At 39.7% G+C, this 71734-nt stretch overlaps 4 protein-coding genes across 4 annotated transcripts in view; all 4 read left to right on the top strand.

Moving 5' to 3' along the window:
* TAAR1 (trace amine associated receptor 1) overlaps nt 1-437 on the top strand; it is a gene marked incomplete at both ends in the record, with an annotated part of 999 nt that extends 562 nt beyond the window's left edge. The window contains one exon of the mRNA XM_084284753.1: nt 1-437. This exon is cut by the window's left edge and continues 562 nt beyond it. Coding sequence (XP_084140879.1) covers nt 1-437 — 437 coding nt within the window.
* An 8680-nt stretch (nt 438-9117) lies between these two features.
* TAAR2 (trace amine associated receptor 2) lies at nt 9118-10155 on the top strand (the record flags this gene model as incomplete). The annotated part of the gene is made up of 1 exon (XM_084284455.1): nt 9118-10155. One exon carries the CDS (start codon nt 9118-9120, stop codon nt 10153-10155), a length of 1038 nt encoding a protein of 345 aa, XP_084140581.1.
* Nucleotides 10156-22403: 12248 nt separating this feature from the next.
* On the top strand, nt 22404-23432 carry LOC311208037 (trace amine-associated receptor 5-like; the record flags this gene model as incomplete). The annotated part of the gene is made up of 1 exon (XM_084284454.1): nt 22404-23432. The coding sequence occupies one exon, from the start codon at nt 22404-22406 to the stop codon at nt 23430-23432; it is 1029 nt and encodes a 342-aa protein (XP_084140580.1).
* Nucleotides 23433-30715: 7283 nt separating this feature from the next.
* Nucleotides 30716-61361, top strand: STX7 (syntaxin 7). The gene is made up of 10 exons (XM_084285001.1): nt 30716-30841; nt 37639-37784; nt 50412-50481; nt 51928-52018; nt 53726-53863; nt 54564-54616; nt 55366-55456; nt 56744-56816; nt 57690-57772; nt 59967-61361. Exons 2-10 carry the CDS (start codon nt 37703-37705, stop codon nt 60057-60059), a joined length of 774 nt encoding a protein of 257 aa, XP_084141127.1. The 5' UTR covers nt 30716-30841; nt 37639-37702; the 3' UTR covers nt 60060-61361.
* The last annotated feature ends 10373 nt before the right edge of the window (nt 61362-71734 follow it).

The following is a 71734-nucleotide window of genomic DNA, read 5'->3' as shown; positions in this document are numbered from 1 at the left end:
CAGGTGTTGTGGCCTCCGTAGTGTCTTTTTACATCCCTGGATTTGTTATGCTGTACGTCTATAGGAAGATATACTCTATAGCCAAGAGGCATGCAAGATCCATTGAAGCAATTAGCCAAAAGAAGAGATGTGAAATGAAGCACCACATTTCATGCTGCAGAGAAAGGAAAGCTGCAAGGACATTATGTATAATAATGGGAGTATTTTTTATATGCTGGAGCCCATTCTTCTTCCTTACAGCAACTGATCCATTTATGAATTATATGGCTCCTCCTATTCTCATTGATGCTTTGGTTTGGTTTGGCTATTTAAATTCTGCATTTAATCCAATTGTTTATGCATTTTTTTACATGTGGTTTCGCAAAGCATTAAAGATTATTCTTTTTGGAAACATTTTTCAAAGGGACTCTTCAAGGATTCAATTATTTTTAGAGTGACATCCTTTAAATGGTTGGGTTTCTGGCTTTGAGATCTTGTCTAGAGGCTGACCTCCAGGAAAGAAGAGCTGAAAATGACAGAAGAAACTCCTATTTGCTTACTAACTTATCAAATTTGGTCAAGCAGATAAGAAACTATTGTTTTATTCTTTCATTCAAGACTAGGAATTATAGTGTTTTGCTATAGCTATTTATATGCCATGCAGAGGAAAGCAAAACCTAGGTTAAAAAAAAAAAAACACAGCAGCTTATTAACTGTTTTTAATCATTAAGAAGTGATTCTGATACAACAGGCTATATTTTTAAAAATATGTATTTCTGGTTATTTGCTGTCCTCTGACAAGATCAGAAAAGCCTTTCATTTTGAATATACAGACATCTTTGAGTAAAAACCCAAAGCTTTTAAGTTTTGTCCCTCCACTTCAGTATGCATGCAGAAGTCAAAACAGGCCAATGTACAGTTATGCCAGTATGCTGCACAGAGGGAAGATGGGAAAAAAAGAAGTCATGCTGCTCCTTCTCTTTCCATTTCAACTAGTGCTTGTCACTTTTGTCATTTAAAGGCTTTCCTGCTTAATGAGGTCAAAAGCGTCTTTAATAAGATCAAAGATATTGTGGAAAACACAATAAAGGAATATAAAGCAGTAGTGAAAAGCAACACTGAATCTGACAATGCCAGAAAATGATACTTTTGTAATTAAAATTTTGATGTAAAATATCCACACATTTACATCCTTCAGAACTTTATATAGCTTGGATATATTGATATTTTGGCTTACAGCAGTGCTGTGACAGCCAGTGAGGGATCTATATAAAGAATTGATATAGAAATTCTATGGCTTGCCTGATCGTATGGAGAGTGGGGCAAGATGGACATGGAAGCACCAGGAGGAGTGGCAGAAAAAGAATCATAGGGATGGCTCGGTGTCATGGAGCCCGGGTGAGCAGGCTGTCAAGATTACATCTGTGTGCAGCCTTTCTGGACACCCAGATTGGGACAGAAAGGACAGATGAGGAAGTCAAAAGCTAGCACATGGTTACCAGCTGAAGAAGGCCGACATGCTGTCAATTTTTCAATCTGTTAACTGGCTTTGCTAGAATTAACATATCACCAAACAGAAGGAGGTAATACCTCTGGCCTGGTCCTATGCCATCCGGTTGGAGTATGGAGGACTAGTTCTGGGAATGGACAGTAAAATGTTGGTATCTGAGAAGAGGCTATGGTGAAGTTGATGACTTGGTATTGAAGAAAAAGCTATGTTCAGTGGTAAATGGTGTCCTCCGCTCATTTTGCTGGGATATGTGCATGTTGTACATGTATGTTGTCTTTCTTTTTTGTGTTCTGTAGAGCTCTGAAGCATTCAGCACTGTAGAGCATAAAAATTCAATGATGCTACATTTCAGCAGAGCAAACTATCAGTATCTGAAATTGTCTCCTTTACGCTGTCATCTTGTAAGTTTGCACTCTATAATGACATAAAAATGAACAATGACTGAAATATGCAACACCTCAGCTTTTGTACTGTGGAAGATAATCCTTGGTAGTGACAATATGACCACTTTAATTCTTTATCACAGAACAATAAAAAAAAGATTAAAGAAACAAACAAACAAACAACAACAAAAAAAACCACCTCTACCTTTCCAATAAATTTTCCAATAAATTAATGGATAATTGTCTTTTTCTTCATCCCTGGTGAGTTTTGTCTGATGCAGTTCATTTTCTAATGTTCAGTGTTAGTTTCTGAAGTGAATTGTGTGATCACTAGAATATCTTGATCTCTCTTGAAAGAGCAGTTTCACGGCTGCTGCCAGGTGATATCTCCCGTTTTCTGATGGTGTTATAGATTGAAGGAATTTCCCTAAAAGGAGTGTTACTCACCTGAGGCTTTTAAAGTGTATTTAATACATTCAGCATATGTTAACATAGACCCTTCAAGAAGTTAAAGGAGACATAGCTCTTTTTTTTTTTCTTTTTCCTATCATCCACTATATGCCTGGCATAAAAAGACATCACTGTGTAACACCAGAGACAAGATTTTTGCTGCTTGTGGGCACAGGGGTGGGCAGTCATATTTTCCTTGAGTAGCAACAGATGAGAGCATCAAATCATGCCGAACTCCATTTGATTTCTCCAAAGTCCGTCTGGCCCATGCAGTTCTGGTACAGCTGGAGGCTCAGAGAGAATTGCAGAAATTGAGAACTGCACTCTCACCATATTCGTGCTGTGCTCCTGAAGCACCCAGTTCAGGCTACTGTTGGCCTGACTGCTAATTCACCTACTTCTGAAAAAGAGAAAAACAACCACAGAAAAATAACCCTATGTCATTACACTTTTAAGATCTGCTATGGTTGAACATAAACTTTCTTGGGTGTAAACGATGAGCAGTCAGATTGAGCTGAATTTTGTACTCTGCTGAGAACATTTCCACTGCCTGGAATGTATCTTCAAGATATTCTTCAAATACTTTTGCCCTTTGATCATGAACTGAATGCACTTTAATAAGAGAATTGTGTTTATGTTGAAAGACTTTGAACTCAAAAGCAGAGTAGTCTTTTCCAAAATGTTACAACTATTAACCTTTTCAGTCTGGTATTTGCAGCTCTTGCAAATGCAACCACATTTTGCACCTTTCCCCTTCCCTTTTTTTTTTTTTTTTTTTTTGATGTAGAGTGTTGTCATGTCTAATAGGTTTTTCTAATAGGTTTATAAATATCATCCTCTGCTCGAGACAGCAGAAATGTTACCCCTCAGAACCTGTAACTGTCAAAAACATGATCCCATCTGATTATCTCAGCTTTCATTGGTAAGCATTTGCTTCTTCTTTCTAAATGATTGTCCCACACTCCTGAAGACTGATAGTCATCTAACCTAAATTGTAGGCATCTAAGAAGCACTACATCTGCTTTAGTCATTTGTATCTCTCTTTGTACTCATTGTAGAAAAATAGTCACCTTCAGAACTTGTTTTATCTCAGCAACTTATTCAAGTCACTGTTTAAGAAAATCTTGCAAGTCACAAAGTTTAAGAACATTTTTTTCTCTGGTGTCCTACTACCTGGAGGTGGCATTTTCCCCAAATGCTTCCTTGCCTTCTGTTTACAGACTGTCTTCTCTGGCAGAGCAACTTTAATGAAGTCCCAGGTTACTTTCTCTCATTAGCTCTAATCATAGGCAACACAAAGTTATTTCTCACTGTGAAGGGGACATACAAATGAGAGGTGTTAATGAGGCCATAGGTCTCTATTCGAACCTGGGATTTTCATAAATTAGGAGAGCAGAAGAGAAATACCTCTTACTGTTGTCCAATCAGATCATGGATTAAATCTAGTGATGTAGAATGTACCTAACTGCAATCTCAAAGAGTCATCACATAAATGAAGTGCAAAGGGTATTGTTAAATTCCTTATCAACCCATTTAATTAGTGACCTTATTAAACACTTCCCAGATGGCTACCTTTTTCAAAACAAATGAATCTCCAGTGGGTGATTTTGTATGTTTCAACTTCCCTGAAAACTTATGCAAAGCAATTATTCCAACATTATGAAAGGATCTGTTTTGTTGGTAAACCTATGCCTACTCATTTTGTAACCAATAAATACATCAGATTTACATCACCTGCTTTCATGCTTCAAGCAAAACTGACAGGTTTCTTGCAGCTAGTCTAGGACTCACAGATGACCACCTGTCCCCTGCTATGGCCTCATACATATGGCCTCCAGCTGAGTATTATGGACTCCCCCTTGGTCACCAGATTCAGTAGCACAGGGCAAGAGGATGAGCACTGACTGTCTCAGCAGAATCCTTCCTGAAACCTCACAAGGCAACCGTTGTTCCAAACTGGAGTATTTTAAACAGCTAGATAAAAAATACATTAGTGCAGTGTTCAAACAGAAAGAATGAGCTCTCAAACTGTGTAAATATTGTAAAGTGTATGGCTTTTCTTAGATCATTAACTTCTCTAGGCTGTACAGACTGTACTCTCTTTCCTCCTGTACATTACATTAATACTCATTCAACAAAGAAGAGAGAAGCAGAAAACGCTAGGTAGTCAAACACAAGATACTTAGTATTCTATGAAAGGCTTTTATTTACATATTTTTTCTGATCATCTTAGTTATCTACAGACTTCAGTGTAACTGCAACATCTAAAGACCTAATTCAGAAAATTACTATGCCTATCTCTTAGCACTTTTGGACTAGTTTGTTTTCATTAGACATAGCCTAGATTTGATAACCTTCTATGATGAAGTGACTAGCCTGGTAGATGAGGGAAGAGCACTAGATATTGGCTACCTTGATTTCAGTAAGGTTTTTGACACCGTCTCTCATTAGTTCCTCATAGACAAGCTGCAGAGGTATGGATTGGTGGAGCAGACTGAATTGACTGAAAGAGCAGATTGAAAACTGGGGGAATGGCCAAGCCCAAAGGGTGGTGATCAGTGGTGCAAAGGCTACACCTGGGATCAACATTGGGCCCAGTCCTCTTTCACATCTTCATAAATGATTTGGGTGATGGGCTAGAGCATATCCTCAGCAAGTTAGCAGATGACACAAAACTGTGAGGAATTGTTGATAGAAGAGGGATCATGTTGCCATCCAGAGAGACCTTCACAGTCTGGAGAAGTGGGCTGATAGGAACCTCATACATTTCAACAAGGAAGAAATGCAAAGTCCTGTATCTGGGGAGGAACAACCCCTGCCACCAGCACACGTTGGGAGACACCCAGCTGAAAAGGAGCCTGACAGAAAAGGATCTGGGGGTCCTGGCAGACACCAAGTTGAATATGAGCTAGAAGTATGCCCTTGACACGAAGAAGGCCATTGGTATGCTGGACTGCATTAGGCAAAGTATTGCCAACAGGTGGTGGGTGGTGATCCTTCCCTTTTACTGGGCACTGGTGAAGACACACCTGGGTCCAATTCTGGAATCCTCTGTAAAAGACAGATGTGGACATACTGGAGAAAGTCCAATGAAGGGCCATGAAAATGACTAAGGGACTGAAGCATGAGGCAATAGGCACAAACTGAAACACAGGAAGTTCCATCTGAACATCAGGAAATGCTTTTTAACTGTGAGGATGACTAAGCACATAAGCAAATAAGACAGATTTCCCAGAGAGGTAGGGGAGAATATTTACTGCAAATTCATCCTTGGAGATATTCAAAATCCATCTGAACATAGTCCTGGTCAACAGGCTATATAGGTAGCACTGCTTAGGCAGTTAGACAAGATGACCTTCAGAGAGCCCTTCCAATGCTGACCATTCTGCAGTCCTGTGATTCTATTAAGTTGAATAGAATATTTAGTAAATAGGGTATTTACTAAGTTTTGCGTAGTGTTATTTAGTCCCACATAACTAGATTTTTCCAACAGAAATAAATTTCCTTCTTTGTATTTTTCTTCTTTAAAGAAAAAGATCTTTCACCTTCATGTTGCTGCATTAAATCCAGCATAGCATATAGGTAACTGAAAATATTTCTGTGATGTCCGTGCAATAGCCTTTGTAAAACCAATTAATTTCCTAAGACATGCAATCCACAGTTAAATGGGAAATCTACAACCCACTCCTAGATGTTCAGTCTTCTTATTTCCCATAGTTATAGGGAAAGTTAGTCTTCCTAAGCATTACAATCACAGCATACTGACCAAAAGATATCTATCTGTTAGTTAAAAAGAGATCACTGAAAACAGGATGTTATGTGACTTATACTCTTTGGATTTCCCGTGTTAGCGACAGTAGAAAACAATTCTTTGAGAAAATTTGGACATCCTTTATGTTTTACTGAAGCCACTTCAGGGGAACAAAAGAGATTCATCTTCACAATACATTATTGGAACTATATTTCATGTTAGTGATCAAATAGTTCTCTCCAACCAATACTTATGAACAACATGGAAATAACAAAGCACAACACAAAGTAAGCACATGGGCTATAACAAAACCAAACAAAATAAATAAAATCAAACAAAACAATGACTACACAGCTTTCTCACCACACTGCCCGTACAGCAGTACCTGGTGTAACTAATTCTGAAAGACAATTTCTAAGGTCTTTTCTGCCTTCTTTTCTCAGCCTTCCTTTAACCCAGTTGTAGATCTTTTTTTCATAAAGATTTCAGTTCCTGTAAATTTGTTAGCTGTTGTTAAACATTTCATTTCTGAAAGGTGTCAAACTGCTCAATACTGTGTGCTGCACCATGCTGAAAAGAGGACTAATTGGAGTTGCATGGGACACTGCTGTCTGAAGGTAATGCTTTTTGACATGTAGCCTCTTTCAACATCTATTTGTTTGAAATCTAATATAATTTGGTCTGCACAGATTTCTGAGCAGGTTTATATTTTAGTCACTTCTTTCAATTAAGGATCGTCTGTGTGAAACTTGCATATCTCTCACATCATTAGTTAAAAAAGTTTCTAGGCATGCTTGTCACAAAAATGCTGACAGATCTCAAAGATATTACTGTAGTACACCATGACAGTTTTACTGTGTTTTTTTTTTTTTTTCTTGTTTTTGTTTTTGTTTTTGTTTTTGTTTTGAGTCAATAAATTATTCTGCTGTAGAGATTTGTATTTTATTTCTGGTAGAAAGTTCCCTCATTTGCCTTTAAAATGACTGCCATAAAGGTAGACTCCATTAAAGGTTTTTGCATTTCCCGTATTAAATTCTAAAAACAATGATTATTTTTTGCAATGTTTTCATGGCATACTGTATTTCTCAGTCAATAAGAATACAGCCTCTGCTATGCTGAATAGCATTTATATTTGGACTTGTAATGCATCTCCTTATATATGTACAAGGGTCAGCATTAATATCTGAATATCCAGCTCCGATCTCAGAGGACTCAATTTATTCATATCAGTAGTGAATTAATTTAGTCTTTTCTTGTAAGAAATTATATACTACCTTTCATGTGGTTTATTTATTTGTTTATTTATTTAGAAATAATAGATTGTCCAATAACAGGTGACAGATTGTTCTAAAATTATGCTTCTTTGTATCCATCTTTATTGTTCACTGAAGTATAGGGAAGGTTTTTTGTACATCATACAAAAGCTGTGGCTACAACCAGCATGAGAGAAAGTGCTGTTGTGTCCCATTAAATTAAAAGATAATAATCTTATGTTTATTAAATATTTGATTTCAAAATTTAATTAAAAGTTGTAACTATTCAAAACAAGTTAGGATGCATCATCTGCTACAATAAAGAAAAAACATAGCATCTTCCCTTCACGTCCACCTTTAGCCTCTCTTTTCAAATACTGTTTCTGATATGACTTATTGCTATCTCAAGTCAACAAAATAGATAAATTATACATGAGGGTAAAGGGATTAATACAGAAAACAAAAATAATCGTCTTGGGAATACAGATACTTTGTTTATCTCCTGTCTGTGTAAATCCCTAAATTGTACAGCTTTTTTTATGTCTTTTTTTTTTTTTTTTTTTTTTAGACTTAAGAACTACTGGGAATTAAGTGTAATGCCATAAAAGAAAAATAATTTTCCACATATCATTAATCTGAGCAAAGTTTTAAAGAAGGTCTACCTTTTACAGATGCAATGTTGCTGGACAATAACAAAACCGGAAAATGTCTACTTAAAACACCTATTGATGGTACTACTAAAATGGATGCAGGTAGGATTAGCCTATAAAACTGACTGACAAGCATTATTTCTAATATTTTGATGCTCTGTTTCTGTATTTTCTTCATTTGAGGATGATACCTTTTGGAAAATTCAGTGGACTAAGATGCTTCCCCAGTTCTTTCTGAATGGATTCCTTCTGAGTCCAAAATAGGAATAGACATGGAAGAAATGGATCTGGTTCTCTGCAGACAAATTAAGTGAAATTTTTACTCTAAAATAATCACTAGTGTATTCATTTATAGCTACTGCAGCTTGACCACAGTCTACTATAGGAGACAGGATTGAACCCTTTTGGTTAGTGGAACGATAATTATGCAAAACGTGTTAAAACTGATTTCTACCAGATGTGTTCATTGCTAGTATGTTATGGTCCACAAAAGATAAATGTTGCATCATAAGTTATTTGGAAAATGGGGTTTTGGCAGCTGATTTGTGACTCACAGGATGAGCATTGAATTGTATAGCTCACTAACTAAAACCTCTGCGAAACCCAAGATATGTGAGCTGGCAAAACATTTCTTCTGTAGAAAACATCAGTGTTCTAGGACTGAAGAGACAAATAATTCCTGTACAGTGTTTGAAGACTGAAGCATCTTTTCCTTCTAATACTCTAAAATGATGGATATTAACATCTATATATAATGTAATCACAGTATTTTACAAAATATTCTAGATACAACAGAATGAATTAAATAAAATTGTTGTTATCCTGTAGCTTATTTAATTTAAAATGTAATTAAGTTTACTTTCAACTGCCTTGTTTTAAATGTTATTTGCAATGAATTTTTAATAGCTTCCAGTTGTCATGTCCTATTTCAGAAGAATAACGGGTTGCAGTTCATCTCTATTTAAGCCAAGAGAAAGCATGTCTCTGAATTACTGCATTTTCCTCAGTAATTTAATTCATGCTCTTGACTAACTTTGTCTTGTCTTCCAGTTTAGGACTTGGAATCTTCTGGAAACTCATGAAAATTGTATCTACGTATATGTCTGCATATCCAACAGAAAAATCTGATCAAGGATTGATTATGCTTTCTGTGAATACCTCGACAGATTTGACTGATTGCTCTGAGTTTGGGAACAGGTCCTGTCCTGGCAGCTCCAGGTCACCTGGAGCACAAGGGGTATTGTATCTCTTCATGACTGCAGCCTTCCTGCTCACCATCTCAGGGAATCTGGCCATAATTGTTTCCATCTCCTATTTCAAACAGCTTCAGTCCCCAACCAATTTTCTCATCCTATCCATGGCCGCCACGGATTTCCTACTGGGCTTTGCCATTATGTCCTACAGCATGGTGAGGTCTGTGGAGAACTGCTGGTATTTCGGGATGGCGTTCTGCAAAGTTCATTACAGTTTTGACCTGATGCTGTGCTTAGTTTCCATTTTCCACCTTTGTTCCATTGCTGTGGATCGCTTTTATGCAATTTGCCACCCTCTGCATTATGCCTATCTGATGACCATGAATGCCATAAAACAAATAATAGCAGTGTGCTGGTCAGCACCCGCAGCTTTTGCTTTTGGTGTTGTTTTCTCAGAAGCTTATGCTTCTGGAATTGAGGGCTATGAAAATTTGGTAAAATGCTCAAGCTTGTGCCCTGTCATGTTCAACAAAGTGTGGGGAGCTGTTTTATTTACAGTTGGTCTATTTGCTCCTGCTTGTGTTATGATAGGGATATATTGTAAAATTTTTGTAGTCTCACAAAAGCACATATGTGAGTTGAGCCAAGTGCACAAGCACACAAAAAGTGATATGAAAAATGAGCTTTCTAAGAGTAAAGACAGGAAAGCTGCCAGGACTTTGAGTGTAGTTATGCTGGGTTTCTTAATATGCTGGTTTCCTTGTTTTTTTGCAATCTTAATTGATCCATTTTTAAACTTCTCTACTCCTGGACCTTTGTTTGATGCTCTAACCTGGCTTGGTTATTTAAATTCTCTCTGCAATCCATTAATATACGGCTTTTTCTATCCATGTTTTCGGAAAGCGTTTAAATATATTGTAACTGGCAAAATATTCAATTCGCGCTTCCGTACAACAAAACTTGTAGCTGAGGAGCAGTCACACTAGTAGATTCTAGAGCTGACAGCCGGTCTAAAGGTGAAAAAGTAACAGTGGATTATTGGGTATTTATGGTTCAGTAACCAGTCTGAAACATAAAATTTGAATTTTGCAAGACAGTACTGTAAAATTATCTCAATGTCTATTTCCTTAATAAAATCAGACTCTTTATATTTCGATATTTATTTACCACCTGTGCTGACTCTTACTGCCTTGATAGTGTTTGAGAAGTTAAGTTGTTCTAGAATCTCCTCATGCATGGTTTTGTTATTTCAGGAAGTATACAGTCCATAAACTCAATACTTCACCTAATTATGTATGAATACAGCAAATCTTTCTTGAGGTTCACCATCAATAATCTCCTAAACTGAATACATTTCACACTGATATGGTGATAGTGTATGCCATCCTTTTGTGATTTGAGTGTTAATACATAGATGTATAGAGTCTGCTGTTATTCCCAAGCAGATATAATTTCAGTATAATTTTGGCTTAAAGTTGCTCTTTTCTCCTGAAATCAGTAGAATCAGGTTTGCAGCCCTTATCCTCAGTGTGTGCAGTACCCAGGAATGAGAGCTACTCACACTTGTATGTACATGCTTGTGCTTTCTTAGTTTTAACGTCAGATTCCAGATGTTATAAAATATCCTTGCTTATAGCTCACCTCATATCCCCTCCAGCAAATGAGCACTGAACTGGAGCTTCTAGTAAGGTCTTTGCCATGCTAAGTTCCCCCCGAAGTCAGTAAGGAGTCACTCACTGCAAGAGTTCACATCAAACAAACGCTTCAAGCAAGGTAGGCTGAGCTGTCATTATTGAACACAGCTACTGCAGTCCCTTTACTGTGCACACTTCCTCCAACGTGCCTTTCACAAAATGCGTACAGTGCATACTATACTTTTATTATAGTTGGACTACCAATAAGCCACTCCCATGTTTAATCACTTGTTGGTTTATCTCAGCTGTGTTGGTATAGCATAGTGGCAATAGCTGTTCTTTTTTTTTTTTTTTTTTGCTGAACACTTTCTGTTTGGATCTGAAAAACCCCAGTTTCACCCTCACCTTGAAACATTTGAGACAGAAAGGACATGGAAGCTCGCAGTCTTATCTGGGGTGGTGCGTAAGGCTCTCTCTAACTTTTCCTGATAATAAACATAAGCCCCAAGGCTTTACAGATAATACAAATGCTCTCTCTGTGAACTAGATGAACAGTTAGAGCCAGGAACAGAGCAGGACTTAGTGCCAGAAAGAAGTGAGGCATCTAGAAGCTGGATAAGACACTGCCCCATGTCATTGCTCGACAGGTGTCCAGGGAGCAATGCAGACCTCTCGATGAAACAGTGAGGCAGTGTGAGTGGTACCCAGGGAGAATAACGATGCTGAGCTCCAGTTTGCTTATGGCCAATGGCTCTGGAAAGCTGGATCTCTTAAACACAGCCCAGTGCTGACATTCAGGTTTGTCTAGACTCATCTTAATCTTATTTTGTTCCTGCAGTTCTTTCCTGAGGGTCAGCTCTGGGGCAGCTCTGGTAAAGTGTAGAGCAAACATTTTACATGATAACTTACTGGCCAGGGTACCATCTAGGATGCTATCAGCAGGAGCTTACTACTGAGCCCCATGAAATACACAGTGTTTAGGGACAATATAGAAAGTCCTCAGTGTGCTGATGTCGGCAGGGAGAGGGAGCTCCATGCCAGGCAATGGGGGACATTACAAAGCTGGTGTCATAGCCAGATGTTCCAGGTCATGTCTGCATGTGGCTTCTTTAGACAAGCTTCTTTGCCATCAGATCACCCTTTGTGTAAAAATAGAAGTGCATACCTGCACATAGCACAGGCGGAAGTCAATGAGAGGTTCACAATGAAAACTAGCAAATGTTGAAGGTCCCTGATGTCCTTCCAACAGTGAAGTCATGCTTCAGATACAGAATCATAGAATAGAATAGAGTCATAAGGTTGGAAAAGACCTCCGAGTTCATCTGGTCCAACCATCCCCCTATCACCAATGTCACCCACTAAACCACATCCCTAAGCACCATATCCAACCTTACTTTAAACAACCCGAGGAATGGTGACTCCACCACCTCCCTGAATGAATATGAATGAATATGAAACATACCACAAAACATGTGATGTAACACTAGACTTGAAGGCAACTACAGACCCTTTTTAAGTGTCTTCACGATGTTTGCTGCCAGCAATGATCACCACTGAACTCAACTATTTGGCAGGTGAGTTTGAATCCCTCCTGCTACTTCAACAGGAATGCATTAAGTTAAAGTTAGGTGTCTAATTAAGTCTTTAGGTCCACGTTAAAACATTTCTGAAAATTCTCCTACATATTATATGCCTAGCTGGTGATACATGATGCAGTCAGAGACATTATAAGTAATGATGAAATTACTTCATTAACATGTAGTATAAATCATTCATAGTCAGCCCATTACATTACTTCTCCTACAAAGACAGCATTTCTTCCAGACTGCAAATCCTCAGAGAATGACTTGCAGTTATCTAGGAGGCTTCAGTGTGTCATATCCTTTTATCATCCAGAGTGTGCCCTTGGATGTTAAAGGAGTATCTAAGGAGTATCTGCTTAGTCAGCCTTCCTACACAACTTTCAGGCTGCAGCTGGACCTGACCTATCAGAGCAGTTTTTCTGGCCAAAATATCTTGCAGATCTGTCATAGGGTTGGGCTTAGTTCCTGGATGACTTTGCAGGATGCCATGCTGTTCCACCTGCTCCTGAGCTTTACAGTAGTCCTAAACCTGGTGCTAAACAAAGCACTGTTTTGCATGAAACCTAGGGCAGCAGAGTAACAAGTGTTTTTTGCAGACCATGTCTGCTGGTGCACAGAACTAGTGTCTGTGGTTCTTGCTACAACATTCACTGCAGTCAATTCAATGTGGTACACATTTATATTCAGATGCAAAAACTGCAGTCTCTTCAAGTTTTCCCCTCTTTAAATATCATGGTAAACTTTTTTTTAATGAAATACATGGTCACTAATTAATATATTTTTTCATGTTTTAGCATGAATTGTAGTCTATATCAAATCTGGGCTGTGTTCCTCTCCTCAGGGCAGTAACCAGAAGCTTTAGGACTTTTTTTTTTTTTTTTAATGTGAATGATTCCAGCAAGAGATAAGAGATAACACTGCCTTGGAGAAGAGAGAACATTGCCTCATTCATTCAGGAGGAAGTTCAAACTCCTACATCCATGTGGTGAACCTGACCTGAGAGCACCCCAGTGGTTCTCCCCCTCTCTGGAATATCCCAGGTTGAACATGTAGGTCATCTTAAAAGCATCCTGGCCAGCTAATCCAGACTCAGTCTCCCTGTTGTTTGGCATCTAACAACAATATTCAGAGACATCTTCAAATTTGGTGATTTTTACTCAAATAATTGCTGTATTTTTATTCTTAAATGGTTTGCAACTTAACAACTGGCAATTGTTAGCTTCAGTGCCTGACTGTGGTCAGAATAGTTAAATTCACTGTCTTTTGTTTGTTTCTTCTGTTTTTGTTGTTGTTGTTGTTGTTGTTGTTGTTGTTGTTGTTGTTGTTGTTATTTGCTTGTATGTTTGGTTTGATTTTTGTGTCACAGCCTAAATTGTGTGAAGGGGTTTTCTACCCCCTTGTGGAGTCTACACGCAAAAGCAGCTTAAAAAAAAAGACTGACAACATACATCTATGTTTTGTTATTATTTGTGCAGTTAAATAAATAAATAAATAAATACTTGGGTTGCAAAACACGAGCTGAAAAATTTCTGATAAATAGATTGATTTATTTTTCAAGGTCTGCGCTCGGTTTTATGTTGTACCTTAATACTGCAGAGCACTTAGCAAGCGTTTAGCATCAGGTCGCAGATATAACTGTGGTTCTGGAGGCAGGTGTGTTCTGGAGGTGAAGAAAGTGAGCAACAACATAAAACATACAAATGGCAAACAACGTAAAACATACAAGTGGCAATTCCCCAAAGACACTGACATTACATTTCCAAAGTAAAATCTTCAATATTTAATTTAAAGTTTTTGGTTTATAGACATTAATATTTTGTATGAAAAATGAAAATATACTAAAGAAGTCATATAGTTTCAGGTAGATTAATGCACAATAATCAGTGTCCAAGTTATATTTTTTTTTGACACACACACATACACACAAAAATCAACCCATAAATGCTTCAATCAGCTTTATGTAAATTAAATAAATGAAAGTAACTGTTCCATGAAACTCCTGACAAAGGGGCATGTACAGATGTGAACAGAAAGTAATTCATTTATTCTCCCTTTTGCGCAACCAAATATCATCTTTAATTGTCCAGCAGGACCAGGGAGGTGATCGTCCCTCTGTACTCTGCTCTGGTGAGGCCGCACCTCGAGTACTGTGTTCAGCTTTAGGCCCGTCACTACAGGAAGGACATCGAGGCCCTGGAGCATGTTCAGAGGAGGGTGACGAAGCTGGTGAAGGGCCTGGAACACAAGTACTGTGAGCAGCAGCTGAGGGAACTTGGGTTGTTTAGTCTGGAGAAGGGGAGGTCCAGGGGAGACCTTACTGCTCTCTACACCTACCTGAAAGGAAAGTATGGGGATCTGGGGGTCGGCCTATTCTTGCAGGTAACTAGTGATAGGACTAGAGGGAATGGCCTCAAGTTGTGCCAGGTGAGGTTTAGGTTGGAAATGAGAAGACATTTCTTCTCAGAAAGAGCAGTCAGGCAATGGAACGGGTTGCCCAGGGAAGTGGTGGAGTCACCGTCCCTGGGGGTGTTTAAGGAAAGGTTGGACATGGGGCTTAGGGACATGGTTTAGTGGGTGGTGTTGGTGGTAGGGTGATGGTTGGACCAGATGATCTTAGAGGTCTTTTCCAACCTTAGTGATTCTGTGATTCTATGATTTTCCCAGTGGATTGATTGTGAGTCCATCTTCATGGCTGCAAACAGCAACAAAGCATTGATGAGGCATTAGACCAACATAGCAAAAGATATGTAATTTCACAAGAGACAGCCATGAGTCTTCTTGGCTATATATAAATTGAGAACATTCCAGTTATTCTTGTGAGAAAGGAATGTTTTCAGCTGTGTTTTAATTGCATGTTTCCTCCAAAACACAATAATTAGAAAAAGAGCACCAAAGAAGCTTTGGATTTTAATTACAGAACAGATATTTAAACACATTTGCTGGCTCGCTCTGAATCAGGATATTTTTCTAACTGAAACTACACTGGCATAAAGGAAAAAAAAAAAAAAAAAAAAGCTTGAAGTGCTGCAGAGAACATAAAGCACAGACAGATTAGATGAAATACTTTGTCTCTAGATGTATGGAAGTAACTAAAGCCCTGTAGAAAAAAAAAAAAAAAAAAAAAAAAAAGGCCAGAACTCTGAAATAATAACTACTGTAAAATTAGTTTTATCCTACAATTTAACAGCTATGTAGACCATTAAGCTGGCACTCTTTTTCCTTTGTTATTGAAATCTTTGAATGCTCTCAGCATAGTCTGGAGAGGGAAGGTGAAGCCTGTAGGTGCAAGTGTACATTGAGGTACACTGCAGGTACCTGACGCTGGTGGAGCTAAGAGACAGATTTTGTTCCCATGTCCATCAATTCAGATGCCTGCACTTGTATTTGTCACATTTGTCTCTACACGTGGTCTAAAAAGACTTTTTTCTGACAGTCACATTACACCCTGCCACGTACAGCCAGATCTACCAAATCATGCTGGTACAGTCATGGTCTCTTCTGCAACATCTTGTGATACAACTGTGTGTAGACCTCTCCTTTCTGCCCGATTTCTCTCTCTTGATCATAATTACACCTTGCTTGACCCTTTGCATTACATGACCAGAATGACCATGCCTAACATAGAAGGAATTTTCTTAGATAGCTAGTCAGTTCTATTCTTGTTTGGCTTTAGCATGGTTTTCTGAGTTAAATGTTGACATTATTGGAGAATATATGGCATCCATTGCCGGCAGTAGCTTCTGTGTTTCTCTCATACTTGACAAATGCTTCAGAGTAAAGGCTTCTCCCCTTGCTTAATCTTTTCCAGGCACACTGATGATAGAAGTATGAACCCATACATTTTCTGCAGCAAGAAAACATTCCAGAAAAATTTCCTCTGACAAACAGAACAAAGTAAGAGAAACATTATGTGTAATCATAGGATATTTGTCTTCTTTGTTAGCTGCCTTTCTTACAGTAGTCCATCTTTTTCCCGAATTGATCTGATCCATTTGCTTCCAGATCAATTCAGGAACTGAAAGACTGGCACAAATTTAGGATAGGGTTGATGACCTCCAAATCTTTACCCCACAGACACTCACCTACAAGCAGCCTGGAAGTCTAGTTTTGTATTATGTCAACTTTTCGTATGTTACGGTGATGCCCCATCTTTCAAAGCTTATGGTTTTTATTAACTTCTCAGCACCTAAGTGTTTGCTCAATGCTGCCTGCTGGCTGCATTATTTCAGTTTTGCCTACATTATTTATGTGTGGGTTTTTTCTCCTTTTTTTTTTCTCCTTTTTTTTTTTTTTTTTTCCCCCAAAAATCTTTGAAAATTGTCATGGCAGGTTAACTGTCAATATTCAGACTCTTGTATTCACAGTTTTCTTTCTGCTGCCTCCCTGTAAAAACTTGGTTCCCAGGTCACACTCTTTATAGATGAATTAGCAACTCCTGGGATTGCTTTCAGAAAACTTTGAAAATATTTACATGGGTTCTTTTATCTTTACAATAGTTGCATATATTTTCAAATAAAATATCAAGTAGCCTGTGGGTGGACTTACAGTTAGCAAGATAGTACAATATCCTAGGAAATGTTGTGTCTGGATGCTAGGAAATAACCCAGCATACTGACAAAAAGACAGGATGCATTAAGCAGATTCTCTGCTGTGTGTACAGAGACACAAGCTATGTGGCATGACACTGAGGAACCATTGTGCCCAAGGGCCAGTGTGAACTCTCAAGTTTAAGCTGCTTGAGGTAATTATTTAGATACCACTGCCTGAAAATTAGCAACCAAGTCATGCTCTTAGTCAAACTTTCCGAATGAGCAAGGGGCACAGAATGGAGCCAAATCACTTTTTCCAGATGAAAATAATCCACAGTCCTTATCTAGTCACAGGACTGTGGACATTGTATTACAAGCACTAGTAAACTAACCTCAGCTTTTTTTTTTCCCTTTTTTTTTTTTTTCTTTTCTTTTTCCTTTTTTTTTTTTTTTTAATAAATGCAAAATTTCAATTTGTAACTGAAAAATATTGTAAATCGGGTTAATTTAAGGTATGATGTTCTAGCATCTGAAAAATTGCCTCTCTCCATGTGCATTCCATCACTAATAAAAATAGCTGTTCATCAAATTCTTTATCTATGAAGGTGGGCAGATTCACCCAGAGGAAACACAGGTTAAACTTAAAACAAAGAGAGTACTTAAAAAAAAAGGGGGTAAATCAAATACTACTACTACTACTAAAATCTCCTTGTGATGGGGTCATATTTGTCAAAGGTTTCATAGGCAAAACTTCAATTCTGTCTGCCCTTTACCTACAGCTGGGACACCGAAGTAATTGTGAAATGTCTGTCATGCAGCTGCTCTGTTGGGTAGGTATCAAAAGAGCATGCTCCTACTTGGGGAAGCAAGACCCCAACAATCCAGCACACCTGGCATTTCTATTATTATTGTGGGCAGAAAAGTGTGTTGTGTTTTTTTTTCCTCATTGTGACAAGTTATCAAGAAACAATATCTCATTCAAGTAAAACTACCAACATTTGACCTTACCAGGTCTGCCAGGAAGAAAATGCGTGTTTCTAAAGGGTATGAAAGTGATGCTTGATGCTCAGGGAGCAGTACGTGACCAGAACATCCCCATAGCCTTGCACAATGCATTAACAAGGAAGAAATCGTGTGCAGTTATATTGGCCACTTCTGCTTCCTTTGGTGGAAATTGCAGGAAGCGAGCAATATCTGCCTGGTCTGGGATCAGCGGTCTGGCTGCAAGCCAGAGCTGTGCAGAGGCCCTGAACCAAGGGCTGACAGGAGATGGGGAAGTTTTTTTCAACAGAACGTGTGCTCTGCTGCTCCTTGCTCCACCCAGAGCTGCCCATGCCCACGGGAGTTTGGTCACCTCTGCTCACTTTGTGCCACTAAAAAAATTGTCCAACAGAGAGTCAGCTTCGCATGGGCCGCATCCAGAAACTTGAAAACCATTTGATGCTTCTCACAGGCTGGACTCTTGATGCCTTGTATCTCAGTATTAATTTGTCATTCATCTCAGTATTAATTCTTAATTCGTTTTGTTCTGCTGGTACTTTGCAGCACAGCACCTCATTTCCCCTTCTCTCTTCTATTTTTGACAGCTTCAGATATCTAAAGTTTCTATTTATTATTTATTTATTTATTTAAATGTGAATTAACAGGCTCTATTAGCATGTTAGAGGTTTCGATTAGATTATTCCCAACTGAAATGTGTTTTGTTCACTGCAAACAACAGCAAAGGGAATTGGGAGCTCTGGGGAAGAGCTATAACAGTTGTACCTGTGGCCCTCTTTTGCAGACCTGGGACTACCTTTAAGACCTGTTATTAATGAATTCTTCAGAGAACTATTCAACTAGAGTGTGTCACATACAACTTTTTTTCAGTTGGCCAAGTGAGTATTTTGACTTTTTTCACAGAATCACAGAATGGTTTTGGGTTGGAAGGGACCTTCAAGCCCATCCAGTTCTAACCCCCCTGCCATGGGCAGGGACACCTCCCACCAAGTCAGGTTGCTCAAAGCCCCATGCAGCCTGGTCTTTACCTTGTTCTGTTATATCTTTTGCAATTCCTCTGTCCATCACAAAACACTAAGTTCACTAAAATTATGCTTTGGCATCACATTCTGCAAAAATGCTTGGGCAGAAGAAAATGATGAGAGGAAATATTTGAAGATGATGAACTAATGGCCCTTTTAACTTTATTATCATGTTTTTTTTTTTTTTTCATTTCATATTTGGAGCAAAGAGAAAAGGAGATGATAAAAGAATAACAAGACCAATAAACTAAAAGAAAACAATATATTTTGGGTTAAGACAATCCAAAAATAAAACAAATATATGAGTTGTTCATTTCAAAGAAAACAGATAAAATATTCAAAGATATTCACTTTTTGTTTATTAACTTCACAACTAAGATAACTTTTATTATTATTATTATTATTATTATTATTATTCATTCTCTAACCCACAATCTCTTTGATTTTAATCCTTTATCTGATTAATTTGAACAAAGATGTTACAGATGCCAGTGACTTCTTCTCCCTCTATCTTCACTTCCACATGTAATACATTTGAAGATGTCACAGTTAAATCACAGAGGTACCATTTCTGAATCTGCTGGTGTGTTCTACATGAGCACTTGAGTGGACAGAACATGGACCAGTATAACCAAGAACAAAACAGCATAAAAGCAAAACCAACTTAAATCCATATGCAGCAGGTGGAACAATTTCTTGTCAGGGCCATGGAGAAGAATTTTCCATTGCTATAAAACTGAAGGCCAAACGCTGCTATTTGTATAAGAAAAATGAAGAAAAAGTAAATGCAGTACCCAGTGGAGACCCCTGTCTGCAGGGAAGGGCACTTAGCAAGATTTTAAATGGCTTAGTGAGTATTTACACTAAATACATTCCTACATTTACCAAAAATCTGCAGTAATGGTAATACACTCATATATGATATGCTGACTTCTTCAGGAATGACCACTGCTCACTATGATGAAGGAGAGTTGTTATGGCTAGAAGACTGGAGTTTTAGGTTCACTAGCTCAATGGATGCCCATAGTAAGCCCATCACCTTCTCATTGTATTATATTCTATTTAAGGATCACAGACTGACTCTTTCTGAAGTTGTGAGCAAAAATGGGCAAAGGGGCACCAATGAAGGCTATCCTAGAAAGTCTGTAAACCTTCGAAACTGCCTTGTCCTATTTTAAGGAGTACAGACTTCGAGGTTACCTGGAGGAACTGAGATCTTAGAGGTTATGCACAGCAGTTTCAAAAAAAAAAGATAGTGGTCTGTGTACGTCTTCACTGCAGGAGACTGAGTCATATCAGGCAGTACACTTTTCCTTTCATATTTTGTGTGTGTGTGTTTTCCTGCTGATTACTAGGTTGCGTAGTGAATTTGATAAGAATTCAGTTTGAGATTACATCCAGAAATGTTGTCTGAAAGAGGAAGGGGAAAGGACATCTTGAGAATGATTGGCATTTTCCATTTTATGATAATATTCTTTCAGAGCTGATACAAGTTAAAAAGCTCTTCCTGTTCTGAGCTGTAAAGACCTACATTGTCACCATCTGAGCCTTATCTTAATCATGAACTCGTCTCTTTCCACATGACCACATGAACAGAGAGGGGGAAAACGCAAAGCAAATTCAAACAAATAATGTGTGCAGGAACGGCAAGCTGAGATTCTTTCGTTCCATGCTCATCTCTTTCAGGGTGATGATAATCACTTCAGAAGCATCATGATGGTTAGCTAGCCAGAGGGAGGACGTATTTTGACAAGGTCACAACTGTACTTCAAATTTGAATGACAAAATGTTTGAGTGAGAATGATATTCTATTACATATATAATACAGGAAGAATGAACACTACTGAGAATGTCAGAGCACCCAGGACAAAGGAGCTATTGTTAGTATCAAGAGCTATCCAAAAGCCTCTGACAATCTTAACATAAATGCTCATTTATTAAAATGGGGAAATAGGAGAAGGAGAAACACATCTCTTTGAAGTTTTATGGCCAGCCTCCAACTAAGCACAGTGCTATATTGAATTAGTCCCAATTTACACCTTTTTGCACTGGGATTTTTAATGTCCAGGCTAGCCAGGAATGTTTCCATGGGGTGAAGGTCAGCAGTGCCCCAGGATGTGCTGGTGTTAGCTGCATCTTCTTTCAGGGACATCCTAAGAGAGAAAATTCACAGACAAACCTTGAGATAAATAGTCAGAGATTCAGCAGCAGCTGAGCATGCATTTGAACTGCTTTTTATAAAACAGCATTTTTTGCCCAATACACAACAGTCTCTCTCTGCCCCTGAGGTATATTAGTCATCTATAGAGACACTCTCCCCATCTGGTTTATATAAGGTGTTGACTGATCTCACACTTTCCACTCAGACAATAGACGTGTACTTAGAAGAGGATTTCAGTACACTGCAGCACAGCACCTATAACACAAAAGGAGATTTTGTACTGTAAGTATTCCTGATTAAAAAGCTTTATTGCTGCTGGGAAGGGTAGGAAGAGTGAGGATAATGTGCAGCTATTATACCAGTCATTTCAAGGAAAAAAAAATACTGAAAAATGTGATGTATTTAACTGTAGCTGTCTTACTGTTAAAAATCATACCTTTCAGTTATCTGATTTATTAAAAGACTACTGGAATAATCCATTATAATCCACTAATGTCTTATATTTCTTAAAGCTCTATTTAAAACTTAAATAACTTAAACATAAAATTTAAATAGCATTATCATAAGTAAAAAGCAATGGTAATATTTAAGGCGTATAATATTTCTCTTTGCCTTGCTGAATATTTGAATATTTGTTGTCACTCAAGTGGATATGCCCATAGCTAAGACACCATAACATGAGCAACTTGCTCTGAGAGTTTTTTCCTTTGTAATCAGATGTTGCTTATTTTGTAATAACCACTTCACAACTTTGACTTAATAAAAGGATTTGTAACTAAATTGGAATTTAATTTCCAGGGAAATTCACAAGAATCAGTGTGCTATTATATTAAAGTTAGCTTTAACATGCCTCATGAGCTTTGGTTTGCAATGCCTGTTATTCCGCAGTAATTTTCCTTCTAAGGCAGAATTTCTCTTTACCTATTGATTACTCACACACCTCTGGATTTGCTGCATTCCCTGCACTACTACTATTGGATGGAAGAAAATCAAGCCAAAAATACAGAAAAAAATGATGCCACCAAAATTCAACACACTGATCTGAAGCTTCAACAGAGATACAAAACAGATAAAACAAGCTTTTATTTTATTTATTTTTTTTTTTCCTTCAAAATATGGAAATGGTCCACTAGCTTTAATAAAAATATTTGATTAAAAGGCATCTCTCCCTCTAACCTGCATTTTTATCCTTTTTTTTTTTTTTTTTTTTTTTTTTTTTTTTTTTAGGTAGTCATTCGGCACCTCTGCTGGAAGCCAACTCCTTTTCCAGGCTTGTGGCAAAGCTGGGGAAGGCACTGGGAGTGCCATGAGCTCAGCCCAGGGCCCTGGTGCTGAGGAGGGGTTGCTCATCGCCTTGTGCTATGAGGTGAATGGCTCCTGCTACAAGACCTTGCATCCCTTTGGGGTCCAGCTGGCCATTTATCTGACCTGTGCCTTGGGCACGCTGATCACAGTGCTTGGGAACTTACTTGTCATCATTGTAGTTTCCCATTTCAAAGTCTTGCATACCCCCACCAACTTCTTGCTCCTATCCCTCGCCCTTGCTGACCTGCTTCTGGGGCTGACCGTGCTGCCCTTCAGCACTATCCGGTCTGTAGAGAATTGCTGGTATTTTGGAGATGACTTCTGTAGGCTGCACACCTTTCTGGACACGCTTTTCTGCCTCACCTCCATATTTCACCTCTGTTTCATTTCCATTGATCGGCATTGTGCAATCTGTGACCCTTTGCTCTACCCCACCAAGTTCACCGTAAGAGTGGCCTGCATGTACATTGGGGTGGGGTGGGCAGTCCCTATGGTCTACACCTCTGTCTTCCTGTACACTAAAGCCATTGCAGAAGGGCTGGGACATTTTTTGCAAGATAAGCCCTGTGTTGGTAGCTGTCAGCTGCTGTTCAACAAGCTCTGGGGGTGGCTGAACTTCCCGGTATTCTTCTTCCCTTGCTTTGTAATGATAGTTTTGTACGTAAAAATATTTGCTGTTGCTAACAAGCAAGCCAGGTTGATAAGCAACATGAAGAAAGGTTTTGAGTCTCAGCTACACATAGGAGCATCCAAGAGTGAAAGGAAAGCAGCAAAGACTCTTGGGGTAGCTGTAGGAATCTACCTGCTGTGCTGGCTGCCCTTTACTATTGACACCATGGTAGACAGTCTTTTGGATTTCATTACTCCCCCAGTTCTGTTTGACATCCTAATTTGGTTTGCCTACTTTAATTCTGCCTGCAATCCCTTGATCTACGTGTTTTCCTACCATTGGTTCAGGAAAGCCATGAAACTAGTCTTAACTCATGGAATCTTTTGTTCCAGGACATCTAAAGTAGACTTGTACCAATAACAAGCAGGGTTTTTGCACACACTGTAGAAAATACTGTAAGCTATATCATAGTATTTCTCATGGTTATCATTTAACATCCAGTCAGCTAGTGTTTTTCTTATTTTCTGTTTTTCTTAAAATATCTGGCTTGGGCAGATCCCAGATTTAAATAGACACACTGTTGTATGAATGACCTTCCCTTGTTAAGGTCTTGTGTTTGCTATGTGATGCTGACAAATGCTTGAAACTTGGTTGTAATCAGCTGGAAAAAAAAAATAAAAATAAAAAAATTCCTTTTTCCATACTGTTCCTACCTCTTTCTGAAGATATATATATATATACATTTAAGCAAAGCAGGTGGTGCTGACTTAGCAAGTTACATAGGGTGTATGCCAGTTTTTAAGAACAAAGAGTATAAGGATGCAACTACAGGTGAGATCAAAGCCTACCTAAGGTAGTGGCCAAAAGCAGATGATAAAACAAGATTAATCTGGTATTTTTTACATCATTTTCCTAGCCCACAGTGATATGCTCCTGAGCTAAAGGCTACAAATGGGACATACACCCTAAATTCTTTGGTGGTATCTATTCAGTCCTATGGAAACTTCACCTGTTTCATCAGTGTGTGCAAGGTGACTGCTCCATGCCTTTGAACACCCTTTTGGCCCTTCTCTGTGTCATTTATGATCCTACTGCATAAAGGAAATAGAAGAAGGGGGGAGAGGGAGGACAGGAACTGCACAGGGTACTAAAACTCTAGATAATAATTGTTATGACTTTATTTTTGTTGCTCTTTGAATTTATTTTCCCTGATAATCCTAAAATTCCATATGCTTTTTTGTTTGTTTGTTTGTTTGCTTCCAGAGTGGGTCTGCTTATGGACATAACATATGCTTATGCTCTTGTGCTGAGCATAAAATGTCAACACAGATTCTCAGTTTTCTTCAGCTATGTTTATGTGATTCCATAAGGCCAATTTTAAAACTGACATCTGATAAGTTGAGATCTTTGTTCAACACCAAGTTGCATGGTAAAATTTTGTACTATACATAATTGAGTTATTTTCTACCTCACTGTTATGAATATTTTATCAGAAAAAAAAATGTAGCCAGCAGCAGTAACTCTTCTGTTAAAAAAAAAAAAAAAAAAAAAAGCATATAAATAACTGTAAAGATTTTATCTTTATATTCTGCTAATGGTATGTAAAACTATTATTAGTTTTTAATATTTTTCAAATTACAGTGCAACTGCCTTCTAAAAAAAGTCATTCTTATAGTCATCTTATATTCAGTTGCATATTTTCTGAGTGACAAACACTAAGAGAAGAAACAGATATTAGAATCTATTATTAGAATTAGAATTAGATTAGAATTAGAATCTATGATTCTAAACACTAAAAGGGGAAACAGCTACAGAAAGGATGTAACTAATAGTAAGAGACCTGCATAGACCCAACAGCCTGCTGAAAAGCATGATTAATTTTTTACTAAATTCAGTAGGCAGTTGAATCAGGCCTATGTGTAGAAGAACAAAAGAGAGAAGTTGCACAGGAGATATTCTGTAGGAAATCAGGGTAATAAAGTGATTATTTTTAAGAGATTTAAGTGATTGCATCTGCATATTTTAATGTATGTAATAAAATAAACTAAATATTGAAGGCCTTTTCACTCTTTTTTTATCATATTGGTAAGCTCTTTTCATGGTAAGAAGGGTTTCCTCTACCAATTGAAAATGAGCTATTGTTTTGGGATGTTGTAATCTGTTCTGACATCTGATTGTTTCAAATCTTTTTATGGTTTGTCTATACTCTTATGACCTCAGCCAGAAAAAAAAAAAATCAATCAAAAAAATCAAAAAATGGTATTCAAAACACTTAAAGCTCAAGCATATATCTAGAGGAATGAAAGAGAAAGAACACTTAAGTGCTATTTTCTGGAATGTCCTAAATGGAGACTGACCATAAATTGTCTGTGTTTTTAAATTGAGACATTTATGTAGCCTTACTTCTGTTGTTAGAGTATTTTGCAATCTCACTTCAGTCTCTCAGTGTCTGAGAGACTCCCCCATTTGCTATATTAATCTTCATTGTTTCTTAGGACAGAAACCAAAGACTCTTCTCTTTTCTACTCATGCTGTAGCAGAAGGTAAAAACCTCAACCCTACTGCACACATCTGTAGACTTTCTATGGTAAAGGTCCCAAATCCAAGCTAAAGAGAGAAACAGAAGCAGGCTATTAGAGAAATCCAGGTGCCGAATTACCATAGAAATATATACAAAATCTGAAGTACATCTTTAATGCACTGTTGTGGAATAACATAATGAACATTGTGAGACGAGTTTCGAGATTAAACTCTTCAATGTAATGTGCATAGGTAGGTGTCTATAATTACAGCAAATGTAAAATGTATATAACTGATTATAGTTATAGCCAGCATGGCCGTTTAAGCTCTGGCTGTAGTCAGTGGACATCTAAGGATATGAATCACTTGCCTAGTGGCACTTAAAATGCTTTAGTGAACCTGAGATGACTACACAGGATTGGCATTCAGCAGGGATAAGTAGCAACAGGGAGCCAGGTAGAATATATATGATCATCTAAAATGGCACCAGACATCCATGTTTGGGGCATCTAGCTTAAGCATTGCATGTTGTAGAAATTTAGACATTTAGTTAGATAGAAATCTGCAAGCCTTAAATTGAACCATGTCATAGGGGTATCTTAAAACCATCTTTCATTGACACCTTTTTCTTTTGAATTCAATGCAGCCAAAACAATAGAGAAAGGGAACTTCCACTGAGTTTACTGAGGGTTTTTTTTTTGTTCGTTTGTTGGTTTTTGTTTGTTTGCTTGTTTGACTCAGAGATGTTTTCTACCAGTCCTCAACAGATTACTGTCATAAATGGATTCAATTGGCTACTTCTTTTTGGAGTCCCATGGCATAATCTGTCTTTATATTTTTCTTTTTTGTATGAAAGTGGATGAGCCTCATTCCCTTGATGGGTTACCATTGCCTATGTTGCAGTAGAAGGTTTATCACACTACGAGGAAATGGTTACTAGATCTCCTTTTTGGCTAAAGAACAGGTTGGGACAATGGATAGAGGGAGAAGAACCCAGCCTATTGGTAATTACAGTGGCCAGGCAAACAGGTGAGGCAGATCTGGAAGGGGCCATGATCACTGTCCTCTTCTTCGGTCATTGCATTTTAAAGCAGTGACATTTTTATAACCACACCTCTTACCCCTTGCCTTTGATGTTTACATAGCCTAGTTTTATCATGATTCCTCTCTGTGTTTATTTTTCTCTGTGGTTTTGAAAAGCAATGAAGGCAATTATAAATTGTAAAATGACAATGATGATGAGCTGTAAAATGATGGAGATTGGTTGCTCAACAATGACCTCATTTTCAAAATGAAAACCTATCAGATTGTATCAGAGTCAGTTGCTAACCTCAAAGTCCATAGATTTTATTTTTTAATATCTTTTCTTTTGTAGATTTGTGTTTCTTTATCCAAACAAAATATTATCATTTAATTTTATGCCTTGTATAACTCTTTATCATTTTGAAACAATCTGGCTGAAGAGAAAGACTGTTTATTTCCAGGAACCCCTGTTAATTAAAGACTAGGCTTTGCAATAATAATGTCAGCTCATTTCACTAGCGCAGATACAAACATATTGTGACCTTTGAGAATTAAACAGCAAGGCAAAGAAAGATTTAAAAATAAGTTGCTAGTAAACCTTTTCTTAAACCTTTTTTTTTTTTCTTTCTTTTTTTCTTTTCTTTTTGGAAGCATTATCAATATGCTGGGAACAGATTTTTTTCTCTGGTTATTTAAAATATGTACTATATGTTAATTGCTGTTGCTGTTGAGAGTAAGTACCAGTCTAATTAACATGCAAATGGTCAATTGAGTTTTTTAAGCAAATTTATAGGCCGTTCTGCGACGTAATTAGCCCACAAGCTTGCTCAGGCTGGAAACAGTCATCTGCCAAAATTTGGAACAGCATCTGGTGTAACAGGAACCTAATCTCATTTCAGGATTTGAAGCTGATAGCGTAATTAAATCAGCAAATGTAGACAACAACAATAACAGGAATTCTTCGTGCTGATGGAATGCATTAACAACAACTGTCTGAGAAGGCCTGCTAGACAATTTGCCGTAGGTAGCAAATACAGGTAGTATGGCTCTCTATATCTAACGTCAGAGGCACATGAATGAAATGTGATAGCAGAGAATGACATTTGCCCATAAGGTAAATTATGCACCGCATACACACCACTCACACCTGAGAGAGAAGACACTCATTGGAAATACAAAGACAGGGTTGGGTTTCCTCCCTGTTGCGTTGTCATGTGTCATGCAGGCATGAAGAGCTGCTAAGTCCCTGTGTCACAAGCAGCTCTGACGCCTCTGCCACCCTGTGCTCCCTCACCCTCCACCCAGGGACAACACCTTGTAGGAGCAAGAGGACGCCAGGATGGAGGCAGGAAGGTGGAGTAGACCATGGACTCAGACACTGGGTGAGGAGGAAGGGGTGTCATTTCCAAATCACACTACATTGGTCTTGGTCTAATTTAAAACACTTTCAAATATCATATACCACGATAAATACGAATAGCATATTTTTGAAATGACACCCCATTAGTTCAGTTTTACATGCAATAACAGGAATAAAAAATGGCATATACTTTGATCTTCACAGTCAGTGAATATCCAGAGCATCCTCCATGGTATCTGCTGAATACTCAGAATACCCTCCACGCCGTGTCTGTTCATGCCATGGTCTCAACATTTGTCCCTTCTTTCTCCAGGCCTTTCCCAATTTCATATAATCAATTGATCACGCTCCAAAAGAAGTAGGAAATGTATTCTGTAAGTAGGTGAACATGTGGTCTGAACTCAATACTCAGGTAACACAGAGGTGGGAGCTGTGGGAACTACGCTAATGGCATGAGTTCATAAATAAAATTGTGTAGCAGCACTCCTTTCTTGCAGCACTGAATATAACACTTAGCAATGGCTTCTTCACAGTTCCTGACCATACGTTACGCACCAGTGAAAACACTCGTATTTGCTAGCAAAAGAAATTATGCAAAAACTGAATATACTGCCATTTTAGCTAAAAGGGTAAATCAGAAAACAGATAACATTTTCCCAGTCTTGTTTTAAGGACCCAATCTATACCAGTACTCAGTCAATAAATAGGACCTTCTGGCTGGTCTCTTAACTGTATCTTATTTTGTATGATTCTATTATAGAGGCCATTTAAATATTTTCAGAGTAAGGACAATGTTGTTATGTAAAGGTTGTTCTATAATCCAACTTCCCTACTAACCTGTAATATCTTTGTAGCAACTGGTTACATTAAAGAATAACAAATAACATCACAAACATTTTTAGTTATTAAACAATAAAAGGTGGATACTAGGTGAGCTAAGACCCTGTAAGAACCAACATTTTGTACATAAAACACCCAGTGTCTCTAGGAAAGCATTTCCATAGAGAATGAACATTGATCTATGACTGTGTATTACCTCCAAACTACAGAAAGAGGTACCAAAATGGTGATCTGCAGATAAAGCATTGTTACTCATAAAGGCACTCTGCTCCATTTATTATTACTATTTTATTATTGATATTGGAAGTACATATTTGAAATGAGATAGTAAAAGATGTATTGTTTTCTGGGGAAAACTGGCAGTGAGCCCAGCTGAGGCTTCACAAAGCAGGAGTGGCCTGGCTTGGTCAATAGAGTTTTTATGACTGCAACTTGGAGATAATAATAAAGCAAGGCCTTAATTCAGAAGGGAAGTGCATTACACTCTCATTAGTGCACCATCTAGTGGGATAATCCTGGATAATCTCCAGTGTTTCAGCAATGTGGGGGTAAATTTTCCAATGCAGCACTGCTAATCAAAATGGCATATTATAACTAGAATGAAGTTATATATAGTCCTGCATCAAATGAGAAGACAGGCACGTCACAATGTTTTTAGATGTTTCCAAGCATCAATTAACTTAAATATATGTAGACTTACTAGTGTTGGAGTTGACATTGTCTTTCATTTGAGCATTCTTTGAGAAACATTAAAAAACACCTATGTAAAGGGTACTTTTTCAGACTTTTTACTTCCACTGCATTGTGTTTGTATTTTATTGGACTTTATTAGTGTTACTTGGTCACAATGTTATTAAGGTTTTCACTGCTCAGGTTATTTATAAATGTTAGCAATGACCGAGATCTGTGGTGTAGCAGAAGTAAACTCCCATGCCTGTGGTGCAGCTCCAGGGGAGGAGGAGGAGTGCACTTTCCAACTTCCTCAGGCCAGGCTGGGTGTTGTAGAGGAGATGGCATTCCCTGACACCAGTACTGTGTGGTTTGCTCTGCAGCATTTAATGTGTGAGAGCATCTCACAGATTAAGCAGCCCAGCCTGCGGGGCTCTGGGGAACATCTGATCCTGTAATTTTCCCTTTGAAAAGCGGAGCAGGATCCAGTAGCATTCCTAGCTGCCGTGCAGGCCTACAGGCTCATCTGTCGCTTGTTCTCAGGTAACTGGGTCAGCCCCATGTCCCAGCTTCTGGCTCTGCCTCCCATTGCTTCAGCTTTTTTAGGCATCTTTAAACATATTTTTATTTCCCGCTCACCTTCATCTTACGTCTAAGTGCCCACCCACTTCCATACATCCATACAGATGTGGTGATCAAGACTGAAGGTCATGCAGGAAACTAGCCTAATGACAGTGCGTGCTTGTTTCCCTGTGCACACTTTCTCCAGAACTCCTGATGCATCTTTTCCTGACCTTACATTCTCACATCCCCCTTCTTTTCCACTCATGCCGGACTGTGCTTTATGGAGAAGCTGGCAAGGTGCACGAGTGCATTTTCTCTGTGGAGTGTCCTTTACACACCTGAGACTGTGTGAGGTGCGAGAACCATGAGGCCAGCCTGCTGGACATCCCTTCCCACCCGGTTAGATCAAAACACTCTCTACGAGCCTACAATCAGTCAGATACATATATTTTATTTATTTTTGATGTTAAAAACTGGAAACCTTGGTCTTTACAAACATTGTGTGACGGGTGACAAGCGGGCTGCCCCCACCGCCCCTCGCCGCGCCCTCCACCCGGGCTGAGGCGGCCACACGGCAGCGCCCCCTGCCCGCAGCCTTCCTCTTCATCCCCTTCTCCTTCCTCTTCCTCCTCCTTCCTCCTCCTCCTCCTCGGCCGGGCCCTGCCCAGCCCCGCGGCCGCTCCTCCCCACGCCGCCGCCGTCATGTCGGGCCCCCGCCCAGCGGCAGGACGGGGCGGCGCAGGGCAGCCCGGCCCCGTCCTCCGTCCCTTCCCCTCTCCTCCCCTCCCTTGCTCGCCCGTCCTCCCGCCGCCGCCCCAGCCGTGCCCGCTGGGACCAGGCTCGCCGGGGCCGGGTAAGGGCAGCGGGAGCGGGGCCGCCTCCGTGCCCCCTTCCCCGGGGGGCTACCGGGGGGGGGCAGCGGCGGGGAGGGAGGCTGGAAGCGGGGAGCCACGGCCTGGCGGTCAGGCCTCGGGGGGTTTGCGCTGCCTCCTGCCCGGGGTAGGGGGGCGGCATCTGGGGGGGCTCCGTGCCCGCCCTGGTGTCGTGCCCGTGGTGGGCAGGTGGGGCGGGCGGGGTAGCCCCTGGGCGCCGGGTTTGGGGTGGGTGCTGGCGATGGAAGGCAAGGGGAGAGTCGCCCTGTCCTGCTTGTACGTGTGCCTGGTAAGGCAGCGAGAGGCATCTCTGCTGGCCTTGCGGGAAAATGCCAAGTAATGCTGCTGCTTGGTGGCTGACAGTGGAGAGAAACTCAAAAAAAAATATAATATCAGGAGCTATATTTCATCCTCAGCATCCCGGTAGGCCGTGGAGAGGCCTGCCATGGCATGGAGTGCCATGGGGCTGATGTGAGCGTGTGGCCCTCAGCGATGGGGCTGCCCCCGGGGAGCTGAGGGCGTGCAGCCCGCTGATCCCTGCTGCCGGTCCCTCCGTGGCTCCCCGTGAGGTGTTGCGTGTCTGTCTCCAGCACGAGCAGCTTGCTGCCTTGCGACAGCTCTCGGGTCCCTTCTCATCCCTCCTGGTCCCACCGGTGTGATTCCAGTCCCCGGCGTTCGGCCTCCTCTTGGCTCCTAAGAAACGCAGTTCCCTCTGCTGAGGCATTTCCCTGAGAACTAACGTGTTACTAAGCTCCTATGTATGTGTGTATGCTCTTCCTCTACTTAGTTCGTTATAAATATTGATCTGGATGAATCGGACAACGATAAGCACGTTCTTTTTTTAGCCGTGTATGGTCCAAGAGGCCCAACAGTATTCCAGGCCTCCCTAATTTTATTTTACACCGGAAAGTTTTAGCGCTTATGCTGTAAATGTAACTCTTACGTCTTTGTTGGAAGAGAATTATTTCTAGGGAAATGACCATAGCGCTGACCACTTACACAGTCTAATAATTCTCTTTTATCTTAAAAAATAAAAATAAAAATACATGTAGTCGTGGTGTAAGTTTGTTGTTGATGTGTTTCAGCATGACTAGTGAGGCAAGGCCGAGGGAGTTGGGCAGACTGGGATAGGAAGGTACCTTCTGACATCTTCTGTGTGAGTGTTGCCGCATTAGAGAGAAGCAAATTTTAATCAAACTTTGCTTGCTTTTTTGTTCCCTCTTTGGATTTAAGCTTACTTCTACCTGAAACCAGATGATAAAAGACAATCTGGAAAGTTTATTTATTTATTTTAAGCAGGCAGAGAGGAGTTAACCTTGGTGCTGTTCTGTTTGCACGTTCGTTGTGCTCCATAGTTTTGTGTTACAGAAGCCCCCAGAGTGCCTCTGTGGGACCAGGCATCCAGCACATCAGGAGCTGTAGAACACAAAGTGGAAAACGTGGTCTGTTTCGCCAAGTATTTTAGTCCAAGCACGGGGGGGAGAAGATGCATCCAGACACAATGAACTTACCTCACTCATTCACCCTGGAGAAAGTAGTGACAGCCAGTAGTGACAGTGTACCTTACAGTATACAGTCTGTCCCTTGTACAAGAGCTTTATGGTTGTTGGTTTTATAAATTTAATTTTACTGCAGAATTACTGCCAACATCAGCAAAGATGCTCTCTAAAGAGCGTGATGTGTTTTGGGCTGCCTTATAGAGGAGCCAGAGTCACTCTGTGGATGCATCCTGTCTCATCTCAGTATTGGCTGGTAAAATCTGCTGAGGTGGGGTGGGCTGAGCTATGCCCTAGTGCGGAAATCTTACGAACTGGTGCTGTTACTGTGATACAAGTCTTCTATAGCTAACATTGTGACTGGTTGGTCCAGACTGGTGTTTTCACCCTATTTGAAAGATGTAACTATTTTTTTTTTTCCCCTTTTGGGCAGAGAGTAGTTTACAAAGGAAGGCACATTTAGGAATTGTTTAGGAAAAGCTTTGTTTCTGTGACCTTGTTTAAAAAACAAAAGCACATCTAAGAAATCCACATGACTTGTCTTGAGATATTTAAAGGCACAAAATCCTAATTCATATTTAAATTTTCAAACATGTTAATTGAATGCAAAATGTAGTTTTTGCATACTGAAAGTTAAAGATCCGTGTAAACATTTCTAGGTCCTGATCCTAAAGTATTGCTTAAATAGTAAAACCATTGCTTAAATGTTCCTTATCTTGATGTTGTGTATTGGTAACTTTTGTAGGAGAAGGAGAACTGTTAGAATATCTGATGGAGAAAATGCAAAGCGAATCCGTTTTGTATAAGATGCTTATTAACTCTAGCTTACCAGAGCCTGTAGTGGAGTTGGGTGATGGCTGCTGAGCTCCAGGGCATCCTCTGCTCGTCAAATCACATCATTTTGTCCCGAGGAAGCTTTCAAGGATGGCGCCAGGGAGCTGCTTGGTTGTGGAGATCCCACTTCTTTGGTCAGCAGAAAGAAGTCTCTGCAATCAGCAGTGATCTTACTGGAAATAGCCAAGGGAAAAATGGATTTTTTCTGTGCCTGATAATCACTTTTCTAGAAAGCAAGTCGATAGTAAGGTGCATTAGTGGGTTGGGATAGTAGGAATGACTGTGATAAGTAGGAACTCGTTAATGTAGAAATTAGGAAAAATATTTACTGGTCCTTTGAATACTTTAAATTTCATGTATGTACAGTGGGGTATTGCTTCAAGCAGTAAGTGTTCTGATTCTTTTTTTTTTTTTTTTTTTTTTTTTCACTTGTACCATCAGACTCAATTCTTTGGACTTTTTTTCAGAGGTTTGACAAGCCTCATTGCCTCTAAGCATGATCAAAACCAGAAACAAAGATGGCAAACAAAAGATAAAAGGTACAATCAAAGTCTCGCACCAGGCTGAAACTTTTAGAGGAACTGAAGACCGCCACAAGTGTAGCTGTGTTCCAGTTTGAATGCAAAGTGTACTTCCCTGATCTGCACCATCTTATTGGTTCCCATTTAAAAAGTCATGCAAGCAGTAATACCAAAATGCTTCATGGTGGAGTAGTTAAACATTGTGGAACCGAAAAGGGATAATTTCTATGGAAATGCAGAACCCTGATGAAGGCTCCCGTTGCCCTTGTCTAGAAGGAAGTGCTTGGTACTTCCTTTTAGTTTGTTATTTTCCCTGGTGGTTGAAATCCTGACCCTTGCCACTGGCAGGACTCCCCTTGACTTCCCCAGGGTCAGCTGGCGGTGTTTCGGAGGGGTGTGAGTAACTCGGGGCTAGCAAGTGAGGGGTGCGTGAGTGGAGGTGGGGGTCGGTCAGTACGGACGCCTGAGTTGCTGTAACTAGAATGAGGAAGAAGCTCACACTTCCCGTTTGTGGGTGTGTTTTTGTTGAGGGGGGTGGGGGCTGTTTTTTGTTTTAAATAAAAGTAAATAGAAATTTTTCCATGCCTTTGGCCTGTTCTGTGGCTGGGAAGTGATGAAAGCTGATGGCTGACCACTGAACCCCTCTTTCCTGTCTGTTCCTCAGACTTGTCAGAGACCAGGAGCTTACCCTACCACCAACTTGTCTTATTCCTGTGCTCTGGAATACCACTGCGGGTGGAAGAGTTTGTATGAGTTGAGACAGCTGTGAATTCACACTGCTATCCTACAACATGACTATAAATCTTGGTTAAAATAAGTGTTTTTCCTTGCCCGACCCGATGCCCTTCCTTTTTCTTTTTACTGTAACTTTTTCAAATGACCCAGTGGACTTCCCAAAGAAGCAACTTGAGAAACTGAAAGAATATTCGCATTTTAGATATACAGTTGCTTTGTTAGAAACGTTGTCACACTACCTGCAGTTGTATGTCAAAAGCCAAAGCTGTTTCATGTTGTCGAGAAGCAGAAAGCTTTTTAAATACCAAGTTCCATTTAGAAAATACAAATCAATTGGGTCAACTGTTATCGTTTTGTGCATTGTTAAAATGAGAACTATAGAAATAGCAGTGGAGATGTTCAGCTGCCAGTTACAAGTGGGTCACAGACTCAGTACTATACAGCGTAATCTAATTACAGTTGTAATTTTACTCCTCTCACCTATTCTAGATAGGGTGCTGTTTCTTCATTAGAGAGGACTACACGTGCTAACCCGTATCCTGTGGACTTCACAGTATTATCATCTGATCATCCTCTCATTAGGTGTTATGTTTGGCTGCCCAGCTGTGTAGCCAGAAAGTTGAAAGCTCCAAGCCTTGTGTGTTGTATAATCTGTATATTTGATGGAGCACCACAGCAAAGGGCAATGCAGCTTCTTTAAAGATACCCAAATGCAGCTGTAGAAATTTTCAGGACAAAAAAAGTCAAGCACTTTCCTTTTGTCAACGCTTGAATGGCTGAAAAAAAAAAAAGTTACATGCAGCTGCCTGGTGAATACATATGTGAGGGGAGAAAAAACAGCCCTAAAGGACTGTTTCAGTTCTGCAATGTTTTTGCACAAGATGATTGGTCTCTTGCTGGCTCTTCTGCTCAGCAACTGCATTTTAATGTTTAACTTTTAACATTAAATATAATATTTAACTAAAAAGTATTTTTAGCCAGTACTGGCATTCCAGTCAGCATGCTGCTAACATGTTTAGGAACAGTTGTAACTTCCAAAAAAGAAAAAGCAGTGTCAACAGCTTAGAGAATTTCTCTTTTTTTGAACTGACATCTTTTAGGTGTTTTATTTGGATTTTACGTCTATGATTGACTAAGTAAAGAAATTCTATAATTGCAGTGGGAAATACAATGTACTAAGCTGTCGAGCCACTCACTTGCTATAAATTTTACAAGGGTTTGGGCTTAAAATACAGATTCAATGCAATATTGCCTGGAGTTTCCAAAGAGATCAAGGGTTGTTATGCTAACTTTGGTCCAGACAAGTGGGATTTAGGCTGTCTGACTTCAAGCTTTAGCCTGTGACCCAAAATAACTTGCATCTGCATGCAGTACACGCTAAGATAGGAAATACACTGCAGAGTGACTTGTGGGTGACTGTACAGCAAGTACGTAGAAGAATGCAAATACTCTTGCTGTCTCTTCATCTGCAGGCAGATTGTTTATTACTAGGGGATACTTCAGGGCCTGAAGCCTCCAGACAGGAATTGGGACCCTTCTCAAGGACATGGAGGGTTTGTCTGCACGGTAGCAGCAGCTCATTCATCTAGCACAGGTAACGTGCCCTGCAGGGCAGCACTTGTGAGCCAAGCCTCTAGTTGTATCCATGGTGCAGTTCTGGCACGGGACGTTTTGTGGGGCTGACCAGTGCAATCTCTTGGCAACTCTGCCAGGAATGGTGAGCACAGGAAGGTTTGGTTTTCTTTCACCCACAGCTGCTCTCCCAGACAGTCATGTGAGAACAGGCCTGTTGTAAAACAACTGGGGTTTTGCTGCACTGTATTAATATATGGCATTTCTGAAGGTGAAAAAAGTTATATTTGGCATCAAGAGTTGTAAATTAGCTTCTTGTGTTCTGTTGTTTTGTATTACTTTTTCTTTAAAAAGTTTGTAAGGACTCGAGTGGCGTGAGTTTGCAGATCATACAGCCGGTATCACACTTGACAAGTCAGTTGGCTTTCTCACTCTGTTTCAGCAGTGCCTTTTAATGAGAAGCTGATAGCCCAGGAGAAGAGCACTTTGCATAGAAGGTCCGGGTCAAACAGTGGAAATGCAGGGAACTGTCGAGGTTAAAATGTTAAACTAGTGAATGTGATGTGCAGAGGATTGGAAAGGGTAAAATAAACGAAGCGTGACCTGTCTGAAATTGTGGGTTTGCGTGCATATGCTTGATTAGTCTGCGTCCTCACTGCAGAGTGAATGAATGCCAGTTTCAATTTGCACATGTATCCTTAGCTAATTTGGATGTAGAGCATCATTGAACTTGGGCTGGAACTGGGGCTGTGATGAAGGAAAGCAGACTGGGATGTTTGCAGTTAGTTACATGCTGTGTAATTGCATGTGTGCCCTTTTAGGGCAAATGTATTTGTAAGTATATTTGTGTTACTGATTTTTGGCCTTTTAAAATAAGGTATGATAGTCCTTGGTGCAAAAGACACCCCTACAAATGCATTTGTGTACCCAGACTGCAAAAAAATGAGTTCATCTTGAGAAATACAGCAGCTGAAAAGGTATAAAATAGCAATTCACAGAATTCAAGTGAAACTAATTACAGCTAAAACTGAAATTGGTAAAGTCATTGGTGGTAGGAGGACACAGGATGCCTCATTCACTCCCATACCTTACAAGAAAATGCCTTTGTTTTTCGCAGCAATTTAACATGCTGTGTTGTTTTGGTGGGATAAGTAATATATGGTATGGAAATAACCATGCAATTGGTTTGGGGCATAATTCCTCAGAGGATTTGGCACTCACAGAGTAAAAGTTCAACTTTTTCTTTAATGGCAACAAATGAAAACGCATACTTTTCCTTTGCTTACACCAGGGAAAGTGTTAGAAGTTTGACAACAGAAGTAGTTTCTGTGATGTAGCAGCTGTAGAGTAATTGCAGATCTTAAGCTGTGAATTTTAATAAACTTAACAGTTATCTTACTGTGGGAAATTTTAAAAGGATGTCACGTGTCACATTCGTATTTAGCACTTACTTAAGAAAAGTTTTGTTAAATTCTGTTTTGAAGTACTCTGCAGAAGAGGGTAAATGTTAGTATATGGAGTTTTCTTTAATCTTTTCCTCTGTATTTTTTTTTTATGCTGATGAAGACCTTTGTAAGTGAATGAGCAAAACGTAACTCTCTTTTCTGGGTGTGATTTTAGGTGTGCTTAACAGGTGGAGACCCATTTCCATCGTGGATGATCTTGACAGTAAATCTTCTCAGCCATGTCGTACAGTGCCGGCTTTGTGGATCCTAATCAGCTAGCCCAGCGCATAACTTCTAACATCCAGAAGATCACACAATGCTGTAAGTTGAATTTATGCATGTTGATACGAAACTTCAATAGTGGCGCCCCACGTTCTATGTTAGTTTCTCAGACTCATTCATGGGAATTCACTCCTTGACCTCACCTGCTCATTTGATGTGTTCGTGGCACACCACAACGCAGATGGAGACCTTCAGATGTGTGGTTGAACGTGATGTGTACTGGAGAAGTGCAGCATCACTCTGTATTCACAGAACAGATGTATAATTAGTAAGACAGCTGCTGGTAAAAAGCCAGTTTTGTTCTGGCCAGTTACATGGCACCTTAAGATTGTAGGTTGGGGTGTTTGCTGAACAAGGATTGCCTCAAATATTTGCTGGAGCTTGAAGTGCCTATCAGAGACTGAAGGCATGGCCTTACAGCTTGCCCTTGGAAATACATACCTAATGTGCAAGTAAGGTTATGCAAGCGTTAACATGCCTTTGCTCAGACTCATCCCACCTAATGTTTTAGCCACCTAACTAAAGTGTTAAAGTTAGAGGTAAGTTAGGGCAGTTAGGGTTCTCAGTTGTTTCCCCGTTTCTCCATTTTCAGTTATCTCTCTGATAGGTTTATTTTATATGAAAAGTAAATATAAATTGATTTTGCGAATTATGCAAAGAGTACTGTTTCTCGTAAGGGAGCTAGCCATCAACAGCTAGGTTTTGGCATGCATGGTTGTAAAGTTTTGAAGGACTTCGTGCGTGTGTAGAATTAAAACTTCAGATGAAGTCTGATCAGTTAAGTGTATCAGTTTTAATTAAAACTTTGATCTTTGTTTTGCTAGACAAATTTTAGGAGTTGGTACTTGTAGCACAGCTTGGTGACACAGATTGGGCTGAAATTTCTTTAAATCTTTATTTCCTTAGTCATTAAATCTTTTACAAAGAAAAATTTTAGTTTTGCTTTATTGAAAAGTTTCCATACGTTCGGGTTCTGTTCCCTCAACTAAAAATTGGCTCTGTAAGCCCTTGTGCTTTGTTTCCTGAAATCCTCTCAGTCGGTTCTGTAGTCTTTCACTTTACAGCATCATGGCTTCTTCCAGAGGCAGCTTCCAGCCTGTGGCAGACACATTCGTTTTATTGTTTTTGTTTTGTTCTGTTTTTTAGCTTTCCCCTCAATTATCTACTTGTTTTCAGGTTTAGATTGGGCCATCTAAGGGCTTGAATACTTTTTTAGCTATTATTATTATTAGCTATATTCCTGATTTAGGCAGTACTGTGCTTCAGAGGTTTCATGATAAAACAGTTCTATAGGAAGCAGCATTGGTTGGAATTAAAATATTTACAGTAGTACTTTACAACTTCTAGGTTGAATTGTTTAGCCCTGCCAAAAGTAATGCGTTTGATCTGGTTCTTGGTTAACCGGCTGTAATATACCACACCTATAAAAGATCAAAAGCATACATTAAACGTCAAGCACTTCGTAATGCATCTGCATGCTACCGCTGCTATATTGATACTTGTGTTCCTTACCTCCTGTCTTTCCTAATTCGTTAGCCCACTGTTACTGACCAACAAAGGTCTGTGCTGGTTAAGCACACCAGTAGTGAAATCAACTGGAGGTATTTGTTTTTGGTTTGGGCTGTTCTGCGTTAATGGAGAGGACCATTTAAATCAGGTAACAGCTGGGTTAGCTTAGCACTCTTTTAACTTTAAGGAACAGATTTTATTGATCTGTTGATCCAATCATGCAGTTGATTTATGTTGAAAGCGTGTTAAGAGTTGTAGATTGCTTTTGCCTTGAATAAGCTGCTGGTAAATTGGTACAGTTGATGCTGGTTGTAGTAGGCTCTCCGAGTTTCCTTGGGAAAGAGTGCACTGATTGGTGATTTTTAAGGACCCTGAAGCTATAAACTCTCTTGGAAACTCAAGCCAGGAAGGCAGCTGGATGTCTCAACCTCTAGAAGGTTCTATGGAAAGATTCATTCAACTGTTCTTTAGAAAGCAAGGATCCTTGCTCTGTTTTACATTTCCAACGCTTCTGTAGAAACAAGTGATTATGACATCCCATAACAACGTCTGGGGAGTGGAGTCTACTTTCCTCAGCCTGAAAAGATCCAAACTCATGTTTTGCCTATCAGCACTGTCTGTGAGCTGAGATTGAAGGAACTAGTCTGAAGCGTTTCTCTATGCTGTTTGTTAAAAGCAGTTGGAATTGCAAAAATAAAGGCTTCAAGGCTATCTTTGGTATTCAGTGCAGAGTGGCAGGCCTTAGGCAGAAGAGGCAGAGAGGTATAGAGAGCTCCAACCTGTCTGGTTTGCAAGTGGTGTACCTATTATCAAGGTTTTTTAATCAGTTTTATTGAAGGAGCAGTAATAACAGAACTTGGTTTCATAGGTCACGCTCTCACCTACATGGTAGCATAATGATAGCTGCTATAATGTAAGGAAAATCTTATTATCTTCCTTCAGGATGTACCACTCTCAAATACTTCGTATTGGTTGCTCGTTTACTGCAACTGGATAGACAAGGGAAGAGTAATTCACAGAAGCGAGATGAGCCAGCAAAAAAATATTTCTTTATGGCAGACCAAGTCCCGCCTGCTTACAGATTTTTGCCAGGGATGTAGGGATATAATAGGGGTATGCCTATTAAGGTGAGAGCATTGAGTCTATTTTGTGATTTTTTTTTTTAATTTTTTCTCAGTACAAAACAAAATCTGATCTTTCAGCAAATGGAAACTTGAGATTAAAATAAGTAAAACAAAAAGCCTAATTTAAAAGCTTTAAAATATGTTTATTTCAGGTTTCCTGAAAGTGTGAAGATGAAGGTCAACAGTTATTTGAATCTGACGGAATAATTTTTTTTGTGTGTAGCAAAAAGAGGGAAAACATTTGGTTTTCAAACAAGCTCCAAATAGAAGCAGATTGGGAGTTGCATTAATTTACAAGGGCAGTTGCACAGCTGTAAGAGTAGGAAAGATAGGATTGAAGGAGTAGGTGCCCCTTCTCAGCTGGAGAGATTTGTGCTCTTGTGACAGGGACTATGCAAGATGAAGTAGCTAGCCGTGGGTTTTGTGTTGTTTTCCCCACACACACACACACACGTTCTTCTCAAGCCTCTCTCCTGTGTGTGGGTCATTGAGGAAGCAGACTTCTGTGCTTTTGCTTTGCTTCTAAGTTGTTTTTGTTTGTTTTTGCACAGAGCTACAAAATTTTGTACAATGCCCAAAGACCAAAAATAGCACAGGCTACGTAGGTAACTATTGTGGCTCCACTGATGTCTGCAGACTGTGCTTAGGAGCTGTTGCTTTCGAGGCAGTACAGCAGCATGCTGCATTTTGATAGAGAGCTCAAAACAAAGCCTGGTGTTGATAAAGCACAACCAGTCTTTGAGTTAGGGGAATTTCCGGTACAGAAGCTAATCAAACAGATACAGAACTCACACCAGTGCAGCTGAGGCACTCATATTCCCTCACTGCTCCTCCCTTCCCAGCTCCCCGAATTCATAAAGGTTGCAGTAGGGTTTCGCCCAACAGTAGCTGTGAAGTTGGTAAGAATGTCATAATCTACCCTTGCTTGGTTCTGACAAGGTTAGCGATAGAGTATTTGACTCGTTCTTGTACACTGAAAATCAGCCCTGCTGGAGAAGCACGTGCTCAGCACACCAAAAATGATTTAAAAATAATAATAATAGTCATTCAGTAGCCAAAATCAGATATGGCTGGGGTGAGTCTGTCTAGCTTTGAGAGATTCTTTCTCATAAAGACTCTTGCATTCAGCTGACTACTTATTTTCTGTTTGTTGAGGCAGCACAATCATCAGTTCGCATAAAACACATTCCCAAAAGGTCGACCTCAACTGGCAGAGATGGCCTTCTGTGATTCTTTTATCATGTGATGCCTCTCCTGTGACAGCAAGTTTGTCTAATTTCTGGTGCATCCCAAGCATTCTGTAGGCCAGTATTTTCACTGGATGTTGTTAAAATAGGAGCTGAATTAGATGCATCATATGACTTTCCATTTTGCTTTATGTAACTGTAGAAAATCATAACCATAGACTAAGCCCTGAGGAATATTAGAGTTCTGTTCTATGCCTTTTACAGGCTGAAACATTCATGAGAAACTGTTTCTTCCACCATGTTTGTATCACCAACAGATTCACACGAATATTTTTCAGCTAAAGAAGGACACAGATGGCCATGTGAAAGGTAAATAAAATCACCGAGGTGTTGAAATCACAGCCTGTAAGAAAACAGAATTCTGTTTTGTCTATGTGTACAGTGTGGTTTTGTACAGGTGTGATTTTAAAGCAAGTAGGGCTTGCTGAGACTATAACAATGGTATTGCTACAAATTTCCAATTAGCTGCAGTTAATGAGAACTGGACTTTGTGGGAATTAGTTGAAATATACCTTTTTTTATTGTTGGTGCTGTCATCAGGAAGACTTCTTGGATCTAGGGTGAAATTTCACTCTTTAACTGATTTCAGTAAAACCAGGAAAAGGCTGGTTACTTAAGGAGGTTAAGTTCTGGTCCTTTGCATTTCCTTTTGTGGTCTTTCCCAAAGCTGAGGAATTGAACTTGAATCTGCTATATCCAAATCGTAACCTGAATGTAGAGGGTAAGAGGAGGAGGAGGGATTCAGATACTTGAGATCTTCCTAAATGTGTTTCTTTCTGTAATGAGGTGAAGTCATGAAGCCTCACAGTTCTTGTAGAAGCAAACCATCTCTGAAAACTTTAAGCATGAATTGTGTGTCTGCTGTTCCTAGAGGCTTTGTTCGGTGTAAAGTAGCTTTTATATTTGTAGTATGCCTAACAGATTTGTTTATGGATTTGGAGAGTTTTTTTGTTGTTGTTCTAGGTTTTGTCTTGTTTGTTAAAACATTATGGCTCTGTGGGGAAAATGGCATATGAAACTGTGCCTTATGTGGATGACTGCACAAGAGGTAGAGGGATTTATTTATGTTGGTAGCAGAATAGAGGAAAAAATGGATCTTCCATGTAGACCCCAGAGCACTATTTGTGTCAGTGTGTGCAGAAAAGGCAGAATTTGCCTTGTCCTGCATTGTTTTGCTGTGCCGTAGCTGACTAGTTTAGGGAAGGTGGGGAAGAAAGATCTCTGTAAATTAAGCCATTTTAATTTGGAAGTGATTTAAATAGGGATTGTAAAATCACTGCGCAGTTGCAAACAGCACTGTGATTGGTGGAGACATTTGCAATTTTGTCTGAGCACCTGTTGCTCCAGCAGGTCAGTGTCTTTCTGGTGCTGGGCTCCTCATGCTCCTTCCTATCTCTTGACAGTCCATTTTCAGAGCCTCTCTAAGGTAGTTAAAATACTTCATCCAATTCAATTCTGTTGGATTTTCCTCCTTTGTGGGCAAGAAAAGAGGAGAATGCATGGCAGTTTGGTTATCCAGAGAGCCCTCTATCAAATGTCCCATAAAGCTGGTGTGCAATATGCTGCCCATCTGTAAGGGCTGTGAATAAACCCAGGGCCGTGGTTGGCTGTAATTGTCCCCGTGAGTGACAGGTATTTCCCTGTGCTGGCCAGGCGGTGATGTTGCGTGTCCCAGCTTCCATGTCAATGCCTGAGTAAGCTTCCTGTGTTAATGGCCTGAGCTCTTAATGAACAAGCTTTCTTTGCCTAGGTGGGTTGGGGTTATGGTGTTTGTGCAGCTATTGGACGCTGCAGAATTGCGCATCACTTACAAAACATAAATTCTTCTTTAGAGAAAAGTTCAGACTTCGGGGTTTCAGGGAGTTTCCAGGGAGAATTTAGGCTATGAATACTAAGTGATTGCAGCTTGGTTTAATGACTTCCCCTCAGCTGAGCTGTAATGATTGATCACACGGTCAAATATTGTTTACCCAAAAATGTGCATTTAGTGTGCTTTACACCCACATTAGGAGGACAGGCATTACTTCAATCCCACTTGACGGTTTCTTTGTAAGACCATTGGAAATGCTGGTACTCTACATGAAATGATTACAGTTCAACTGAAAGAATTGAAGGCAGATCCTCAACTCCAGACACCGCTACTTACATGTATGTTTCTGGTCACTTGGGGGCACGATTCTATTTAGAAATGTGAGAAGCTAATAAAACCTAAGAGGAAAGGGTAGAAGACTTAGTGTTTTCTCACTCTTTTGTACCAATCAAGTCCTCAGTCCTTAGAGCTCTGAGGACAATCTTCATTCCATCCCTCATTTGATTACATAAGTACTTCAGGTACTGTTCCTCTGCACTGATGTATTACTCTGTTTTAAAATAATCAGTGTGATACATTCAGTTAAGACAGAATTAGATAAATAACTTGAAATCAAATTGCTGACTTTTAGATAATTGCAATTAAGTGTGCTCTTGGAGCGGGTGGGTTGGTTTTTATTAGGTTAGGGTTTTTTTGGCTTTAATTCCTGTTGAACTCTTACTCATGGGCAAAGTAGGGTTAGCAAGGTGTATGGCACAGGAGTGTTGGTTTACTTGAAATCTTCAGTGAATGTGAACTGCACTAATAGTTCTAAAGAGGTACTTCTGCTCATTGCAGCAAACTCCAATATGCTGATTTTATTGCAACTACACCAGGCTGTTTGTTATATGCAACAGGGTTTATAAAAGGTCAGTCCACGAATGTTTTTGCGGTATCTGTCCTTAGCCAAGTAGTTTCAGTCAAAGCACAGAAGGAAAACTCATTGAATTGGATTTGAATAAATTGAGGAAGTCTGTCACCCCCAAGCAAAAGCTAAACAATTTGTAGTGGTGTCATTTTTACAATTAATTCTCCTGTTCCAATAATGTGTTCTGAAGTGACTCTGGAATTGATTGGATTCCACGCAGTCTGCAACCGGGTGTGCTGTTTGTTGACTCCCTTGGTCGACTGGAAACGAGTAGGTAACTTCTTCATAGTTACCCAGCCACTGGTGTTGTGTGTAAGATCTTTGACAATGCATTTCTGAAAGGTAAGCGTGCTGCTGTTGTACACGGTGCTTATTTGCCACGTGAAGCTGTAGCTGAGCCAGAGCCTCATGTGGAGCAGACTTTCCCTTTTGTGTGTACGAAGGAGTGCTTTGCTGATCCTGTTTATTCTCTTTGGGCTCAGGAGCTAGAATAATAACTAAAAATCAGTGACTTTAAATCTCTACTGATAGTTTCAGTCCTTCTGAATTTAGATCTATGAACTCTCTGCACTGACTAAAACCCAATCTGCCCCTTTTTTAGTAAAAGACAGCGGCAGGGGGGTGACCCCTCACTGTTACAGCTCACATTCAGGAGCAGCTGTAGGTGCTGGCTGAAACAGCGCTCCTTCTTCCTGTGACGGGTCCTAGGCGTTGCTGTTCTGCAGTGCAGATTTCGTTGTACCTGCCCTGCCTGCTTGGCTGGTTGTTGTCCTCTTTGTAGGCTGATACCTGGTGTTTGCTGCTCGTGATTTTTCCGTGCATGCCCAGTGGGCGCTGCACATCCTGTGGAATCATTAGGCAGTAGCTTTATTAAATCCGGCAATGTGGTTGTTCAGGCTTGGACTGTAGCACTTAGGGAAATTGCTGCTCCATGGCTACAATGCAGTGGTGTGTGATCCAAATAAGAAGTGAGTTTCAGGCTGCGAAGTGGTAATAAGCAGCACTTATTAAGTAATTTTTTTCCCCCAGTTTTACGTTTCTGTGTTGTGGCTTCCTTTTAAGGATTCTGTGGGCTGTGTTGATTCACCTCACTTCTCAGCTGTGAAGCTGCAACAAGATGAAGATGTTCACAGTCAATTGAGGGTTTTAAAGTTTAGTTTTCTAAATGCTAGACTGAGTAACATAAAACTGAATGGGAAGGTGGCTGATCATAGGTAAGTTGGGAAGGCATCTCTCCTGTAGTTGGAGTTATTGGTTAGTGCTCCTCAGGAGCACTAGGGACCATCTAGGAACCACCAGGAACTCAGGACCATCCTCAGCGTCCCTTGTCTCATGCTAGAGATGAGTGTAGTGCTTGGACATCTCTCAGTCTTACCAAAGAAGGTGGGTGACCTGCTGTCCTCTCATCATTCCCCTCTCAGTGGATGAAGGCCTTTACAACGTTAGGATTTTACTCAAGGATTTGGTTTTTTTTTGTTTTGTTTTTTTTTCCTTCTGCAAGAATACACTGGTGTTACAGCCTGCCTAGTGATGGTTAGTTCTCAGCTGGGGATAGTTGCATTTGCTCCTATATTGATAGAGGCAAGAAGTTGTCTACATTTTGATCTTTGTTTTATTTATTTATTTTTATTTCAAGTTGACACTTCCTATGTGATTTTAAACATTATCACATTCAAGCAGCAGAACAATCAATTATGTGGGTTAACTTGGAGTAATGGAAAAGATTTTGCAGAGCCATCTGAAAAATAAGGGAAGGCAAGGAGAAAGGAGGTAAGACTTTCTTCTTCCCCAGCCAGCTAAAAGTCAGCGGTTAGTCAAGTATGGTGTGTGATCCAATATTTGAAATAGGTTTTATCTATGGAATAAATACCATGTGTTGCAAATCTGTCAGGAGCATGCTTCTCAAATAATCCTACCTTTACAAAAAATAAAAATAAAAATATACATACATATTTCCACTGTAAGTCTCAATACCCCTGCAATTCACATAGGGAAAATGAAGCAGCATTCCTATTCTTTTCTGTGCCCTTTTTTATTCTCTTCACCTGGAGGAAGAGCTTCCGCTGCCTATAAATGGAACCACTGTTTGGCCTAGTAAAAGTAAACACGAGCTGGCTCTGAAGTAATTTTCTCTGTAGGAATTCAGGTTAGGTCTTAATTGTTCCTCTGGCTCATCATTAACCATGGCTGACCTGTTCCTGAGCATGTGACTGCTCAGAGTGGCCGAGTACCTCTCAACAGGTAATTGTTACGTTTTAGGAAGTACAGGTAAGGAATGCTGGAAGAGGAATGAAAAATCTTACTAATATAGTATTGCTGCTTTCTAATACCTCAATGTGAGGTGGAAAGATTGCTTCCTTTGGTGAGATGGCAATTGCTTGGAGAAAATGCATTTGGATCAAGTGGTGTTGTGCAGCCTGCTTCCTGCAGGACTTCCCGGTTTCGGTGGCTTGCTGCCAACCTGGGCTGACAAGGTGCTGCTCCCCCTGGGGTTGCTGTGTGAGCTCTGAAAGAACCACTGGGCGTCCCTCCATGCCAACACCTACCTCGACCTTCAGCGCAGGGCTGGCCGCAGTCTTTAGCCTGCCTCTGACGACTTTTGAAAAAATGACTGTGTGCACACAGCGTGTGTGCTTCTGCAGCTCCGGAGCAAAGTCCAGCAGCTACTTCTGCATATGCAAGGAGCACGAGCTAAGGCATCAAGCTTTGCACTGGAATGGATTCAAGTTGTGTGCAAGATCCATTCAGGCTCTGTCATGGGATTGGTAGTGCCCAGAAGGGCAGAAAGGACCTCTGGTAGAAAGATTTACTCCTGTTTGACAACAAGTTCCTGGTCGTTGCCACAAAGTGTGGGAAGCTGGAACAATCAGGGAGTAGGGAAAGAAAAACACCTTGAGGGATGAGGTCACCTAGGAGCCAGTCAAAACTGTGCTTGTATCTTTAGTTTCTGATGATTATCAGTGTATTTGTGTATATAAGGCCCTATGGCCTTATGGTTTAGGCCTGTGCTTTCAGCTCTCAGGGACACCTGAGTGTGAGAGCTGATGAAATGAGAGGCACCTAAGGAGCAGCTGGACGCTTTGCCGCCCTGAATTCCCTGCACAGGGGCAAAAAGCTGGTTGAACAAGGAAGGCATTATGAATGCTGTGATCAGGGGTGAAGCTGGAAATGTAGGGGCCTCTGATTTACAAAAAGTACTGCTAAGTTTCCAGCAGTTTCACTTTTCCTCTTCAGTGCCAAAGCCATCTCGGTACTTGCTTCCGAAACAGAACAGCAGAGGTGTTTCTGGCTTTCAGGAGGAGAGGCTGTGGCTACCACGCTTTCCTGCTGAGGAAGGGAAGGGATGGTGACTTTTAGCTGAAAGTTCTGAAGCTAGTTCTTGCTTAAAATCAAATTCTCTTAAGATCACTGTGTGTATGTCTGAAGGAACAAGATGCTTCACCTCTATGATCCAGGTGGCACTGTCTTAATCTATTTCAAATTCATTTTTTCTCAATAAATTTGTACGAGTTCATGTGTCCAGACAAATGTCTGTGGTTTAGGCAGTTTTATGGTTACATCTATAATGTATGAAATGTCAAAGTGAGAATTAGCTACAGTAAGAAATCTGTAATAACAAAATCTATAAGACAATATAAGAAAAACTACAGTGTATGCAGGCTTGAAAACTTATTTCTTATATTAATGTGAAGGAGTACAAAGGATGGATTTCTTTACCTTGTAAACCTGCAGGTGTGTACTGTAAATTTTGCAGGAAGGTCAGGTCAGCTTTGCTTTCTATATTCTACTTTCCCTACCAACTTGTTTAGTGCCCTTACAACACGACAAGCTTTTGGCTTTCTTACGAAGACAGTGTCAAGACTGCTGCTGAAGACTTGGCAAAAGTTTACCTTTTTTCTGTAGGCTTACTTGTATAAGCAGTGTTTCATGTTTCAAAGTGCTGTATAGTTCCCATGATTGAAAAGTTGAAAAAGAAATGTTCTTTGTTTTCTTTCTAAATAATATCCTTGTGAAAGGCTAAGGAGGAAAATCCTAAATTAAAGGAAGCCCAGAAAAATTGGTGTCAGTTCAGTCCTTGATATGTACATTCTTTTATTTTATTTTTCCCGGACAAATTACAAAGCCTGTTAGCACTTGGTTATTTTGAAGTTTCTTGATGCTGCTTACAGGATTCTTGGTAAAAACGTGTTTTAATTTTGTGCTGAATTCTTGAATCACGAGACCTGAACCGGGATGAACTTCCCCCTGCCTAGAACTGTGTAGTGTCCAGCCAAGTGCTGGCTTTTAATTTCCTCTCACTCATCGACTTGTGTTCATTTTCAGAAAGAGGGTAAATATCTAATTAAGCTGATATGCAAATATGTTAAATACAGGCTTTCTTTCAGAGCATTTCTCAGGTGTGAGCCCTTCTTTTAAAACAAATTTCACTTTTCCATTTGTAGTTAAATAACTCTACCTCTAGGTGGCAGTAAAATACGCTACGCTTTCTGTCTGCAAAAATTGATGTTAGGGCAGTGCTTGCAGGTGGTTTTTACGCCGTGTGTAAATACAACCAGACTGAGCCCTTGAATCGTAGGGGAGAATGTCTTTGATCAAATACAACTGAAAGCAAACTACTCTCTAAGCTAAAGCTTATCACTGAATTCAAAAGATAAGCGGACAGTCATATTTTTTAAATTTTAAACAATGTATTATACTCAACATAAAAAGAAAACTTAGTCAAAATACTTAACGTAAAAAGAAAGCTTAATTAGTCAAAACAGCTGTTTACCAGTACACGTGGCCACTGGTGCCTGTTTGGGCTCAATTCTGCACAATGCTTTGTGCAGAAGCATTGATGTCCAGGAGGCTGCACAGAGCTTCCTTGCCCCAGCAGGTACCAGGCAGAAACTGATTCCTGGTGGTAGGTTTTGACTGTAGAAAGCATTCAAGAATTTTCACTTATGTTTTGGTGGTTTTCAGTTCAACAACAGTGAAAACTGTGTGAAACCCATCTTACGGTGCGGTTTCTCTGATTAAATTTTAGTTGTGTCCTCTCAATTTCCCCCAAAGACTTCTGTCTTGAAATACTTGATTTTAAACTCATATAGAACTTGACTACCAACTTCCCCATTATGTTTGTATCTTTATTACCTGGATGTGCACAGTGGTAGAGGTGTACCAGTCTGCCTGGAAAGCACCACAGAAATACAAGGAAGACAAGTCTGATCCAAACTGTGGATGAGCAAAAATAAGTTATTTGGTATATGTATTCTCTCTTTTTGGAGTATATGAGGGTGTTAAGCCAAGATAGAGCACACTGAGAATTTTGATTTTGTAGTGTGATAAAAACTCAATGTCCTGAAGTGACTGCCCACTTTCCCCCTGGCTTTTTCATGTGAGAGTAAATTTAGTAACCTGAAAAAATGGCTTAGATGTAGCATTCCTTCTGTAGTTCAAAACTAATGCATTGGATGAAATACACTTAAAAATCACAAGTGGTTTGTATCCCACATCTAAAAATGTAAGTACATATCGAGAATAATGATCTCAAAATCAAACTTTCAACCTGGATACCTTATTTACTTTTTTTTTTTTTTTTTTTTTTAAAGTGTGGTAGGCTTGTGAATGCTTTGTTGCTACCTCTTCATTGATGCACTGGTTCTGAATTACTTGTTTGTACAGTGGTGTCTTATGAGTCTTTAATTTGGCTTTCCAAAATGACATGCATAAAATATGATTAAACTAGAAAAGAATTGTGCTACTTATTTACAAAATTATAACTAAAACGCCTGATTTATACTAACTGCATTAAAACTGCTGACCTTTACATTGCCTATTTCTACCTAGACAGTTGAATATATTCCCTTCCTTTGTAAGAAACCCTAGGCTTTGTTTTTGACTTGGCACAAATATTTACTAGCTGTTCTGGGACTTCTTAGTGGAATCTTTTTAGTAGGTTTTAAAAAGAAGTCTTGAATATCAGTTTCTGTCAACTGTTATTGTTTTAGAACCATTAAGCAAAACTGCATAAAAATAAGTTGGAAATTTATGTGCACCATTAAAATTTCTCTTCCTCTTCACAAACAGCTGCTGAAATACAGAGGATACTACATCAGCTCGGGACACCACAAGACACACATGAGTTGAGGCAACAGCTGTGAGTACTTCACATAAAAACATTTAATTTCATTGCATTGTAAACAATCTCCTGGAAGGTGATCAGGTGTTTTTTTTTGTTAGGCAGAGTGCTTGATCTCACTGAGAAAATTGAGTATAGAGAAATATTTGAAATTTAAATGTTGAGAAGCCTTTTCTTTTTTCTTTAAATTAATTTTGGATAGCCTTTGTACACTAGTCAGGTGGCTTACCCGTGTACACTGTCTGCAGTACAAAGCTTATTCTGTATGTCAGCAAAGGAAAAGCAGCAGGACCAGAAAGCAATATCACTGTTGAAAAAACAAGCGCTCCCCCAAACCTCCACCCCACTCCACAGCCAGCTCTTCAAATCTGTCTGTATCAGTTTCACAAGGTGACGTATTCATTTTTTGTGGGCTTTTTTTGAGATACAGTACTGGTGGAGGAAGGGGAATGTCTTTGTAATAAGGAAAGTTACAGTAAGAAATGATACTGTAGAATAAAAAAATTTAAAAAAAAAAAGAAAAAAAAGAAATAAAACTGAAGCACAGATGCTGTGCTTTATACTTCAGTCACCTAAAAGTGGGCTTTCATGAATATGCCAGTCAGCTGCTCTCTACTTCTCAGCTCAGTCTAACAAACTAGTATGATTTTTTTTTTTTAATCGACCTCCTTTACCACATTAATCTCAGCATCATAAATGCAAGTAAATGATGTGTTGTGCAAACCCTGTGGGTGAGAAAGTTGGCAGTCTTCAGTGTGGCTAACACTGCACTGTGGCCATTGAATAGTAGGAGGAAGTGTGTATTGGACTGAAGGCATTGCATTCATTTTGTGTGAACAGCCAAATTGCTTCGTGGTAGCCTGAGTTCAGGGTTCATAACATTAGCCAGGTACAACCCACAGTGGATGCCCTACTGGGGACTGAATCAACATACACAGTTTGTGCAGTAACCAGGCAGGATCTAGACACAATTTCACAACTAAAAAGGCTAGCAAATGTTTGAAGGATTCTTTCCAGTCTGTCCATGAAGGTAACGTGTGCTAAGTTTCCTTGAGTTTTCATATGTCACTTCTTCACTTTTCTGAACACTTGGCCCTTCCTTTCATGTGCTTTCAAATTATTGACAGCCTCAGATAGACAGTGGGAGAGCATATTTCATGTTTAGATGCTCACAATAACTGGGACCTTGTTGTTACATGTTAGAGTAACAATCAAGAAACCTTTAAAAAAAAAAAAAAAAGAACAGTGAAGAAAGTGAGCAATTGTACTGTCAAACCAAGAAACATTCCTTCAGCATCTGTCTCACCTGGAATCTGTGGTGATCTATTGTCACACACGGTGAAGAGCAGAATAAAATGGCTTCATGTACTTCAGTGAACAGTTACTTCCACTGTTTCTGAGAACTGGTGAAATTCAGACAGATTTAACCAGCAGCCTCTAATGAAACTTTGCATTTGGTTTTAGGCAACAAAAGCAGCAGTACACAAACCAGCTTGCCAAAGAAACTGACAAATACATCAAAGAGTTTGGATCTTTGCCTGCAACAAGTGAACAGGTATAAAAACAAAGAGCATGGCTTGTTTGACTATCATGTTGGCTTATGTAGAGTATTTGAGTGACTTCAGGCTTTCAAAGCAGTGTTTAGCTGGTCATGACATTTGCAAAACAGAGACAATCACAACACAAGTATTTTTGTTGCAGCCCAGACTTGTTCAAAAGTTGTTTTTAAGTATCAGGAATGAGGTAGTTTCACTGAAAGGATAGGAATCAAGACCGTGCATTGTGCCTATGATTTTTGGTAGCTGGCCACTTAGTAATCTGTAGCAGTGATGCCAGCTCTGACTCACTGGGTGCTCTGAATGCTTCCAGTGGCAAGGAGTTGTTGCTTGCCATAACTGTGAGGCAGGTGGGCGGATACATTTGCACACCATCCAAATAATTTGTGCACAAATGATTTCTGCCCTTTATATCTCAGATCAGCATAGATGTTATGCCTTGTCCATGGGCTTTTCCTTTCTTAGGGTGAATGGGCAGAAGGTGTTACTAAACCAATTTCTGCAGTCTTTAAGCTGCTTCTTTCCCAGGTCTGTGTGAAATTCAGGCAGGAGATTATCTCTGAAAAGGCACGCTCCTGTTAGCACACTCCTGACTACCATCCTTTGTTTCTTATTGTAAAGAAATCCATGGCTTAAATAAGGGAAGACCAACAGGATCCCAGAAAACATAGATGCAGATTATTGTCACTAAACCAACTTGCTTAGTCTGTGACTTGTTATCAAGGAGCCTTTAGGAAAATGAATTGTCCCAAAACTGTTTTCAAATGGTAGATTGTGTTCTGTGCGTGTTCTGCCTGTCAAGTTGTGAACTTCTGATGGTTTTATAACTTGGTTTTAGTATTAACCTCTAGTTCAGGCATAGAGGTTTTATGCTTTAAGACATTTAATTTTTATGCTTTATGGCATTTTCAGGCTTTATGCTCTGTCTTGAAACTGAAAAGTTGGCAGTGGGATGTTTTACTCCTTTTATCATGAGTGCTTTCATTGAAGATAACTCAATGAAATACATAGATGTTGGGTTGATGAATGGAAAGTTAAGGCCTCTTACAAATTTGGAAGGAAGGGTTGGTGTGATGTATGTATTTAGGGACATCGAGGCTGTCTGGAATGCCCTGTGTTCCTTTTCCCTCCCTGACATCTTCCTCAAAAGAACAAAACAAGAAGTTAGAACATGTATCTTTGGAACAGTTTTTAAGGACTTATAAGGGAGTGTGAACCCACTTCAGTATGCCATTCAATCCACGTTTCCAGTGTTTATGTAAAACACATGTGTAGTGCTCTGTCCTTGCCCTTTTTTCTTTTTTGTATCCTTGCCTCCATTCAGTCTGTTCTGCATATTTTAGAATTCACAGTATGAAAATATTTCACACTTAATGACTGAGTTAATTTAATAATTGAGAGATAATAAGGAAGGTAGAAGGTTTCCCTGTATCAGCATATGGAGTACTGTATGACCTGTCCCTGCCCATGTCCAGCTGTTAAATGAAACTACATCATTGGTTTACTCTTTAAATGGCTTAAATTGTGGCAGAGTTGCATGCTTCCAGAGGGAAGGAAGGTTTGTCCATGAAAATGGTTTTGTAGGCAGCATTCCCTAATACCCATTTAGGAAAAAGAGTCTGTAACTTAGCATTGAACAGCCTGCAAATGGCAGAGTTCTGAAAAGCCTGAGCTCATTTGACTTTGTAAAACTTTCTCTCATCTAGCGTCAAAGAAAAATACAGAAAGATCGTCTTGTGGGGGAATTCACCACAGCACTAACAAATTTCCAAAGGCTGCAAAGGCAAGCTGCTGAGAAAGAAAAAGACTTTGTAGCCAGAGTAAGAGCCAGCTCGAGGGTATCTGTAAGTATTGGGAAATATGCTATTATGCTCTGTTTACAGCGGTGTTGGTGGTGTTCAGTGTCAAACTTGGCTCTGTAATGCTTTTTACAAGGGCTCATATTTGACTGCAGATACTGCAGAACATGCGCAATATAAGCGTAGTGGCTTTTGTTGCTTACTTCTATGCATAGCTGAGTTACATAGTTCATTTTATAGTAAAGGCTGAATTGCGTTGAAACGATAACTTCTGAAATTTTTAACTTTTTCCTTGTCTTTATCACATAAAAGCAAGGACTGCCCCTATGTTTGTACATTAGCCTTGCAGTAGATCTTGAAATACTTTTGCTGGACATTTAGATATCAGGACTTTTCCTACCAGGAAGAACCACCTGCTGGATCTCTATGCAGTATTGATGTGAAGAAGTGTTGAGAAGCTGAGATATTCCTTGTTAGCATATCAATTTTGCCCTTTTACTATGTACCAAATACATGCTGCTGTAGTTGTAAATTTTAACAGGCATTTAGTGAGCTGAATGTTTTTGCTTGTACTTCAGTTTTATGCATGCATAAAGCAAAATTGGGCAATGAACATGTTAAATCGTGTTTCAGTTTGTAGTTGACTTATAAATCTTGTAATATTTTCTCATTGTCGAAATGCTGACAGTGCTCCTTTCAGGTCCATAATGTTTTTACTTTTTTTTTTTTCATACACCAATTGTAGGGCGGTGCTCCTGAAGACAACTACAAAGAAGGAACACTTGTCTCTTGGGACACGTAAGCTGAATTTAAGCCTTAACCTAATTCAAATTAATAAATGGCCTGCAGGGAAGAGTTGCTGACTTTCTGATCAGTCGCCTTTTTCAGGAGGGAGTAGGAATAGGTTGGTTTTCAGTCAGGGGCTTTCTTCCACAGGGCAAGTGTGGAGAAGTCTTCTCGTTGGGATAGGTGGGAAGAAAAACAAGCAGTTCCCATTATCTTCCACTCCTACCCCCTTTTTTTTTCTTTTTTTTTTCTCCAAGCTTCAGTTTCAAACATCTCCTTAGGCTTCCCCAAGTCCATGTCTGGGCTTTGGGACACCCAAACTTAGGAAAGCACAGTCTGTGAATAGAGTACAACTGTTAAGTTTTGGTTGATCACGTGGGATCTCCTGTTGCTTTCATACTCTACAAGAACTACATGGCAGTCTCAGATTCTGTTGGTGTTGGTCATCTTATTTTTGCCTAAAATGGATTTAAACTCTGCACTTCGTAATTCAGATGAAACTTTGTCCTTGCATTCATGCTTGGAATTTCCAATGAGCTAGCTCTATGCTATGTGCAAATTTGCTACAGCAGCAGCTTCCTCTATCAAAGATGTGATTGTTAGACCTTCCCTGTTGGCGAGGCATGCAAGGCTAAAAAAGTGTGTTTTGTTAACTGATAAAGTTGGTGCAGTATGTATTTGCCTGTCATCTTATTCTTCTTATTCTGAGTTATTTCTCATGGTGACTTCTGGGTTTGTTTGGTTGGTTTTTGTTTTGACAGTCAACCTCAAGCACAAGTGCAAGATGAAGAAATCACAGAAGATGACCTCCGTCTTATTGAGGAGAGGGAATCTTCCATTAGGCAGCTAGAGGTAAGTGTAAGTGGTTTTACAGCAGATCTCAGAATATGCTTTAAAAACAAAACAAAACAAAAACAGTTTTATACTGGTATAAGCATTAATTGCAGGCATAAATAAATCCTTGGGGAATTGGGGTTGGGGACTGTTTGTGGGTATTTTTTTCTTCAAATCTACAAATATTGTCTTTTATATGGTATGTGAAATGTGCATTAGAAATCTACTGTAGAAAAGCCAGGTTTTGGTACTGTGCCTAACCTCAGTGGTTCAGTTGAGGATTAAAACGTGCTTGTTTGATTATGAGGAAAAGGATTATTGCTGTTGTGTGTTGTTGTTGTTATTTTTTAAACTATAAGTGAAGCAAAGCTGTGCCTTTCTATCCAGTTATTCCCAATGTGTTGTTCATCATCATTTTCTAAGTTTTTTTGTTCATTTGTACTTTGAACACTTCTGTAAAGAGTTGTGCTACTTCATTCAAACTTTTAATTAAGGGCTCATCCAAAAATTTAAAAAAAAAAAAAAAAGCATCAAGTTGCAATGTACACCGTTTGTCATGTGTGCTGAAATAATGACATCAAGAGACTTCTGTGAAGATAAAAGGAACTTTTCTAGCTGACCTGGAATGCACATCTCTAGTCTTAACAGCAAAGATGCTGTAACTGGATTTATCAAGACATACAAATCTCCATTCTGTTCTAAAAATAAACTTTGTGATAATCTCTCCCTTGCCACTCATATAAATATATATCAGTCATTAGTTGAGAAGAGATTGCACAGTGGCAAGTTGACAGTTATGAGTTCATTGTAACCAGATGGCAATAGGTTAATGTCACATGCTTACAATGTCCTGATTTCATGGCATAGAGGCAATTTCTATAAATTGTGGTGCTTATGACATTTGTGTGTATTTAATGTGTATACTAAAGCTAATGCAAAAAAAAACCACAATGCATATGCTTTTATACCAGTTTAATCAAAATGAATCTATTAAGCCAAGCTGGCATGTACCTGTTCTTTCAGTTAACCTGAGACAAACTTGTGTGTAGACGAGCCCACAGCAGAGAGATCCTCTTTGTGAAGTGATATGAAGTATTCTTTGTGCACGGTCATCTTCAGTTGGTTTAATTATTATAAACGTTGACTCATAATACAAAAAGTCTTCCAAATAAGTACTATTTTTTTTTCCCATTTAGAGTAAAGAACCTTGGGCACATATTCAGGAGGAAAAGGAACAGCATTTTTATCTAGACCTACAGAGATCTTGTTTTATGGTATGACAATTAATGTGATGTTTCCTTTCAGGCTGATATTATGGACATCAATGAAATTTTCAAAGACTTAGGAATGATGATTCATGAGCAAGGTGATGTGATAGGTAAGTCCAATTCAAATATTCTCTGAAGAGTTGTTATTCTCTGTCTCTGGGAAGCAGCAGTGTAGTACATTCTTTTGCTGGAAATTTCCTGTAATGTAAAGGTTAATGCTAAAGCAAATCAGGTGCAACCTAATAATGGGTAGACTGGCTGAGGTGATGGGGGATCAACTTTAAAAAGTTTTTTTAAAACAGTTTAAAGGCATGGTTAATTATGTCTTTTTTAAATGTGTATAAGAAGTGTTTAGTTTTTGGAATTGTGTGTTCATGAAGTTAGAGTTTGTGGGGGGAATTTTAGTGTGTTGACTGGTGATCTGCAGCTTCAGCAAAAATTCCTGCTTTACACTCCAGGCAGAAAAGCTTATTCTTTTAAATAAATGTGATTGTAAAATTTGTTTTCTGAGTTTGCTGCTAAGCCATGCTGTTTTCTAAACCCAGAATACATTTGCTGGGCATTTTCTGTCACCTTATCCCATAGTATTTTTAAGATCCCCTTTTTTTTTTTTTTTTTTTTTTTTTTTGAGTAGAGGTTAGAAGTCAGTAGCAAGTTAGATGACAGAAAAGTACTGAAAGTTTTTCTTCTGGTAGTTTTCCGAGTCTCAGCCCAGCTTCTAGAACAGGGGGCTCTTACTCAGATGAATTCAACCTGGGCATCTCAGAAATGAACTCAGGCATAAATATAAGAAAGGCCAACTTCCATAGTGGAAAAAAACTTTGGATTTTGGATTTTTGGATTAAAAATATGGATATTGAAGAAATGGACATTTGGGGGGTGGAGGCAGCTGTGACATGTGCTCTCAAGTTTATTTTAGCATTCCAAACCTTTGACTGGGATATGACTAACAAAAATTTGAAATCTTTTCTTTTAAAATATAGACAGCATAGAAGCCAATGTGGAAAATGCAGATGTACATGTGCAACAAGCAAACCAGCAGCTGTCAAGAGCAGCAAACTACCAGGTAATGTAGTTTGAACTACATTGGTTAGAACTACCAACTGCTAGTTCTGTGTAACTGTTCTTTCTCAATTGTCACAATTAAAACTTAATTTTGCAGTTCAGAATTTGATTTTCATTTTCCTCAAAGCTCTCCTGAAGGTGTTTGTTAGACTGTGATGGTATTGCTAGGTCACTGAAACAAAAGTCAGTGACCCCTGAAAGTTTGTGTTTCCTGTGAAATTAGCTAGGTTGTTTCAGAACACCTGGAATTTTACTGTTATTTAAAAACAAGCAAACAAAATCCTTTAACAACTCAAGAAGGAAGAAGATCCTTCATGTGGGGAATGAGTCTCTAAAGGTCAATGGAGGAGTAGGGCAGTCCTCTGAAGAGGCTGCCAGCTAGCATTAATTTTTGCTGTATAAAATCTTCTTGAAGCTGTGTATGTCCTGATTCTGTTAATTGCTATGGTGATGCTACAAAAAGCATTTCAAAAAAAAAAGTTTGAGAGTTTGAAAAGCCCCTTTGGAAAGACCTTTTAATGTGACTTCTTTCTAACATTTTTGGCACTTGTTACTAATAAGATTATTTCAAGTAAATCTTCCCTCTTTAGTCAAAGTTAGTCCTTAGACGATTTTATTATTATTATTATTATTAATCCTCTTGTGTGTTAGCAGTAGCTAGGACAGTACATTGATGACAAAATGTCTGAAGGATTGCTTGCAGATCTCTGGGAGAAAGAAGGATTCACATCCTTGAATTGTATTCCAGGTGGCAGTAATTGGCACAATGCATCACTGTGTGTGACTGGTGGCTCTTCTGATAATGACAAAATTCATAAAGAAAAAAAAAAAAATAGTAGCAGTCAAAATTTTCTGTGGAAAGTGTTAGCTTTGGGATTGAAATTGAAAATTAAAACTTTGTGCTAATGTACCTCGAAGAGGAAAGGATGAACTTCTTTTGACCTGAAAGGAAGGTTATCAAGGCTTTTGACAAGCTTCTGTCACATGGGAGAACTGGCTTGGGTTTGAAAGAATTGTGTAGTATGCTTAGGATTTGGACATTACAAGGTGTACAAGGAAATTTGAGTGTACAAGGAAATAAGATCTCCATGTCTTTATTTCACTACCTTGACTAAGTAGTGTTACAGGGAAAAATGTTTTCCTTCTATGCAGTGTTGGTAAGAGGTGGTCTCCAGGATGGAAAAGAAACCAGGAGTGTAAGAGTTGTAGGGAGAGAATCTGGCAGCAGATGAGGAAAGGAGGGGACACTAACAAAGGGCTGAGTTCTAACAAGTTAAATAATTAAACAACTGAGGGGAAGAAATCTTAGGCTGACAATGGGAGAAGTGGTAGCAACACAGCAAGATTAGCAGAAGAGAACAGATAGCTAAGACAAGAAACTTAGTAGTCTGCGTGGTACTGGGCAGAGAAGTTGCTACTCCAGTGAAAAACTGGCACAGTTTTTTTTCTGCAGGAAAAACAACAAAAAAGCAGACATAAAGCTCTGCTAAAAAGAAGGAGCAGAGCCTGGCTTTGCTTCTGGGGCTGTGACCTAGAATCCCAAGATTTGTTATCATCCCTTGGCTACTAGCAAAAGCTTGCAAAACCCACTAGTAAAGTATACTAATTCATTTCTTGCTGCTTCAGATAAAGGATGATAACCTACTGGCTGCTCTGGAATCTCAAGCTACATGTTGTGTGGGAGATGAAAGTTTTGACAGAAAGTTTTGGATGTGCCTAAAACTTACTCTATATTGTAATGACATCTCTGTAGTTGAGTCTCTTACTCACGACTTTTTTTTTGAGCAGTTTGAACCTAAGAAACCTCACAAAAACAACTTTTAAATAACTGTGAATAGATGCAAAGTCAATCGTGTGAAAGTCTAAAACTGCAGTCCTTTGTCCCCTTCTTTATATACATTTATACTCTTTTAATATTTGTTATAGAAGGCCATTTCTGCCTCCTACTGAGCAGATGGATTGTCCATTTTCTTCTGTACAAGGCCACCTGTTTTCACACATTTTCTTTCCCAAGTGTTATAATTATAAATGTTCATTGTCTAAGTTACTGCATTCTCTTTGCTTAGTTTGTTACTTATGCCGGAAAACACTATTGAAATCATTTTCCTGAATAGCAGCAGGACCATAAAGACATTTGAGTTGTTTTCTAATACTGTAGTGCAGTTTTCAATCAACTTTCTTTTCTCTATTTACAGCAAAGATCTCGAAAGAAGATGTGCATCCTCATTAGTATACTTGCTGTTGGAGCATTGATTCTTGTAATCAGCCTATATTTTTCTCTAAAATAAGTATCTGGAGAAGGTGTTGTAATTGATATTTAAATTATGAAAGGAAATTTCTGCAGTCATGGTTTGCTGATTGTGTAGCTAAGTAAAATAATGGTTCTTCTGTACTTCATCACACTTATTTTTATAAGACTTTGTTTTAACCCGAGAAGTAATGTTCTCAGTTCTACTGTCCATATAACTACCTGCCCTCTTGGATGTGAGTGCTGTCTTACCAGTAAAACCAGTCAGCGCCATAAACTGTTCCGTTAACTTGAAAACCTCTTAAAGTTTAAGAGGTTTTTATCAAAATCCTGGTAACTTGTATAGAAGGAAGGTGGGGGAGGAGTGGATTATCTTTGAGATATTGCTAAATGTTGCTGCCAAAACAAACTCCTGAATTGTTGCTTGAGGCAACTAATTCACAACTCAGAATTTAGTTTTAAGCTAGTAATGTCCATCTTTTTTTCTGTTCCATCTCACCTACCTGCCCATTTGATATGGGTGGTTCAAAAACAAAATGTGGGTTGCTGAAGTTGATGTGATCTCCCTTTTTAACTGAAGCCTTCAAATTAAGCCTTCAGTTTGCCTCTAACCTTTCAGATGCTTCATATATCTCTGTATTCAACATTAAGTGTGGTTAAGCCTGGAAGCCTCCTGCAAAGGTAGGTAGGGTGGATGATGTAATTCTTTGGATTTCTTGATTCAGTTTTTGCATTAAAAATAAAGTTTTATGTGCATACGCCTGATATCTTTGCATCTGAAGTGTGTATCGATGAGCTTGGCTAGATGAAAATAAGTTCTAGTCTGTGAATTCTTTAATTTACTGGGAAGAATAGGAATTCCCAGCTTCCTAACTGCACTTGAATGTTACTGTTCTGAAACTGTCAGGATTCAGTTTCCATGAACAGATCTGATGTTGTGTGAGGTCTTCCATACAGATGAAGAAAAGATTACAAATTAAATTCCAAGTTCAATGGTCATATTTAAATATAATTTCTTAATCAGTTGAACTTACTCAAACTGCTTAAGAAGTGTGATGCTTATAGCCTTTAATATGACCTTTTTCCTTTTGTGCCATTTTGTACTAATATATTAAAAATGTAACTGAACACTTTTTTCTGCCAATTGATCTATTTGCATTTTTAATTGACATTGAACTAATCTGAAAAGTGTACAGATGAAAAAATCGATTTGTATTTTATCAAGTTCTTGTACACTCGACCGATAGAGAAAGCACTGTTTACATAGTGAACTATGAAATGTTGTTTGGGAACAATCTAACTGTAAGCGTAAATAGACTTCGGAATTGTAACTGTGCAACCAAAATAAAGGTCTTTTAAAGAGTACATTTTTCTAGTAGCTCCTTTTTTCAGAATCTGTCTTTACAAGCATTTTGTCTTCAATGTTATCTCTTGACAACTCGAGAGAATTCCAGCTCTTCTGCTGTTCTTGTGATACTCTTCACTTAGAAATAGAAATGGGTCTTGCCTCCCCACCTCTGTGACCCCAGCATTAGGAAAGGATGCTTGCTCCATATGGCTGCTGACACAGGTGTTAAGTTATCCTTTGGCACAGCATGAAGCTTTGGAGGGACAGGAATCCATAATCTGGGAAGAAGACTTGTGCTGCTGTTCTTGGATCCCAAAAGCAAGGGAGGAAAAATAAGTCCTGTGGACCTGTGGTCTACTTAACGTGGAAAACACCTCTGAGACTGAACGGGGAATTTAATTTTCATGTAAGTTGCAGTATGGACATGGGTTGTGGTCCCAGCTGCTGTGCTTGTGTGGCTGCCTTTGTGCTGAGAGTGAGGCGAGGACTCTATGTACCTTTGAGTAACCATCAGATATGGTTTGGGGCACTGGCAGCCGTGGCAATGCTAGCAGTAGTTGTGCTGATGCCTTTCTTTGGTTCCAGGCCCCACTGGTCTGAACTAGAAGAGCAGACAGCACTTTGAATAGCTTCCTTACTAGTGAACTAAAACTGACTTTGGAAGTTTCTTGGCCTTAATGTTTAACAGTCTTTATGCTACTACAAACAGCTGCAGAGAAGAATAGCCTGATCCTACTTGCCCAGGAGATCCTTTCCTCTATGGCAAAATGTGATGCTTCTGTCAGTGACTGTTTGAACACACTGATGTACTTGGGGAGGAAATGCAGCACTTCAGCAGCAGTTCTTCAGCTCTGACTCCTGGCAGATCTGCTCACATCTTGCAAATTGTGTTTATCCAGCAGTGAGCAACTGGAGAGCAGAATAGGCAATGCTTAAGGTTTCATGCAGTAGGAGCCGTGCAGGATGGGACAGAAGTTTTGAGTCACAGAGATTCTGTGAGTTGCACAGCATTGCATTTCTCATATCCATGCTGTGTTCTTGCTCTTCTGTGTTTGATTTGTCTGAATGTCTTTATTGTCATGTGCAGTTGGTGCTTTATTTTCAGATAAATTGTGCCTGATCTGTTCAGCTGCTCTCCTGTCTTAGCAGTTTAGGCACTGTCAGGGAGAAGAGAGCGCTGCTGCAAACTGCGGTGCGTGTCTTGCTTGCTTCATTCAACGCCTCCTACTCATAAAGACAGCTTATTGGGTGGGTGTCCCTCCCTGACACACTCCTCAAGAGAAAAGCCTTCCTTTCTTCAGTTCTGGTGGAGGGGGAGCACTGGAGGCCCTTACTTCTGGAATTGATGCAAGGCAGGCTAGACTGCTGCTGCCTCTGCTGCTGCTGTGCTGAGCCAGGCAGGAGGTAGGGGGGAAGCCAGCACCGTAGTGTTCACACGCAGGCTCCTGTATCTGATGGAAAGAGAAGCCCACAAGGCCTTAATTGCTCATTAAGAAGCTTGGTGCTCTTAATTTTCAGTCTTCTTTAGGCAGAAAGCGTTATGGTGGTGCGTGTTTGGTTGTTTTTTGTTTTTTTTTTTTGTTTTGTTTTGTTTTGCTTAGCATGCCCATCTTGGGAGGCATAAGTATTCATTTTTAAGTTGCTCTTAACGGAGCTCCTCTCTGTCTTTTCCCTCTTGTGCATACTTGCTCTCATCTATACAAAATGCAATTTCCAAGTATTTAAAAAAAGTGTTGATACCTGTTAAAAATCTAGTAAAACATCTGGATACAACATGTATGAGTCAATGTTTTTAGAACAAAGATTTTGGCTGTTCCAAATTATCCATCAATATCTGTCAGATTAGCAAGGCCAAAGAAATGCAATCAAAGCACTCTTCATTTTGCTGAAGGAACCTGGTAAGAATAGTTCCTTTGTAGTTATCTAAACCACACACCAGGGGTGCCTTTCTGTTCTTTCCTGCTTTTCTAAAGGACTGGAAATCACAGGGGCAGACAGCTTTGTAAAGGCTTTCTATTTTTTTTTTTTTTGTTGTTTTGTGGTTTTCTTGTTTGTTTGTTTTCCTGTACCTTCCCCCTTGGAAATCATTCTTGATAATCAACAGGGTACACAATATTGCCAAACTATATCCAAGAGCCTTCTTAGGTCACCCTCACATCCACCGTGCATAGTCAGCAAATGTTTGATGTCAGAGATAAAGGTGGATTTTGGGCATCCAAAATAGTTTGAAACCACAAAACAATATTTAATTTTGGGAAGAAAAGGGTCAAGAGATAGGGCAAAGGGATAAAAGTGCATTATCTGTCAGCAGATGTTAGAAAGACCAAATGCTCTTTGTAGCTGATCACTGTTTGGGGCTGTTTCAAGGACTGGTTGTGCTGCTCAGAGTCATGTTTGGAAAAGACTTGCTTTGCTTCTTAGCCCTGGTTGAACCTGTTGGATGCTTTCAGGAGCAGAAGGTTAGTGAGAGAGGAAAGAGCAGAGACCTCTTGTTTTGCCGTACATCAACAGTTGATGACTTTGTTTCTTAGGATACCTGCAGTGGTAAGTGATGCTTAAGAGAATAGCATGCAGCTTTCCTTTCAGTTTGCAATTAAGTCCAAGCATCTCACGCAAAGCTGTTTTGGGGTGAGGAGTAATTATTCTCTGATGAGGTGCCCACCTGCAGAGCTGCTCTTGGTGCTATTGCAATGTACAATTTCAAGAGTAAATACCTGAAAATGATCAGCTTTCAGGCACCTTTGTCCTTGTATGTGTCTCCCTCTGACGTTGCTCCTAAAGCTGCAGTAATTTCTAGAACCGAAGAATTCGCTTAGTTCTTTGCGTGCCCTGAACACATTGGGTGATCAAGGAAGCCAAGTGTTTGCATAATAGTAAGGGACTCTACAAACCCAGAAATAACCAGACAAAAAGTTACATAATATTCATTTTTGAAAGATGTGTTGTATTCACTCAAGTAGAACATCATGAGAGCACTAAATGATGCCATAACTTGATATTTATACAATTGCTGGTGTACTTTTCCCACAGGGGATTTGAATGTCTAGGCTTGAACACAGCTGCAGTGATTTTGCTCCTGTTCCAAATGCTACTTGGAAAGTAGCAAGCGCAAGGGAAAATATCACACTTACTGATATTTGTAAGAATACTCTGAAGAGTGTTTGCTCTTCAATAATCATGTCTTTGTCCACAAATACAGTGCTTTTCTGCTACTACTGATATTTTTCTGATTTAAGAAAAAAATAGATTAAAAGGCTTGTTAGCACAAGATAATAAATCAGATTGCAGCTTTGTTTTTATTATTATAACATTTTCAAACATGCCTTGCAAAAAGAGGGAGAGAGGGGAATAAATTGCTAGCAGCATGATTCATTTTTTCTTCCCCCCACGCCCTCAATGTTTTTCAAGGTTCATCCTGGACTGGTTTATGAAGAAGTTTTCCTTTATTCAATGTTTAAGCAGAAGATATTTGCTCTTTGGCAATGCAGACTGAAGCTTGAAGAATAATCCTGTAGTAACAAGGGTGGGAAGGAGCAGGCAAACCGAGTAATCCAAGAAGTCTGAATGATAATACTCCTCCTTGCCTTTACTCAAAAACCTGCTGAAGCTACTGCAATTGCCAAGCTTATGAGAGGCTTCAGCTCTACTCAAGACCCACGGTGAGTGCCTCAGCTGCAACTGCAGGTGCTCCTGAGTCCTGCCCAGCAGGTGGACCTTTGTCTGAGAGGTGAGTGGAGACAAGCACAGCATCTCCTCTGTTCTAGGGGAGGACATTAGCCTCATGGAGAGGGTAGTTAAATATATTCCCTACCATCTGCATCATGCGTGCTCCCACCCACTCTCACATAAGCCCAAATGTTCTCTCTGCAGAGAAGGAAATGAAAACCCCAAATAAGGTTCCTGGAACCCAATAAAATGAAAGAATTAGACCTCACTTTTCTTTCTCTTCAAGAACTGTCCTGCTAAGCGTCACCAAAATAGCAAGAAATATCATTGTCTTGTATGCTGCTGTTCCTTGACAGCTCTTCTTCAACCAGATAAAGAATAAATATAATCTTGGAGACTAGCCACTGTGTTGTCAGTGAGAATTAGGCTGAAAAAGCTTGAAGATTAGAAATGCTTGTTAAAAAGTAGATTTAAGCTGTCTGTAAGTTGATAAAACAAGTTAAAGCTTTCTTTGTCATCCTCAGTTTTGATGTCTTCAGCAAATCATTCTTTATTTAAAATAATAAAAAGAGAATTTTAAATGGAGGAGACTAGAGGATTCGTCCCTGATCTGCATGATTTCTTTCAGTTTACAAATTGTAAACCTCCAAGTGGAGAACTGTGAATCTCCAAGCTTTACAGGGGTTGTCTCTGCAGGAATAACCAACTATCCTTTCACACTTTTTTTTTTTTTTTTTTTTTTTTTAACTACTGCGGACTCAATTGTATCCCTGGAAAGGGGCAGGCTGGCACCACAGTGGCCAGACAGAAATACAGGGTGTAATTAATTTTCAAGTTTCAAGGCAAAAGTGGATTTTTCCTTTAAAAGATGAAATTTTATTAAATACTAGTCACTGCAAGAAGAATGGATGTGTGCCTCTCTCTATGCCTGAATGAGCTGGAACTCAGGGAAGTGTCTCTTTTGCAGCCTGGTCAGCCATCACATGCTGGGGCAAGATATTTAAGTTTCTACCGATTACAAATCGGAATAAAGTTGAGTGTTTGAGCATCTGAACAATCTGAAATTACAGTGAGAAAATATACACAAAAGTCTCTTGCCAATAACCTCTTTTAATAGTTGCTTTGCAGATGGGTGTTGGAATCACTCTTCTGAGAATCTGTGGTGCCTTGAGATGAGTGAAGTTGCTTTGTATTCCTTTTGTAGAAGTTTCTTTCATGGTTTTGGTATCTGGGTGTTTCAATAAAAGGTGGAAATCACCGTCTCCTAATTACAAATATATTTGTAATATAAAATGTATTTTGAAATATACAGATTTACTTTCAGTTTCATATAAATTGAGGGTGGTGGATTATATGTTTAGATGTATCCAGAAAACAAAACAAAACAAAAAAAAATATGACTTGCATATTTTGCATATAAGTATATGCATGAGTAATTGCGTATAAGATTTTTTTTCATTGCTTGTTGCAATAACTTTAGACAAGCAACATTTGGAAAGATGTGCTGTTTCAATATGATTTTTATAACCCTTGGTTTGGGACAGATTGTGACAGAGGGGGCAGACAGGGACTGAGACCCAACTTTCCCCTGCTCCAGCTTTCACCTGGAAGCCCATGAAGGTCCTGCCCATCCTGTTGTGATAATCTTCTTTCTTAAAATAAGGTCAGTTATGTTGACTACAAAATTACTCTGCAAATCCAGTAGTTCAAGAGTAGGAGCAAACATTTTGTTCACTCAGTTTCAAAAGCATTCAGTGATGGATCATTTTGGCATGATCAATTCAGTAACTTCCATGAACTTCTCAACCAGTGATAGCCTTGACCTCACAGTAGATCTTCTCAGTGAAAAAGATAATTCTTTTTGTTTCTTCTGGAAGACACAGGAGTGAGGCTCTTGGTGGGGGTTGTTGTTGTTGTTGCTTGTTTTATCCCTACAGCTCTAATTTTATGGCGGGTTTGCACCTGAAACCAAGAAATGCCTTGCAATTCCACCCTTCAGGCCTGTGTCTGTTGTTGTCCCTGCCTGTTTTCTTCTGAACAATGCTAGGACAGCAGAAGTTTGACCTAAAGTTTCTCTTTCCCCCAGAAGTAAGAAATGCATAAAACCTCTAGCCAACTGTAGATCTCTGGATTTTCAGTAGAACTTACAAACCTCATGGGTTTGGTTGTGGGTTTTTTATTTTTTATTTTTTGAAAAGTGATTCATCCGTTTACACACACAGCTCTGGATAGAAAGGCTAAAGGAATATTTGTTAAACCATTCACATATGCGCATAGACTAGAAGAGCTCTGAAATAAATACTGCATGAAGACCGCAAGACTAAAAGAAAGTAAGAAAAATATTTGAGAGGGTAGGATAAAGTAGAGAAGACAAAAAGGGATCATTCTATAGCTTGTACTATTGAGAAGAACAGAAATAAATATGACAACTGCAGGTCTGAGAAACTGCATGCAACTGCAGAGGGCTGTACTGAAAACACTATGCAACATTGTTCTGTGCAGTAGATGGTGGCTGACTGTCACCCAATACAGATGACTCAAATTTTGAAAATTGCTCTACTATGAATAGCCTTCTAAAGCCATCCTTTAATACAGCCAGAAAATGTATCTTTGCTCTTCTTGTTTTACCGCTCTCTGAGGAAAAAAGCGGGAGCTGCTCTGCATATTGTGCTTCATTTGTATCCTAAGGCTTCAGTAATCTGGTGAAATCATTTTAGCTATGAGTTTAGGGACATGTTCCGATCGTTGAACTTTTTTTGGCTTCCCAATTATGTTGTTTTCTCGGGTGGTTGTGTTCTCAGTGAAAACATGAAGAGCACTGGAACAGGGGCAAAATGTGTTTGCAAGGCTTGTAAGAGGTTAAGGGGACCAAAATAAATGCATTGTAGTGATATCAAGAAATTTGAGATACAGAGGCATAATTCAGTCTCGCTGTGTGTGAGTTACCATTAAAAAGTATATATACCATACTCAAAATTTAGACATTTAGCAAGTCAGATGCTTTATTAAATCAGATTCAGAATTTCAAGTGGCATAAATCTATTTCATTTGAGAACATCCTGTGACTCAAATTCAACTTTCCATCAACCAGAACACCCCAGATCCCCTTCTGCAGGGCTGCTTTCCAGCCTCTTACTGCCCAGCCTTTACCTACAGCTAGGGTTGCCCCTAGAATGTGACTCTTGCTCTTGTTCTGGCTGGTAATTGCCAAGATGTCTAATTTATCAAGATATTTTCTTCATTTGGGCTTTTTGCTATGATTCCCCTGTACTACTCCTATGCTGTCCTGTTGGGATGTTTCTAGCAAAAGCCATGTCCCAAACTGTGTTCTCTACTTGAAACATTGGCAAGACTGATTTTTGAAACGTATGTTCACAATGCCACTGCAGGTACTGATGAGGTACCACACTTACAAGATGTGCTACTCTTCCAATTACTTAAGGCTTCCTTGGCATCAGGCTAGTGGCTAAGACTTATGAAACCTCAAATTTGGGCTGGTTGTCAACAGTTCCTCTTGAGGAAAAAGGGAGGAAGCTCCTCAGCTTGTGACCTTTCCAAAAATGTAGCAGTAATGGTTTCTATGTGTGATGAAGGAAGAAGAAATGGTGATGACTTGTCCTGTATAATACCACAGTGATGCAAAGATACGAAATCTGATTCTCAATGGGTTTCAGAGCACCCAGCCAGTGTGTGGAACTATGGAACTATGGACTGGCTGAAGAAATTACTGGAAGCACTAGAGAGAGGCTGCCTGTCCCTGGAAATCTGGATGCTCTTCTGAAGAGAGACTGCTCTTGGGACACCTAGTTGGGGCTCTTTCACCCCAAATAAGTCCTGGGACTAGGGGAGCATGAATCTGTAGCCCTGAGGTTAGGGCCTATACCTAGAAGGAGAAAAAATCCTAGGATCCAGTTTTTCCTGGTTAGACTTTGCAGTATAGATATGTAGAAGACTTTTTGATGATTTCTTTAACAAATTCAGCCCAGAAATTTTTAACAAAGGCAAAAAGTACAATACCATCCTGCACTTTAGTCATGATAACCTCATGCAACACTACAGGACTGGGGCAGAGTGGCTGGAAAGCTGTGCAGAGGAAAGGGATCTGGGGGTGTTGATCGATGCTCACCTGAACATGAGCCAGCAGTGTGCTCAGGTGGCCAAGCAGGCCAACGGCATCCTGGCTGGCATCAGGAATAGTGCAGCCAGCAGGACCAGGGAGGTGATCATCCCCCTGTACTCTGCTCTGGTGAGGCTGCACCTCAAGTGCTGTGTTCAGCTTTGGACCCGTCACTACCAGAAGGACATCAAGGCCCTGGAGTGTGTCCAGAGAAGGGCTACGAAGCTGGTGAAGGGCCTGGAGCACAAGTCCTGTGAGGATCAGCTGAAGGAACTGGGGGTGTTTAGTCTGGAGAGGAGGCTCAGGGGAGACCTTACTGCTCTCTACAACTACCTGAAAAGAAGGTGTGGGGAGCTGGGGGTCAGCCTCTTCTCACAGGTAACTAGTGATAGAGGGAATGGCCTCAGGTTTTGCCAGGGGAGGTTTAGGTTGGAAATGAGGAGACATTTCTTCTCAGAAAGAGCAGTCAGGCACTGGGACGGGTTGCCCAGAGAGGTGGTGGAGTCACTGTCCCTGGGGGCGTTTAAGGAAAGGTTGGACGTGGTGCTTAGGGACATGGTTTAGTGGGTGATATTGGTGGTAGGGGGATGGTTGGACCAGATGATCTTGGAGGTCTTTTCCGACCCTAATGATTCTATGAAACCATTTGTTTGATCAAGAATTTCTAAACTATAGAAAAAAAGAAAATGTATGGGACTTGTAAATTAACATGAGACAGGAGAATGCAAATTTAACAATGTTTAACACAGCCTCTAGCACAAGTTGTTTTTAAGAGCATTTTGTTTTATGACTTTTTTTCCTACTTGTCCAGGATTGTAACATTTTCTGTGGATGTGCATTACAGAATACTTCCCACTGTGCTGAGTAGTACTTAATGGCTAGTAGTCATCAGAGTGCCAGTAGTACTGATTTGCTTTTAATGGGTGCCAAAGTACCTTGAGTGTTTACTTTAAGATGCTGTGAGCAATGGGATGAAATAGGTTTAGCAGGATGGCGCAAGGCTGGGACTGGTCTGGGCTCATGCAAAGGTGTTGTGTCAGGTGAGAATAAAGAGGTGACAACTGCACCTCAGAACTGTGCTGCTTCCACAGTTGTGATGGAGAAAATGATTATTATGAATAAATAAATAAATAAACCCTGCTTGAAACTAAGGCAGCAGAATAGTAATAGAGCCTGAAAATCTGTGGGCATTCCTATCTTGGTTGTCTTTTCCCTCAAAGCTCAATACAACCTGGACAATCTACAAAGCCATCAGGCTTTGATGACATTTTTTCCCCAAGCTGTAAGAGACCAGACTGGTGATGGAAAGGCTGGGGAGAAAGGCCCAAGATGTCTAAACAATGGCTAGGAAATCTTCATGGTTTTTGTTTGTTTTGGTGGGTTTTGTTTGTTTTTTTACATCATCAGTCTTGATAAAGATTTGCTAGAACAAGCAAGTAACAGTGGATTTTTTTATTATTTTTTTTTTCTTTTTCAAATAGTGGTGATGTACTTCACAGAGAAATCTCTGAGAAGAGGCTGTGAGCATGTAAACAGGCAATTTTCAGGGAAGTTTGGGTTGGGAATGTAACCTCCTATCCTACCAGGGGCTTGGAGTACACATAACAAGGATATGGTGTTAAAATAATTGAGAAGCTCCTGAAGAATGCTGAGGAGTCAAACTCTGATCTGTGCTTAGCACTACAAAATTACAGTTCTGTGCTGATGAACCAAAGTTCATTACTTGCAGATCATCTGTTCAACGTAAAGCTGAGAGCCTGGCTGTTGTGATGTCAGGCTTATAGGAATAGGGAGAGATGAATGAAGCTAAACAGAAAAGCCATTGTGATTTAAAGTCTATGAAATGCCACTACTTACTGAAAATTACACATTGTGCAATGAGGCTGGAAAGAAGGGTTTAACAGCAGCACTGGTATCACATGAGACTTCTGAGGTTGTAGCCACAGACGGATGTGTACAGTGACCGCCTCTTTCAGCTCCCACAAAGGCTTTGAGGAGGAGCAATGAAGTCATGGCTTCCTTGGTGAGCTCTGCTTCCAAAGCAGAGCTGCTGTGGGTCCAGGTGTGCAAGCTCTGAAGCATCACAGTGCCAGAACAACTCGTGGTCTGCTGGCAGTAGTGGTATTGGTGTTTTAAAGGAAGCTTGGAAAACACTGAGAGGGCAGGGGGCAACAAAACCCTGGTTTTCATCACGAATAATGTATCACTGTCTTCAAAATGCTGTAAAGAAATCTTGGACAGTGGAAGAATTTTGCTTGCAAGATGTTTCACAGGCTATAGCAGCAACAAACTCAACTGCTTGAAATCCTTGCACCTAAGTGGAGCAGGCACACAGTTAGTTAAAGCAGCCCTTTGCAAAAATGCAGCTCGGGGATGCCTTTTACCTTCCCTTCATTGTGAGGGAGATTTGAGACGACAGATTTGTACACATGTATTCCCACATCCAGACTGCACAAAAGGCACTGCTCTGATATTTTCACTGTTGTTAGTTTGTGTGTGCAGTTAAGGTAAATGTCTCCCTCACCCAGCACCCAGCGTGGCCCCCACAGCTTCTGGCTCTGCCAAAGTAGTGCTCCAGCACATT

Source organism: Netta rufina (assembly GCF_964035555.1).
Source record: "Netta rufina genome assembly, chromosome: 3".
In the NCBI taxonomy this organism is placed as follows: domain Eukaryota; kingdom Metazoa; phylum Chordata; class Aves; order Anseriformes; family Anatidae; genus Netta; species Netta rufina.
This window is presented reverse-complemented; position numbering and strand designations above follow the sequence as displayed.

Excerpts from the sequence above, each read along its gene's own strand:
- STX7 (XM_084285001.1), top strand. The coding sequence starts at position 37,703 with ATGTCGTACAGTGCCGGCTTTGTGGATCCTAATCAGCTAGCCCAGCGC. Across the intron at positions 54,617-55,365 it reads ACACTTGTCTCTTGGGACAC|TCAACCTCAAGCACAAGTGC; the intron begins GTAAGCTGAATT and ends TTGTTTTGACAG. Across the intron at positions 56,817-57,689 it reads TGAGCAAGGTGATGTGATAG|ACAGCATAGAAGCCAATGTG; the intron begins GTAAGTCCAATT and ends TTTAAAATATAG.